General features: G+C 40.8%; 1 protein-coding gene across 1 annotated transcript; it reads left to right on the top strand.

Annotated features, from left to right (window-relative positions):
* The first annotated feature begins 5,391 nt into the window (after positions 1-5,391).
* On the top strand, positions 5,392-41,632 carry LOC308146538 (monocarboxylate transporter 2). The gene is made up of 6 exons (XM_080518414.1): positions 5,392-5,459; positions 10,069-10,292; positions 23,932-24,177; positions 34,203-34,346; positions 35,172-35,969; positions 36,058-41,632. The coding sequence occupies exons 3-6, from the start codon at positions 23,961-23,963 to the stop codon at positions 36,324-36,326; spliced, it is 1,428 nt and encodes a 475-aa protein (XP_080374540.1). The 5' UTR covers positions 5,392-5,459; positions 10,069-10,292; positions 23,932-23,960; the 3' UTR covers positions 36,327-41,632.
* The last annotated feature ends 20,426 nt before the right edge of the window (positions 41,633-62,058 follow it).

Raw genomic sequence — 62,058 nt, 5'->3', positions numbered from 1 at the left:
AAGGCATTAAAAGACCTTCTTTTAGTAAACAACCAATTAAATGGTCAAGGTATCTATCACCAGGTTGATTGACTCAAGAGGAATTTGCATGAATGCAATGAACGAATTACGTGGGTCAAGCAGATACAATTATTAAAAACAAACTTATTTTAATGCAAGAGCTTGAATCACATTTGGTTCAGTGTTCACAGTATATGTTTTATCTCATGCCAAATAGTAATTTATGGGTTTAATGGTTACTTTCCATATCGTGAGATATAATTGTGATGAACTGTTGAGATCCACAATAGTTAAAAGCTCACTTCTTTTTGTGTTCGAGGCGTTTTACTACAAAATGAACAAATGATTATTAGTTTTGGGGGGGAATTGCATCACAAATAAATTAAAAAGAAGAAAATCTGCAAGGAAAAGTCATCACTCCACTGTAACAGAATTTGAAAATTACTATTTTAATGCCAATTTTCATGTATTCTATGTCATGCAAGTATAAGCTTTGCACAACTAAGTGTTAAAAGTACTAAAACAAAAAAAACCCAACAACATGGGAATGTTATTGTGATATCTGAGGCATAAGAAGGCAAAACAAAATTAAATTTGAGCACATGAGGCGGAATGAAAATGTGGGAGCATAAATATGTAAAAAAAAGTCTCAGAAATATAAGAAATGTGCAGAAATGCAGGAACTAATTAATTGAATAATTATTGTTTATCTGATGGAGTAAATCACTGCTTTTAAAAGGGAACAAAAACAGCCTGATTGGAGAAAACAAGTTAATTATTAATGCAGGTTTTGAAACCTGGCGTCAACAGCTGTGATTTGGTGGAAACAAAAGGAAAATAGAGGAAGAGAGGGAAATAGAGGGACTGGAAACGAGCACGCTTTTTATAGCTTGTTTGGGCCTCGGGGCAAAACGGCAAATTAAAAATTCTTAGTTAAATATAGAAGGGTATGATAAGAGTTGTGTAACACAGATGTCACTTTAAGAGAATTGTCACATTAGCATTTTTAGGAGCGCCTCTTCCAATAAACCACAAAGCTGTCAGACCACTGATGGGTTAAAAGGTGCATGTCGGAAAACAATGCACTGTTAATGGGTGACTCATTTTGAATACAATGCAGGAGGCAAACACATGTGATGGGAGATAAGCGAACCAGAGCCTGGAGGGGACTAGTGTTTCCAGCCGGGCAGATTGGACCCAACGCCATCTGAGCGTCATCAGGTTGCTTATTATCCTCGGAGGCCCTGAGAGGATCCGTAATGTCTGAAATTTGGCAACAATCCCGGCAGATTATCACTTCTGATTGGATAACACCCCCTATAATTGCCATGTCAGCATAACTGTGAGCAGTGTATTCTCAGCCCTGTGGAGATAAGGAGGGGGGGAGGGTTCCCTCTCCCAAAACAACAGGGACCCCGATGTCTCAATCCACCTCCCCCGACAATCAACATCCCCCCCCTTCCTCCTCCTCCTCAGAAACCTCCCGCTGCTCTCCCTCTGAATGCGTGACCTCCTCCTCTCACCTCCTCTGTTTTCTCCATCCTGACCTATTGTGTGCTGACCGATGATGCAAAGCATTCAAGCTCTGTTTGAGCTTTTTGTTTCCTGAACAGCAGGAGACCCCCCCCACCCCACACACACACACACACACACACACCCCTCACTAAACCACTTTTTATATTAAATCTTCCAGGAGACAGAAGATGACTCTAATTAAGGTAGTTTTATAGCTGAGTTACTCTGAATGGCAATCCAACTTCACTTTCCGTCCACACATATGTCCGTGTACTCGTCATTGTTTACAGCGTATCGTTCTTTCCGTGCATATGTGTGTAGTTTCATTACAAAAAACCTCCCCCAAAAAATAGCACCTACAAGTGGCCCTGCATGCTAACTGCATAGCTTTTAGCGTTTCTGTTGTTTCCGTGTAAACAGGCATCCTTTTCAAAACGTTGCAGTGTGAACATGAAACTTTTCTGAAAAAAAAAGAAAAAAAAAGACAAAACAAAACACAATACTGATGCATTTTCAAGTGTCGAGATAAAACAAGTGTAATCTTGTTCTACCGGTGACACTAATAGTTTCGGTAGTTTCTATTCTATTCTATTCCTTTTTAGCATTTTCAAAAATACATAAGATAAAGATCATTTGTTAATTTCTTTTTTTAAATCGTATGATGAAAAACAGCCTTTAATAACACCCAAGGGAAGTAACATTCTAATTAAAAGTATTTCAATTTCTATTCATTTGCCTTTAAAACTGGACCTGACCTTTTCCAGCTGTATGAGGAGAACATGAAGGACCCTCAGCTGGTGGTGAGAGTCAGCTGAAAGATAAAGAACCTCCACAAAGGCGTTGTGGCTTAACAGTGAAGTGAACGAGCCGCGAGCCGGAAGGCTGCGATGGCGTATAGATGTGAGAGGCGTCATGAGACAGGTGGGGAGTGTTTGTGGCTACAGCTGTTGGGTGTCTCCTTGCTCACTCCACCCCACCCCGGAGGGAGGTGTCGAGGTGAGAATGCAGCCCCCACTTCCCTCCCTCCAGCTGCATCAACTCTGACCCTGGCCTAACTCGGCCCTCGCCTGCCTTTGTGGAAACAAGCTGACAGGAAAAGGTAAACATCAAGGTGTGGAAAGAGTCTCTTTCTTCGGTGGTCTCATCACTCACAAAGCCCCCACCCACCACCACCATCACCACCACCACCACCAAGCCCAGAGGAGAGACGATGACGATGAGGAAGCACAAGGCTGCTCGCCTCCTGTAGAGGCGCGAGCAGAGCAGTCTGGGTGTATGGCGACCTCTGGAGGTGGAGATAAAATAGCTTGACATGTCAGTAGATTTATACAGTTCTGCATTCAGAACAAAGCTTTGAGTTGCATGAGCCCATCAACAGAAAGGACACTCTTGAAATTGCAATAGTAGTTAATTTTCTTTTTGATTGTAGTTTATGATGAAGGGCAGTGGTGAGCAGTGGTGCAGTGGTGAGCACTGCCGCCCCACAGCAGGGCTTAAACCTGGTTTGAGTCCCGGATTCTGAGCTTTTCTATTTGAGCCATGAAGCTAGAAGAGTGAAGATGGATTGATGGATTGTTTTGAAATTGGTTTCTTTGAGTCATTTTTTTAAGTCTTTCACAATCAAATTATGCAACCTAATATTATTAATAACCTTTGCACTTCATTGCAATCTGTTTTACATAATGATGTACATAGTAATCTGCATTTTATCATTATAACAGTTGTATACTGTCAAATCTGTCACCCTTGTCAATGAGATCTCAACCTCAATGAGTTTTGATTCCTGGTTAAATAAAGCATAAAGATAAATAAATAACTAAAACAAACACGATGAGAATCCCCCTGGGACGATTGAGTAAAAGATGGGAATAACCTAAAATGAATCAAACAAAAAATAACACATGTTCTGATTTGATTTCAGATAGAAAGGAGCACATGTATGGATAAGTCCACATTTAAAGTCGCATCCATTTGAATATTTATAGTTTCTGTTCCAGCACAGGCACAGGGAAATCAATCAATCAATCAATCAGTCAACCAATCCAGCTCGCAAAACCAACAAGCAAATTACAGAATAATATTCTAAGAAAATATAGATGAAAGAAAACCACATTCCTTAAGAATAGCAGGCAGAACACAACGCTGAGATCCGAGTGGAGATATTGGTGATGCTGCCATGAAATCTAGTTACCTTGTTACTATAAAAATAGCCTCAAAAGCCATGCTGTCAGGGTGAGTTTGTAAAAAAAACAACAACCAAAGACTTGCATATTGAAACAGTTCTTCTTCTTTTTTTTTAATAAACATTTCACTTTGCATCAAAAGGTATCATTAAAATGTCTTTGGATTATGAGTGGAAACTCTGCCAGGCTCAGGGAAAACATGCAAACCACACAGAAACTCCCCCAGTCCACAATCAAAGCTTGTTTTCTTTGTTGGACCAACGTGAACCCTCAGCAGCCATCCAAGAACATCTACTCCTTTTATTAATTCACAGTCGTGACACTACAACAAGTTACCACGGCGCCCTCTGCTGGCAGGATGTATAATGTCCACACTTTGTTGAGATGTGAAGCATATTACATGTCCTGTGTTGTGTTTTTAACATTGTAACACATTTTTCTCATTGATGAAATCTCTTAAACCAATAAAGAATTAACAATATTTCTGATCGTCCCTCTTATAGGTATATTTCTTGCATGAAAAAACACATATAGGTTTGTTACTGACACATTATTCAAGATGAAACTACAAATGTCCTTGAATATTTTATGAAATCAGCATTTATTCCCAAAATGTGATGAATTCCAATCATTCACAAGTATGTTACTGTGCAGACTGTTTATATGGATTCATCATGATATTGTCAGTTTTTTTAAAATAAATAATTATTTCCACTCCAGTTACGCACCACCGCTACACTGGGAAACCAAAAAAAAAACATTTCCAGAAGCTTAGTGCAGCTCCCTAAATCATAATTTGCAGTTTCCTTGCCTGTCTTCAAAATGCAAATAAGACTTGCACTGATCAGCCGTAACATTATGAACACTTATCTAATCCAGTGCGTGAAAAGATCGACACTGCTCACACCTGTCGACACTGTAACACCTCCACTAAAGGTTTGTCTGGTGACAATAGTGGCTGATGTATCGCCCTCCAACATCGCCGGCGGGCATCAGTTGTGCTCAAAGTGACTGGACTTTCATCAGAGAACCGCGCTGAGGCCCACTGGTCCCTCGTCCAGTGTAAACGCTCCCTGGTACATCAAGTCCATTCATGGATCAAACACCTGATACAAATCTTTCCATGAGATTCTGTTGCAGATTGAGCTACCAAAGCTTATCTGTTGGATCCCAAAACACAATCCAGCTTCGGTTTAGTTTTCCATTCATTTCTTTTCCTTCACTTCTGTTGGAAACTGATTGCGAACATCCCACAAGGGCTGAGGTTCACACGCTCTCCGACTCAAGAATCACAGTCAGACCCTTGTCAAACTCACTCAAATCCTTATGTTTGTCTGTTTTTCCTGTTTGTCAGACATCAGTACGTGGGATAAATGTTTACCTGCTGCCTGTTAAGGGGCCCACACACTCTCAGATGATTTACAGATGAATGGAGTTATTGTTGTGGGAGTTTCCACTCCATCCTTGATACATTTCTTGATTATTTCACAAGAATCTCAGGAGACCTGGGTGAGAAAGGCAACGCGAAAACTGTTTCCCTTGGCCAACCCTTCGAGCCGCACCTTTGGCCCCACAGCGAGAGCTTGTTTTAGGTTTCTGTTTGGCTTCGGGGAGTGCCAAGCTCTGAGAATATGAGCTCCCATGTTTGTGTTTTTTACCTCTCGACCTAAAAGGTCATTGTTTACCGTTTCAAGCAGCGAGGATCATGTGAAGTTGCACCGGGTGCCGCGCACGGCTTTGTTGGGATGAAAGCTGCAAGAGGTATGTGGATTTCTCTTTTAATTCTTGGTGCAATGTCCCCCCCCCCCCCCCCCCAGGCCCCTCCTCATCCTGGGGACCCTCTGCATCACATGTTTCACATGTTTACCTCCTCCAGCACACTTGATTCAGATGAATGGCCTCTGCAGAGAATAGACTTCAATTAGATTAGATCAATTTAATTAGATAAGGACAAACATAATAAAAATATATCTTTTTTTAAAAGAGAATGGAGATTATAGTGTAATTACATCCAACTGAAACATCAAAACCAACTCATACATCATTAAAAACATATCAAGGTGTAATAATTATTATGATCAAAGTACTGAAATCTCACTGTGAACACTACAAATAGCAATAAAAGTAAACGCGTGTTCATACAGTCATATTTCCTTGGAGCCACGGTGTGGGAAAGCTCTGCAGGAATTAAAGGTGACCACTGTTTTTCCTCATTTTAGGAGACAGTTCACAGCATCTGGCTTCAAGCTATTAAAAAAAAGAATATATACTTTAATGAAATTCATGATTTCAGGGCTGAGTCTTAAAACAGGAGTTTAAACCTGGGAGGCAGCGACACATAAATACAAGAAGACACGTGAATTATCAACAATGTTCAATTCAAACACATTGAATTGGTCTTTCGCATTTGTTGCACGAGTTTTGCAGAAACTTCCAGAGAAATTTGGAGCAAAGCCTTTCTGACATTTGCATATCTCATGATTTTCACTTGGAATTTGCACATTTGCCAGATAAGAATACACAGTTATGCCAGTTCAACTGTGTTGCAGCAGATGTATGAACGTTGTGCAGCTGTCACCCAACATACGCAATATTCATACAGAAGATGAGAATATCTAGAAAACTAAATTTGAACATTTTTTTCCAGACTTTCTATGAAAAAAAAAAGATAAAAATGATTTTAAACTGCAGTGAATGTTTGGGGATATTCCAGAGACTCATTTAAAGACCTTGTTTATACAGTACTTTTAACTAACAAAGAAGTTTACTTATCATCACTTGATATCATGTTAACCGCCACATGACAGTTCAGTCCCTCTGGATTTAAAACAGACTCAGATTAGATTAAATAAAAAAGATCTGATAAACCCAATTCTGAGTTCTTTATTCTTAGTTTTGAAGACATGTGCTAACCAAACTAAACATTTTTGAAGATTTCTGTTTGAAACAGGATGAATCTCATGGAATTATTGATCCATTGTGCCTATTGAACACCGTGAACATCCTGCACGTAAACATAATGTTTAAGGACATGCACCAAATTAGTTTGGATATAAAATGATCATCTTATATCGTGTGAGCACATTTGATATGATTTCTTGCCGTAGTTTTTCTTTTCCACTTGAAAACCCAAAATTTTATTGGTGAAGTCACAAAACGTGTTTGAAAAAGGTAAAACCGGCACAGAGGAGGAGACTGGAAGAACCTGTGCTGAAGTTTCAAACATTAGACAAGACCGATCCTGTCAACGTTGGTTGGATGTTGACACGTGATTATGTGGAAGGACTGAAAATTGGAACTCACCCAAACCATGAAGCAATAAGCTCAGTTTGCTATACAAGTTAGCCTTATGACGAGAAACGGCACACGGCGAGTCAACCGACTGATGAAGCATGTGACGTCTTTCAGAGCAGACGTTTCGCCGCTCTGCAAATAAGAGCTTGAGTCCATCACAAAAGTAATGAAGCATACGACCTGCAATCAATGATTTCACGTGTGATCTCTTTCGTTTCTACAGCTGCCAATAGAAATATAAAATATAAAAACCTTTCTGTTTTAGCCACTTCAGTTCCTGTGCTTCTTTATTGTCTTTACACATTGTAAGTCAGTGTCACCGCATTGCAGGAGCTTCGCTGCGACCCCCCCCCACCCCCTTCAAATTTAATCCAGAGGGTTGAGCTCGGATGACCCAGATTGGGTCAGCCGTCGATGATGCCAGCGGATTTGGACACGCAAAGAACATTAAGCAGAAACAACTGAACCGCACACAACTCTAAAGATGTCAAAGTTAATCTAACACAGAGAGAAAATGTCATCTGTGGCTTTTTTTTAATTTTTTTTTTTTATAAAACTTCAGCTGCTTTTAGTTAATCTCAAAACAAATAAATCTTTAACTCCCTCATTGGTGTTGCTTGGTTTTCTCTTTAAATGTGCCTCCAGATGACTGTGTTGTATTTGGCGGTAAAGAAATAATATTGACATGAATTAAATTGCTTTACATTTACAGACACCTTGTGCTCGTCCACCACTGAAAACAACTTGTAGGGTTCATTCGAGGTCAAAACTTAAAGTATTTAAACTTTCATGAAGCATCCGTAACTTTCTGAAAGGACTCGGCAGAGGTGATCTGAGCAGTGCAATCTGCGCTGATGTGCAGGCACTTAAATGCAAGGTGTTTCAATAATGGCTCATGCGTGTCATCAAACAACTGCCCCCATGTCAGGGTGCCTTGTCGAGGGCAGATTATCAAGCAGCTGCGTGGCTCCAAGCAAATCAAACAACGATGTGAATCACCTGCACCGGAAATTACAGCTTGGCAAATTTAGAAAGATGCTCATTTGCCAGTTTTCACTTCCCCCCTGTCTGTTCCTCAAACTGTTATCGATCCTGTTACATGGGTTTGCACCGCGCAATGTCAAAGGAAGAACTGCAACTGCAAGAAGCAGTGTACTGCTGCTTTTTCCCCCCATTGTATGACCTATGATGAATTTAAAGAATCGATAATTCAAGGTATTGTTATTTCCAGATTACTGTGTTTTCACTTAACATTTCCAATCTAAATGATACTTTTTAGCATTATTAGACTTCTTTACATGCAGAAGCATCCTGGGAATTTGCCATAATGCCACCCCCTGCTATTAAATATATTAGGTTTTGTAGTGTCCCTATCATCTACAGTTTGTATTTTAAAGCCTTTTTGGTTGAAGCTGACGTTTAAATGTAGATTTTTCTTGCTGTGGGTCAAGAGTGCTAACCATTACTCGACTGTAAAGTTTTCCTTTTAGGCTTGAGTGCCTGTTGGTATTGATTTATTTTCCACCACTAAAAGACTGTGGTGTTGCAGAACTGCACCCACATGTGGCCCTTTAATTGCATCGTACAGCTTAACATACTATGAACTGTGTTCACAGACGGCGATCTCCAGTGCACCATGCAGAGTAATGTGTTATTGTTGTTTATGTGTGTTGTGGCTGAAGGCTTAAACTCTTGGGTCATGCCTCGTGTAAAAGTTTTTCATTTCCCTCGTGTTTCTCTGACATGTCATCTCCTCATTGTTGCTTGTGTTTCTGCTCACATCGTGTTGCCTTACTGATAATACTCCTGATTTTATGATTCATGTGAGGTTTAGGTCAGAATCTATTGTTTCACACTCCATCCTTCAGCCTTGCTCAGGGACACAGTGGTAATCTTGTGGGATTCAAGCTTGTTAAATCGACTCGTCTAACATATGAACCACAAATGCCTGAGAACTCAAGGGGCAAATTATACCCAGCCAGTGTTTAGTGAAGCCCTTTTTTTTTGCTCACTCATGGAGGAATGCATCATGTCATGTGCACTCATGTTATCTGGGTTAATCCCAAAATAGAGTTATAGAGTGATGAATGTCACACTGTTTAAATCAGTGGGATATCAACATCTAAACCAAGACTCCTTCTACATGACAGCATTTTCAAGTGAAAATGGAATTTGTTGACTTTTGAGAGAGCCACTGAAAATGGGACTTTTTGAAAGTGTTCCAACCCCGGCTCCATGGTAACAGGGGGAAAACACAACTTTTCTGAAACGCTGCTACCACACATGCACACCACAGCCTGAATAAATAGTTCTTCTGCACATGCTCAGTAGATGGAAAATGACAACCATGTTTGCCTCCAGAGAGTCATGACTCCCAGTCCACATTCTCCTGGGCCTTGGTAGTTTTATTGCTGAGAGGCACCTGGAAAATAACGATTCAATCTTGATAAAAATCTCTGTGTACTCTCCATCGTTAATGTTTGAAATGTATTATATTTATGAGGTTTCATTAGAGAAACAAAACCACAGCTCCACCTAGTCCCCCAACAGGAAAATTACATTGTTTTCAGCATTTATGCAATTTCCATGCAAGGACACATAATGCTGCAGCGCAAACATAAAACTTTTTCAGAAAAATTAAAACGGGATTTCACTTGAAAAGTTGTAAACAGGGCCTCAACTTCTCTTCTTGAGCCTCTGGATCAGCGGTTTCCAAACCTCATCCTGGAAATTCCTTGTCCTGCAAGCTTTAGATATCGACCTGCTTCAACACATCTGAATCAAATGATTACATCATCACCAAGCGTCGAAGAAACACCTAATAAGGAGCTTCTCATTTCAACAGGGAGCAAAGTTAAACCACCACCACCACCTATTATATGTTTTGTTTAAGGTTAACAGGTGCCCCAATCTCCCAGAGGAGGAGGGACGTCCCACACTTTTAAAAACCACTGTGTGCACAATTTCTTGAATTTGTCAGTTGAGATAAGAAATAATAGATAATTTCCCACAATTAACTAAGCAATAAAAGATCTTTCTTTCTTCTTCTCCCTCCTGTTCTGCTTGATGCTACCAGAGAGGCGGATGATTGAGAGCTGAGAAGGAGCCGGAGGCAGGCGGCGCCGCCCTCCGCAGCGCGTCAGGCGAGCGGCTTCATTCGGGACATTTCAAACACACGGCCGACCGCGGCACGCACGCACGCATCTCCCCGCTCCAAGGTCACAGCAGCCGGGCCGCCCGCGCGCAAGGACGCACACACGCACATACACCCGCCGTCCGTCCGTCCGCCTCCATCCAAAGGTAAATAAACCATGTTTACGGTCTTGTTTATTCGCGTGGAGACGAGCCGCGGTTGCCGGTGCTGATCCGGAGGGTTTTTGACGGAGCCGCCGCCGCCGCCGCCGCGCGCAGGGATGAATGAAAAGGGGGCCGCGCGTTCATGATGCGTAACTGGAGCGAAACGATCGTGCCTATCGCTGCCTCGCAGGTCAGTTCCTGGTGCAATGAGTGACTCGGATGAGCTTGGGAATATTTTTCCCTTTTTTGGATGTACTTCGAGCGGCCGGTTTAGCTCGTGCAGGCCCTGGGTATTAAGACTGGCTTCATCCGGTCCCTGTCCTTACATCAGCAGCATCATATGATTAGGCTGCAGGACTCACTCTGCTGTTGCATCACATTCCTTTTCCCCGCTTTCCTTTTTAAAGGTTTCACCACCTGAAAGATGCATTCTTTGGAGTGTATTACTCTCCAGTGATATATTTGGCATTGTGGATGTTCCACTGTAAAAATAACTTCACGTGCTGTACTCTGCTGAAACCATCAGACTCATACTGGCACTGAGATTATTCATCTAACAGAGGCTTGATTAACATACAATTGCAAAATAATCGATAATAATCAATAAATACATCCGCATCTCCTTCTTTTGCAGTTTATTAAAGCAGACTAAACAATCTTTACATGCCTGTCAGTGTGTTTATACTGAACAGTGACCCCTGTGGCCAAAAGTAGTACTGCAGACAAGCCAAAATACTTTCTAATTAAATATTTACGTTATAAGCAGCAATGTACAACTTATAGTAGATTTCATATGCAGAAGAAACCAAGCTGACGTAGGAGTGGATGATATTATTGTACAGTTTGGGGCTACAAAGTGCGGGGGGTCAGTGAGATGTAATACACTGAATGAAGATTATTTTACATGACGCATGCAATACAAGTTCACATTATTGTTTTTGTGCTGAACTTGTTACTTCACAAACATTTGATTTAGACTGAAGGAAGGGAATTAAAGACACGGTAGAAAATCATAAGTCATAATAAGTTTTGAACAAGTTCATGGCGACGTTTTGAAAATGATGTCCATTTTCATGGGAAGAGCAGAAATGCTGAAAACAATTGCACTTTGGGAGCCGTTTTCAAAAAGTTGCATTATCAGTGTCACTGAGCAGCCAAATTGTAACGGAAGTTTTCAATTTTCACTTGAAAACGTGGTAAACAGGGGCCTTAATCTGCCCTGAATTTAAGACTGTGAGTTAGATATGTGATTTTTTTCTTTCTTTTTTTTTTAACAGAAAGGTCTATTGGAAAAAAAAACCTTTCATGAAAATAAGAAAAAAAAACACTTAAGGCATTATGAACCTAATTGAACTACATGTCAATGTTTTTCAACAATCCCTCAAATGTCAAACAACTTTAGCAAAACAAACAAACAATAAAACTATATCAAAGGGGGGAATGTGTCAAATGTCAAATAGCTGACAAATGGATGCATTTTCTTGGTTCCCACATTTAAACTGAACTAACCTTTAAGAATAAATACTTATTAGGATTTCTAAATACTGACCCTCAATTTCTGGTAACAGTTAAATAGATTTTTAAAGTTTTCACTCAAAAAGGAGGTGAACTGGCATTTTCAAAAACACGTGACAGCCTAAAAATAAGGACTTTTACGAGCGTGTTTTATTTCTGTTGCTCACAATTAATCAACAGCTGTTCAGTCTTTCTCTTCTCTCAGAAGTAGTCCAGTTACTACATTATTTCTCCTTCATTCATAATGTGCATACAGTAAAGTGTAAAATCAACACTGTGCAGCTTTATGAGTGCTCGTGCCGGACTTTTCCAGGTGCAGCTGCTTCCTTGAGCTGAGCGAACTGGCGACATACTGTTTACTGTTCAGTCATAAGAGTTATAACAATCTTTCATGCAGGGCGAATAAGGTTCCTTTTTTTTTTTTTTTTTTTAAAGAAGGTGCTGTTTAGAAGAATTAAATAGCTTTTGTATCACAGCAGAATTAATAAATTCCATTTCAGAAAGAAAAACCCCACATCTTCCTAGTTTCATAGAATAAACATGTTATTGAATCAATCTGTTTTTATGTTTCTTCTGCTGAAGTTACAACTTGTGACCTCCAGTGTTTTGGAGTGCAGAGATTCCTTTGATATTGTGATCCTGTATTTAGGGTCACTCTGCAGGTTGAATAAACAGCGCTTGGTTGACAATGTCCACACTGTTTGTTTGTCAGGACAGCAGCCGAACATGGGGGCCGTCACCTTACTCAGGTGACTGACATTGAGAGTTTATACCCACGAATATGCAGCGTTAATGAATCTTCAATATAATAAAGGTGTGTGGTAATCTATCACCCCTCTAACCCCTGAATACGCCTCTTTACGCGTTTCTTCTGTTCGGGCTCATTATCCAGCTGACTGATTAGCTATCGCCAGAAGGAATATAAACGTCAAACAGTGCCGAGCACCTGTGTGTTTCGTGGAACTTTGCACATGTGACCGTTTTAAGAGTTGGGTCAGGTTTCAAGATCAGGACCTCTGTGCTTGTGGACGCCGGGCTTGTTGTGAGGCAACACGGCCCAGCTCGGGGCAGAGCTTTGTGTTCACAATGGCAACATGTGTTACTTACTATTAAACACAGAGACACACCTATAACAGTACAACGACACTATTAACTCTGCTGGCTCGGTAACAACCTTACCTTCAACTCTGAGTCTCCAGCAAAGCTGACAAACCTTTACCTTCATGTAATCATTAAAACTCCCTCATTGTGCTTTTTTTATGTTTTACTGTCAGTCTCTGTACAAATACAGTTTAGTGGCTTCGAGAATGAGAATGAGAAATACTTTATTAATTCCTGGGGGAAATTCTTGTAACATAGCTCCTCGCAGAACAAATAGAATAGAAGTGGAAGTATCAATATTGCAGAATAAATTAAATGATAATATATACAGGGCTAAACTCAGTGGTGACTATGGTGAGATTAACAGGAAAACACAGCAAACCCTGTTTACATGGAGGACTTATAGAGTCTTAAAGCCACGGGAATGCACACAAACACCCCTGTGTGGTCTTACCTCTTTTCTAAGGTCCCATTTATGTGATGTTTCAAGTGAAAATCCATAACTTTCGTGTTTTCATTTCAGAAAAATTGCACACTTACACACCAGCGTTTTGAAAAGCATGGGCATTTACACATAAACAGCAGAAAAATTTGAATGTCAGGCCACGAGTTGCAATATGTTATAAATATTTAATGTATCTTTTTTTTATGTATTTTGTATTTGTTTCTACAGACGATGAAGTTGGATTGTTGTTGCAGGAGACTCAACTATAAAACTACCAAGTCCCAAGAGAATATGAACTGGGAGTCATGACACTCTGGAAGCCGCCATCGTTGTCATTGTCCATCTACTCGCGCTTGTACAGTCGCCGCATTTCAGAAAACTTGCGTTTTCCTCAGTCTGTGCAGAATTGGAGAGTTTTAAAGTTCTATCTTGGAATCCGTTTTCAAAAAGCTGAATTTTCAGTGGTTGTCATGTGACCGGATGCCCAAAATTAAATGGAAGTTTTAGTGATATGTTTGTGAGGTTTCTAGAAATTAAGAAAGTAATGAAAAGTGTTCAACACCTCCAAAATTACCGAAAAATGCTCTGCTTCAACATTTTGTGGAAAGAGAGGCTCGTGCCAAAATGTCGATTTTTATCATGTCGAATTCATCTAATCGATCACGCAGAGATTATGTTGTAGGACAGTAGAGCTCGTAGGTGTATACGCTCTTTCAGAAAGTCATTGAGACATATAATGATGTTTACTGCCACTGTCTTTTAATGACCAACACAAAAAACTATCTTTGAATAGCTTTCAGTAACAAGGGTTAACGCTTCATAGATCAGTTGCTGAAATACATAGAAATGTATTTTCTTTCTTTTTTTTCTATTTCAAATCAGTCTTGATTAATTGTATGGTGAAAAACATAGTAAAACGAGTGACATATCAAAATACTTGCCAAAAGAGATATAGTTCTCCATTCATTTCAGTTTAAGTGGTTCTGTTTCACGTCATGGGTGCATTGGACACATCCTGAAACTTTTTGCACTTTTTATGTGTTCAGTATGATGCGACTAGTTTTCAGACTTTTTTTTTCCATAGAGGAGAGAAGAAATAATAGATATATGTCATATATGTCATTACAAATCCTAGAGAAAGGAATGAGTTAATGTCGGTATGATAGTGTCCTCGTAGCCCATTGATGTCCTGCCGACAATGAAAATCTCCAGCTCAAATCTACTTCTAGAATACATACACTGACTTTAGAACTTGGCCCGGTTGTATGCTGTGTGACCTTCATGACGTAGTCGGAGGTGTGAAGCGGAGAGCGAGCCTCTGGATTGGGTGATGAATATGGGCGCTGGCAGCCTGTATGGAAAAGTCAGGTGGGCTTTAAAGCTTACTGTTGTGTCCACACAGGCCTACTTACATGGATTGATTCATGCCCTCATGCCCTGACAAACAGAAATCGAGGCAGAAGCTGCAGGCAGCGGTGCAGGCTGGGAGATTTAGTCCGTTTGGAGTTGGTTTGCCATCCAGCTTTCAGAGACGAGGTGTATTTGAAATTTACTGGCGCATGTAAAAAGTCTTTCAATCAGAGTTAACCCCCTCGGGCATTAGCTCAAGGCCTTTAAAGATTAGAGGCTGACAATTGGGTTGGAGAGGGTATTATAGTTTAAGTATGTTTTATGGGAAGACCTCCTGCCTGGTGGCCTTTTTGAAAAGCAGCTTTCAGGGGTCGCCATTGTTTTTGTGTTATTTCTCCTGTTTGCGAGGCCACGGGGCAACCGTGTTTACTGGATCTCTGCGTGAGATTAAGCCGCCGTCGTGTTGACAAGAGGATGAAACGTGCCCTTCAGTCTCCCGTTGGAGAGCTGACGTTATTAGCGTGGGTTAATAATGAACTGTGTCTAAAACAAAGTGAGAGGTGTTACTTGGAGGTTACCTTAGTGCTAAGCTTGCGTTGCCATAATGTTGAAGTCCCGTGAGACTCCGGGGGCCCGGGAGGGAGGGGGTGAAGGTCACGCTGGTAGCAGCTGACTGTAGAGGTCAAGTTTTCCTTTGTGGAGCTTTACAGCGCTTGTTTATCAGAATCAGAATGGCATTTACCTGAAGCGGTTGAATATTTCCATCCTTCAAGGTCTCGTAGGTAGAACCTCTGTATGCAGTTTATCTTTTACAGGTTAAACAGGAATGTCTCCGAGCCACTTAATTCGGATTTAGCTAACCTTCTGTTGTCCTTCATTACAATTCAAGTCTCACAGGGATCCACGTTCAAAGAACCCATTATTCAGTAACCACCGTCTGACCTTTCAGTATCAGTGAAAGACAAAAAAATGGAGCCACTTGGCAAATTTAAAGTCAAAGAAACTTTGATTTGTGGGGAACAGAGAACGATGTCCTTCTTCTTGGCGTATTTTTCATAATTTGCATCGAACAGGAATCGCCACTGTAGAAACTTATCTGAAATATTAAAAGTTGTGTCTTGGTGCTGTTATTAATTAAAGATTGCAGGTTAAAAGTTGGTTTGGGAAATGTGGAAATTAATGAACAGAGTTGAATTTCCTGCAGTTCTGAGGAGCAATTATTTTCTTCAGCAAATAATTTTGTTTCAACGAGACACAAGGGCTGCGGCAGGTTGCAACAGGAAGGACATCTGGATTAAAACCCTTTGCAAAGTCAAACATGTACATGTTATGAAACGCAGTTATAACACCGGGAGGGAGAAGTCGAAACACGCCCCTGACTGAATTTTCCAAGATGACTATTTTTCAAAAGTCTATAGTTAGAATCTGATCTCTGTACGTGGGCGGCTGTGGCTCGGTTGTTGGAGTGGACGTCTCTCAACCAAAAAGTTTGCAGGTTCCATTGGATTCCTAGCGGAGCAAACCGAGGGTTGAGTCGTTGTGGTGGGACAGAGAACATGGACGTGGGCCAGCATTTTACCTCAATGAGAATCTGCAGTCTTGTTTCGTCGAAGCTTGCTGATAGTCTTTGGATTTTTATTCCGTTGATAAACGGTCCGGAATTTGTCACACTTCCAGAAAAGGATCTCAGCCTGTGGGATTAGAGCTCAGGTTTGAAACAGGTTCTTCCTGCAGTAATATGAGACTACACACCATTGCACAATCATGCAGCCCTTGTTTGTTAATTACATGATGGAGATGACTGTTTCTCATGCTACAACCATATAAAAATTATTTAGGAATGCATCAGAGCTTAGTATGTTACAACCCAGATGTGATTGATTGCTGACTCAACTTGTCTGAGATGGTCTTCGTTACAACACTCAGAGTACACAGAGAACCAATAAAAAGTTTGAAAAGTCACTAAATGAGACAATCAAGCACAGGTTGCTGTGTTGAGGCCTGCATGACAGATGGATCACATACTCAAACACAAAAGACTACATTTTAACTCATAATTCATATTACCTACAAATAGATTGGTCGTAATTAAGTTCAGGAGATCAGAGGAAGTAATTGGCCTGTAAAGTAACTTAAATATATTTATTAAAAACTTACAATTAATAAGGATTCTTCCTCCAGTAAAGCAAGCTGCTAACTAAGCGCTTTTGCCAGAAACACACCGTCCTCATACGCGCTCTTGTTTTGAAACGCAGCAACTTCCGGTCGCACAATATGAAAACAAGTCTGTGTTTTTGTTTCTGTTGTCCAACGATTTTCTTATTTGTTTTGAGAAACAGAAAATGAAAATAAACCTGTTTTTAAAGCTTTGTTTTTCCCTTTTCGATCATGATAAAGAAAAATGCATTGAATTTCAGTTTGGGTTTTTAAATTGGAAATCAAATAATGGCTCTTTTTTTTGTGGTTTCTTTTAATATCCTTCTCTGAACGAAAAATCCATTTTTATTCACATAAATTCTTGTCAATTCCCATGGAAACTTTCCAACTTTGAAAATTCCCAGAATTTTGCAACCCTAATGTTGAATGAGTGGCATAATATACTAAATAAAATTCATGTACCCATCGCCTATTGAAATATTAAGATTCTTTGAGACACCTGATGACTCAGCATGTTTACACATGATTTAAGGTCATGCAGGTGATGACTCAACGAGCCAAGCTGTGAATCGACTTTGTGTCTTGGTCTGTACTTCTTACTGTTCAGACTCCTTTTCAGCTTTGTGGCTTCAGAAACCACCAAGCTTTTGGCAGTACAAATTTCATAAAGTTCTGTTTTTCACACTTTTACCAGCAAGATTTGAGCTTGGCTCTTGCCTGTCACCAGGGTAACTTAGCCACATCTGTCTGTTCCTCCTGGATTAAACTGACCTGAAATACAACACCGGCGGTCTCAGCCGTTCCCTTGTTGTAAATTAAACCTGAGATTGTCCGTCTGTCCATGCAACAAAGAATACAGTCTCTGAGACTGTCTGCCAAGTTACTAAGTGGTGTCCTTGGAGGACACACACACAGTTGGACTCTTATAGTATAGCACAATGTAACCAAACCTGATGAGCTTTTGCCAGTTGGATGATTTAATTACTGGAAAACTATTTTGATTTGTGGCCTCCTGCCTTTTCTTCCCTGCTTGCGAGCTGAGATCTGCTGTATGTCTAGATTCCTGTAAGTGAGCTCAGGCAGTCACCTCGAGAGCATGCAGGGGACACTGGATCAAATCAAACTGTACGCCTGATCTGGGAACACTTGTGTCTGTGTCTTTTTTTTTTTCTCCTCCCTGCTTCAGATGTTTGGAAATGTCTCCCTTTTGTTCCCGAAGAGTTTCCAGTTCCCAAGGATTTTCTCACGGTGTCTGTTTAGATAACATCTAATCAATCCAAGGGGTAACAAAGACCGTTACCATTGAAATATTTGTTTCTGTGAAAACTCAAGTATTATACAAAACACATACATGATAAAAAGCAGATATGCCACATGTGTGCAGATGTTTTCCAGAATGCCTATTGCCTCATAAGCCTCCTTTCTCAGGGCAGAGGGGAGTCATTTTATCTTGTTATTGCGGTGGGCAGGAATGGTTTCCTGCAGTGGTGCTTATTGCAGGGGCCTCAGATTGAAAACATTCTGCGGTCTAACCAGCTGGTCATGAAAGAGATGTTGAGGTGTTGTTGAATATGTTGAGGTGCTCCTTCTCAACAACCACCTGTGAGGAGAACTGAATGCCTTCTTTACTGGCTTGTTCTGTTTCCAGACCCCTATTTTATTCCCCTGGTCACCCTCTACGTTCAAACTCTCTGTTGTATGGTTCAGAGATAAAGAGAAGCACAAAGTCATCTAAAAACAAGCTGCAAAAATCCACCAACACCTCCTTGAGAAGACTCTTGAAGATATCCTGGACAGACAGAGTAATGAATAAAGATCTTTGGAAACAAGCGGGTCAGGAACAGGTTCAAGTACAAATCAGGCTTGGCCACACCTTAAGGAAACAGCAAGGCAGTGTAACAAGACAAGCTCTCAAATGGAATCTCCAGGGCAAGTGGACCCCACAAGAACATCTCAGACTCAACATCACACCTCCAGGTGAACAGCCGGGGTCACACCTGGAACACGGTGGCTGATGGCTTATGCTCTCGGAGGAGCTAAAGGCGTAAATAAGTAAGAAATTAAGTCACGTTCTATCTGGTTACGGTTCATCTCTGGATTTTCACCTGGTATTGAGACATACTTCATTTGAGTTTCTAAGAACTTTGTTCATCTCAAAATTGCCATCCGTGAAGCAGCAATACTGTATTACACTGTTTTTCAGTTGTGAAACCTAAAAGAAACACAAACAAGAATGCAGACGTATGAAGCTGTGATCTGAGCTAATTTTTGTCCGGAAGACTATATAGACATGGGAACACTGCTGAGACCCATGGGAGACGACTGTAATGTGAATATATACAAAGGAAGTTGGGCACAAAAGCAGAAACACTTTGATTTTTTGAGGGCGAGGCAATGGGGGGAGTTGTTCCTCTAACAAATGTCTTGAGAACTCACTGGTCTAAGAATGCTTGGTGTGCTGCATTCCTTCTTATAGACTTTAGAAGCCCCAAAGAACTTTACGTTGTTAGTCAAATTCACCCATTGACACACAACAATGGTGATGGGTGCCGTGTGTAGGCAGTCAATCCATCCATTGGACATTGGGAGATGATTTATCAAACAACCTGCTCTACCGACTGAGCCACAGCCTATAATGACGTCTGGACGAGGTGGAACTAATTCTTAAAATGTTTAAGTTAAGTTAAAATCAGGTTTTTTTGTTTCTGAAATGTTTCATGTTTACATGGCAATGCTTTGAAAACGATGTCTGTTTACATGGAATGTGAAGTATGTGAGTATGCTGTCAGCTCTTGGGTCACAGACCAGGACAGGTGGCGGAATACGTTTGCCCGAGGTTTTCATATAAAAGCGGCATGTTTGTCATTCATTCCATTGGCATTTTACAGACCAAAAATTCAGCTTTTCAAGGAACAGATGGCAACCCCGATAAATGCTAACGGGTATCATGCTCGCGATTCTCACTCGGTTCCACTAACAAATGTGCTGTTGGCAAAGTTATGCGCTCTACCGAGTGCCCGTTCTTGTTCTATTTTGTAATCAAGTAACTAAGGTTGAAGGAATAAACTTGTTAAACGTTATTCCAACTGCTCATCTTGCTAAAGATTAAATCAATGTGAAGTTGAGGGAAACGCAGTGGTCCATGGTTGGATTAAGTCATGATTGTGAATTGGCAGGTATAAAGTTTGATTAGTAGCTACTTGACAATTGGGTACTATTGATTAGAGCTTTGGAAGGTAATCTATACAAACTGGTGGAAAACAAAAAGGTTTTCTTGGTCATACAAGAGTTTTTCTGACTTTCCTCAATGGCACTGGATTGCGTAGCAGCTCTAAATGTAGCCTACCAGTCACTCCCTTTGTCAGCCGCTCCGGTCGTCGTCGGTGTGACGTGAAGGGCAGGAGCAGAGGCACGAGCAGAGGCGGCAGGCGATGAGGATATGATTCTTTGGAAAGCAAGGAGGAAGTGTTGACATTGCAGCAGCTGAACAGTGACTTTGCTTTTGTTTGACTTCTTGTGCACTTCTGCGGTTGATCATAAACCAGATCCGTCAGGCTTGTCATCGAGTCGTTTTCTCTTTTTTATTTTTTTTTTATTTTCCACCCAAAGGCAGCTTTTTTTTTTTTATGGTCAGCCCATTTGACGCTTCATACTGGAACCCATCAGTTTAAGCTGCTTACGGGTTGTGAGGAGGCTCGGTGCATTGTTGCCGCGTTCGATCAATCAAAACCAGTATCTCCAGGGAGAGCTGCAGCGGACAGCCTGTAATCTGATTAACATGGATTAGACCCACTCTATAGAACTATGGGAAAAAAACGCTATAATCTCTTACTTTGATTAAAGAGGCAACACACAGGATATATAGCCAGAGGATTATATTTCCATTCAGGCAGGCCTGGTTTAGCACAAGGTGATTTGTTCACATGAAGCACAATCAGGTGTAATTTTCAAGCTAATGCGTTTAATTTCCTCATGATGACCAGAATAAAATCAACAAAACAAATAGGTGTTCTAGTAACACTATTTTTCCACGTTTTGGCTCATTTGCAAGCTATTTTTATGCATAAACCCTTCAAATATTCTTCTTGGATTTTTGCTAATTAGGAGTTTAAAAGATTAGCAGAATATTTAAAACTGCTCAGCATGTGGAACATGAGATGCATGTTTGAAAATAACTCGAGACAGTACGTTTGTTTTGGATCACATCATAATCCCAGATGTTGTTTTGTTTGTTTTTAGCAACCAGCTCATGAAAATGATGTAGTCTTTAGTGGTTAATGAAATACTTCACACAGATGTTTGTGCGGTCGATGATGGAAGAAGTGCCATGTTGGGTTTTTTTATGGATTGAATTAAACTTTAAGGTGACATTGAGGTCCGGCTCACATGGCAATGGAAACCATGTCATGTATATATTCAGATAGTCATTGACTTCCTAAAATTTTAACCCTGTTGATGCCAGATTTAGGGCCGACCCACAGGAGAACCTCGTTTCATGTAATGGGATCGTTTTTGGCCGATCATCCACACGGTTCCACAGAATGAATGTGTCTGTGGCACAAAAACTGCAGAACACAGATCACTCTAGTTTATAATAAAGGTAAATATGTAATGTAAGAATGGATTTTTAACAAATTATTCTAAAATATAGAACTTGGGCAAATTTTATGTTATTTGCATAAAAATGCCCAAAGGTATGTTGAAATATTCTATAATTAGTTGAAAGCTGTTATATAAAGATGTGAGTGATTCATTCAAACATGCATATAAATATCAGTATAGTATGATAATATACTATATCTGCTGTGACCCACATCAGCAGCAACTGTTGTCAATTCAGTTATTTTTGTGGTGGAATTATTATTGCAAATGTACATGTTTGTTTTTATGGAGACTTTTACATAATATGATAATCAATACTATTGTAGGTTTCTTTGATATTTGTCTGGAGCCTTCAAACAGTTCGATGGATTGTTCCCTAAAACGTTCCAAAGGACAGTACAGAATTAAATCATCCAGCTAATGGCTTTTTGTTGACAAGCGCAGCCGAGATGTTCTCAGTCGGCATCAGAGTCGCCACAACACTGCAACCTGATCCTGTGAGAGCAACATCATTAATTGATGGTGATTTTCTATGAGTCATTTACACGCCGTGACGGATGAGGCATCCACTTCCTCAATGCCACTTTTAGATAACGCTCGTTCTAAAAGCGGGTCTTCTATCGTCTGGTGCTGTAAACGTTGCAGCTCTGCGAGAGGAACAGATGAGGTTTGCATGCTGCAGATAATGGCGCACAGAAGATAAGTCTGGAGGGGCCGGTTAACTGCCATGTGGGAGATGTGATCTGTGGCATTACTCATTGCTCACACTACACTTAGTGAAAACTTTTCTTTGTGCCAAAAAAGTGAGGGTGAAGATAAAACATTACCCGATGACGGCAAAATATGTGAAATGAATCAATGCATCAAAAGTTATATGTTTAGAATGGATTTATTTCCAATGTATTCAGTACAAAGTCCACAGTGGCAATAGTTCTGTGTATTAACCAAATATTAAAACGTTGTCCTATATAGAAGTATTTTGTCTTTATAAAGTTCAACATTGGAGCTTTATTCTCACGTGATGAACAGTTATACTAAAGTGGCTTTGCAAATCTGAATCTTTCTTGACCATAGGCACAATTTTGGCCAGTGGCCGTAATATGACTGCCCTGCATTCGAGAAATAGGATGTGTCGATGCATAAAAAGGACTTTGCCAAGAGGATTAATAAAGATTGAACAATTAATTTTTTTAGCTTAATCATTGATAACTGATATCATAACTCATTGATTCAAAAGAGCCAAACTTGAGAACTATTTATGATAAGACTTTTGAAAATTATTCATGAAAACTTCAGCATTAAGGCATAATTACAACCTATTTTTGGAGTCGTCGCAACAGGAAACTTGTATTTCATGGTAAACTCAGTCATGATCAGTGTGCGTGCGTATTCACAAGAGTTCTAGTGAAGAACATGTGGACAAAGCCACTTTTTCTCAGCAAAAAGACAACCGCAGATGACCTTTGAACTCGTGGCGTGTATCAGGTGACAGGTGCTTCTTCGGTGTCAGGCTGTAACCGTGTCCCTTCAACTTGCCTCTGTTCTCCTCGCTGTCGCAACCCGGCGTCGCAATTACTTCGCAGCCCGACCCCCGTAAACCCCGTCTGGTTATGTAAATCTCCGGTAATTGCTCACCTGTCATCCCATTAAAACAAACACATGCAAACATGTCAAATCTTCCGCTGGCTGCTTCATTTATGCGAAGCCAAACTGGCTGCCGTCGCCTCGCCTCGCCGTGCGCTGCGAGCTCATTATGCAGCTGTAAATAACTCCTGGCTGATTGGAAAAGGTGAGGCTGATGAGGCTGGGTGGCTGGAAACAAAGCTTGGGATGGGAGGAGCTTCACACAGTTGTTTCTTTTCTCCATTTTTTATTATTTTTTTTACACGTGTAATCAAGGCGTGTTTGCTTCGTACACATCACCTGATTTCAAACCGGCACTGCAGCTCCCTCCGCCCCTTGTTTCCACCGAGCCTGAAGGCTCAAGGTGGACGCAGGGCGGGGAAGGTGTGAGCTCTCAGACGGGGTCAGTCTCTGGAATGGACAGTATCATGTGTGTCAGCGCATGTTTGCGCACGTCCTCTCCAGGATACGGACCTGTGGTATGTCCTTCTCTCTCATGTGTCCCATAACTACCGGTGATTGTCGGTCTGAATGAAAATAAAGGACAATGCTTTTCTCCTCCTTTATAATCCCACAGCTGTGTGTCTATTGTCAATATAAGGCTTTGGGTTGAGTTGTCTTATCAGTGGCTTGTTACATTTTCCTATAAACAGCTTCTCTTTGTCATTAATTTCTGTCGCTAAAGGCTCAAAGGACTGTAAAAGAAAAGAGGGGAAAGAGCTTGTTCGGATGGAACTGATCAATAGTCAATCAAAGGACAAAACGAAGTCATACATTATGTAAGTTTTCTTCTCTGCAAGTTTTAATTTTCTCCCCGTCTTCTCTCTCGTCCTTCTCCTGTCATGACAGCGAGTAGCCAGCAGTGAAGCGGGCCCGCGATGCCGCCCCCAGCCGCAAGTACCCCCGCCGTGCCCCCGCCAGATGGCGGGTGGGGGTGGGCTGTGGTGCTCGCATCTTTCATCTCCATCGGCTTCTCCTACGCCTTCCCCAAGGCCATCACGGTCTTCTTCAAAGACATCCAGATCATCTTCAATGCCTCGTACAGCCAGATCGCGTGGATCTCCTCCATCATGCTGGCCGTCATGTACGCTGCAGGTGAGTCATGGCGGTTCATCTAATTTTAGGAATCAAAACCTAAATTTCATGACTGATGAAAAAAATCACAGATGGGACTTAAAATTTGCCTGTTAACAAACTCTGAGTTTTCTGTGGAAGCACTTGTGTGACACTCGACTACTTTAAGATGCATTTGATACATGGAATTTAGTAACTGATCAGCCAGTATGAAACAAACTCTAATTCATCCTTCTCACTCAACTTAAAAAGAACATTATCACATGTACTGTTTTAGACCTTGAGTTGCATTGTGATTAGCAGTCTCGCATCTCGGCAAGTTCAGGTCAGGTGTGTGGACGTTTTCTCTGGGTATTCAGGCCGATTAGCGACTTTAAATTGATGTGAAGATTTGTCTTTCTGGGTTGACCATGTGAGGGATGAGCGACGCTTCCAGGCTGAGTCCTCCTTTGTTTGCTGGAATTGGCTCTAATCCCCCAAAACCTGTGTATCACCTCGAGTGGTCGTCTCAATTACAATGGACAAAATGAACAAGTTTAAATAATTGTGTGATTTGAGGAACCGTGTGGAGCTTTGAGGTAAACTGAGGAGCTTCATCAAAAGAGTTCAGTAGCTGGTTACGTGGACCGTAAATCATTTGATTAACTATGAATCCAATTAAAATCCCATGATGTAAACATTTCTATCCATCTGATTAGTTTTCAATTAAAATTACAAACTGATGAGAGAATGTAGTGAAACCTGTTGGTAATCCAATCAGAGGCCATGTAATTGGCCATGTAATTGGTACTTCAGCTTTAAACTTATAAGACCATCCAAAATGGCAGTGATAAAGAAATGCTTGATGGAAGGGACATATTACATAAAAAGGAACGTTTCTGATCAGACTCTGAAAAAGGAAAGTTGAGTTAGTTGAAGTGACAATTCAATATTTGGCCGAGTTCCAGGTAAAGCTGGATGTGGGATCATGTGCACGCAGTGAAAAGCATTATGGGATTGATCCACTTATTTCATCGGTGCGTTTAAATCTGCACGTCAATGTGATCTCTTTTTAAAAAAGATCGGATACTCTTTTAACTGTAAGGAATTCAATTAGATTGACAAAACACTGAATGTAAATGCAGCAGTTCATGTAAACTAATCGATGTAATGCATAAAAAATGTAAAATAAGATGTGTTACATCACGAGGGTTCACATTGAAGCCCAAACCTTATTGTCCTGAATCTAAGCAAGTATAGTGTACCAAATATGAACAAAGAAGAGGTTTTTCTTCAAAACTGTTCAGTGCATCTCTTTTTTTTTACCAACAGTCACGGCGTCTTTCACCCCAGTAACTTTATTCAGTGTTGACCTGCTTTCCTGGAAATGTCAGTTGAATTTTGTGTGTTATACATGCTGCTCTCACAGATTTCAGGAAGTCGCTGGCAGTTTAGTTCCCCCCATTTGAAAGGCTTTCAGAATATTATCAAAAGCCAACACGTTGAATCCCCCCACCCCCCCGTGATGGTTTTTCGAACAATTCCCCGACATGTGAGAGCTCCTGCTGGGACTCGCACGTCTCGCATTGTGTAGTTTTGGGTTTGTCCCTGAAGATAAAGACGGATGAGCAGATATAGAAGTAGGTTGTGACATCAGATCATGACCCAGATTTAAGAACCGCACAGCATCGCAGTACGCTGGCAGAGCATCACATGCCGAGCCTCAAGGCAACCACAACAACACGAGATGAATTGTCTGTTAAAGTGAGCATGTCTGTTGGTTTTTAGAACTATCTCGGTGTCTAAATTGAGATGAATCGAGGGATTATGTGACCATTACCACAGATAGTATTTTTTTTCTTTCCAAGCAAGAAAGCATAGGGTCACAATGTGTTTTCATCAGGTTGTCCTCAGTCGCCACCATATTTCTCCCATCACCTGCTGTCTTCCCTGCTCTGCCTTGGGCCCTGCAGGCCATCTGCTTTGGCAGTGCCACGAACCGCCATCTGTCCACGCTATAATCCTCCTGTCACTCTATCTTGTGCTGTTGTCACCATCTGTAACTGGACATCAGCGGGGGCCGTGAAAGCTCATGTCCGAGGCCACGTAGTGCAGCCTGTAAGGACAGAGTCTGTAGCTCTTCTTCATTCTTTACTGAAGAAGAAACGAGAAATATGAAAAAAGGTACAAAATATGTAGAACAGGTCCCAGGAAAGTGTTTTAGGAGGATGCAATAAATGCACGGTGCTGTCAGTGGTAGTAATTCTAAGGTAGAAGGTCAAGTTTTCCACAGATTTCTGGAAGATGCGCTTTCTCTCCAGTGCTGTGGCTTAAACTGTGTGCTAAAGGAAGTAGCCCCGGAACAAGCTTTAGCGTCAATCATGGAGAGAAAGATGGTGTCTTCCCTAAAAGTGTCATATATATATATCAGGGCTGTGGCAAGGACACAGCTGGAGGATTTTCAGGAGGTCGTATTTTTCTACTTGTCAGCTTCTTCACTAGATTGTGGCCACAAGTTTATTTTCCAATCAGCGTCTGAAGCCAATGTGGGCGAACTGACTTCACCTTTCTCAGCAATGACGAATCAAAGCACAGGTCTCGGTTTGTGGTGAGGTTTGAAATGACTCAGGGTTAATTTGTTGCCGCCCGCAGCCATAATAGCATAACTGCTGTCTCGTCTTGTAACCATTAGGCCCCGGTTACACAACAAGTGAAAACACAGACTTTTTGCTTTTACGTTTCAGAAAAGTTTTGCATTGACATGGCAATGTTTTGAAAATGATGTCAGTTTAGACGAACGGCAGACCTGGAAAACATTTTTGTTGGCATGCCAGGCCACAAGAATGTGTTGTTGGCTATTTTTGTATTGAAGCCACACAGAGAAAAAATATTTTCTTAAATGAAAATTACATCTAGAAATTTACTATAACTGTACAGTGAGTATTCTGCTGCTACCTTTTACAGGGATCAGAGCAAGTCATTACAATTTAGAGACTCTAGAGATTGGAACTGGTCTTGCACCTTAATCTCAATCTGAGCCTATTTTACTAATTAAATAGCCATTGAGTTTATATTCAACTATACTGCACTTTTTACATGTAGTTTTTTTTAAACCATATGATGCTGTGACAAGGAAACTTGTAATTTCACTTTTGTTTAGCATCTTAGAGCCACTGAGTCAATCTACGACAGCATTTTGAAATTGCTGATCAAGAAACTTTGTAAATGCATCCCTCTTATCAACGGGTGATTAGCAGAATATAGTGGTTTAACAACTTGTTTGCGCTGATCACAGCTCAACCATCGCCTCATTGTCAAAGTCCACTCTTTGACCAATCGCTGACGGCTCCTGCGCCGAGCCTATAGGCTGCGGCGGCATCAATATGTGCAGTTACTAAGTGAGCAGCTCTTGTTCCTCATCCATTCACATTGATCGCACTCATCAGCGATTCATTAAACACCTGCTCTCGCGTTCTGCCTCTGACGCTGACGGTTCAATCACTGTTTGAATGTTTAACGCTGCTCTAATTCCCCACTGCTGCCCGTGTGTGTGCCTGTGTGTGTGTTTACTCAGTCCTGTCATTACTGGGAAGCAGGCTAATAATGAGTCGACACCCAGAAATGATAATCCAGTCAGTCCAAACGTCTGGAAAACAACCTTTTACCTGTTACCACTGCCATGTCTTCAACCTGCTCACCTTTTTATGAACACAGTGCCGATGAAAGAAGCTTGTTTTTCACTTTCCTAAGCTGCAGAGGTCAGGTCTGTGAGGGTTCGCACAGCATGAGGTCAGCAGTTTATTATTAATGCCGTATGTCCTCCTCATTCAAGCCTTTTAATACAATACAGTGTTTCTCTGCAGACGAAGGAGGAACTACCTGCTTTTTTTAGTTTTAAAATGCAATATTATACTCAGTGACATCATTCTGAATAAAGTCAATTATTGTTTTGCCTCCCAAAATAGAATATACTGAATGCAGCAAGGTGAAATGTCACATCGAAGGAAGAAAATCCTGAATGAGAGGGAACAAGCTAAATAAAAAGAGCTTATTAAAAGGGCTGCCAGAGGAGAAGTATGGTTGAAAAGTGAATCTGGTGACTGGCAGAGGAACTGAATCAGAACACGAACACACGCCATTTAAATGGAATGTAAAGCTATTGGCTTAAAAGTACAAAAACAACCAGAAGACATGTCTCTTTTCGGACTTGTTACTTTACTTTCTTACACTTCAGGTAATCAGAGACTCTCTTTTTCTTGAATGAAGAAGTTGTATATTTACTTTTTGCCTGTTTTTGAATTTGAGAAATCAAAAAACGAAGTTGCTTTACTGTTTTCTGCAAAAAGAAGTCTGCTACTTTGCCGTTGTGTTAGAAATCAGAATTCAGGATTCAGAATTACATTGTGAAGAAGAATGGAAGGCCACAACAATAAGGCCCTGTTTACATGATATTTTTTCAAGTGAAAACTCATATAATGTAATATCAATCTTGTATCCTGAAGGTTTATTTAAACCTTTAGATGGTCGTCTTTTCCAATTTTTGCTCCTCGGTTTCAATAAAAGGACTTGGATTACTAAAGATACGCAAGATAACTCGAACATTCTATCGAGATTTTGATGCCTCATCCCGTAGGATATATGCTAAATGTGTGGAATGATGTGAGACAAACACAGGAGCTCAAATATCCAAATTCAAGGTGTTTCATTTGCAGAATGAACAAACCATTCAGCAGTGACCTGGCGGTGAAAATCAAGTGAGCAGATTCTGAAAGCCTCAGGGAAAAACTGTAATCTGCAAAATAGACACAAGGATGTGTAAAGACTGCACATCATCACCTGGTTATCTGATTGGAAATCGGTGAGTCGTGACCGTCTGGGAGTAAAGTCAATTATGTGACCATAACAAGAACCCAGCACAGGATCCACAGACACACAAATATTTCCACCTGTGCTTTCCACCTGTGCTTGTTAGACAATTTTTCAGAAAATAGTTGTGATACCTGAAAAACATCCCGTCTGTGACAGTGCTGGTGGTTCTGTATTCCGTCTAGACATTCATAATGAGCCTTCCCATTTGTGGCAGTGAAAGAATAGATTCTCTGTAAAATGTAGTTTTTGCCTTCGAGCTTACGCCAATTTAAATCACTTCCTCAAACCAGACATATCCCATGCCAACAGAACATAATAATAATGTCGTTTTCTCTTTTATGGGACACACCAGCAGTTAAGCTTAAAGTATCAGGGCACACCTCAGTGTCAAAGATACACTGACATTTTTACAAGTGACCCACATTTCCAAAGGAACATATAAATACCCATCCATTCATTCTTATTAATCACTTGAGTCTTAAGCAGTCACATTTTCAATATACAGTATATAAGCCCTCGCCGCTGGATCCCTAAGAACTTCCAGCACTGCAGGACTGCGAGCCTTTCCCAGGCAGTCTGAGAAAAAATAATCCCTCCGCAGAGTCCTGGGTGACCCGGGGGCCTCATTCTAGTTACCGTGTCTGATCACCTTCAGCTGAAGCCAAGGGGAGATGGGGGGGGGTAGCCTTGTCAGATGTCCAAAACACTTCAACTGGCTCATGTGGCTTTGCACCTCAAGAAGCAGCGTGATGGACAGTCGGAGAGGGTGAAGACCTCTCCTCGTCTTCGTCAATCCGTGCAACAGAAACCTACTGTTGGTAGAAAAACTGAACAGTGTGGAAAGACTGTCGGGAGTGAATGCAGCTGTCGGACATGAGAACGGACAAGAATGGAAAAATACAATGCACCTGTGCACACTTAGGCTTGGTTTATCGGTTTTCTGTTTTTGTTTCCGAAAAAGTTTTGTGTTTGAGAACAATTTAATTTTGAAATGGCAGAAACACTGAAAACGATGTAGTTTTCCTGTAGGGCCACTCGTGGGTGCTGTTGTTTGTTTTTATAACAAGACCACAAGTGTAGACACAACAATACTCTATAGACATCAACAGTGGCGAGTACAAGAACATTCATATGGACAGACGATGAAATTGGATCGCTAGTATTAGCTGTTTTCAAAAAAGATTGCATTTTCAGTGGCAGCGGGACTTGACTCATGAAATATCAGTAGATCATAATAAAGGCATGTGAAGCTTGCATGTTCTCACTGTGTCTGTGGGGGTTTTCTCTGGACATTCTTGTTTTTCCTCCACAAGTCCAATGACATACACATTAGGTTTATTTGTGTCTCTTAAGGAGTGAAAGTCTCCATATGTGATCGTCTCCTTCTTTTTGCCCTGTGATGGACTGCTGACCTGTCCAGGGTTATGAGGATAATACATAAAGTTATGCAGTCAGTTGCACAACCAGGCATGTAAATTGTCTGTCAAACAACACATTCTCCTTGAAACGAAAGTTCCCCTTTTTACCAGCAGCACTGAGCTTATCAGTAACTCCTTAGAAAAAAAGTATGAAACCAGCCTCATCTATTCCGTCCTCGTACGAGTCTCAGCTCTCTACTCCCTCCCCAACATCACAGCAGACAGCTGTGAAGCAGCCACTCCTCACACGCCTCGGCACCACAAGATGATGTGTTTAAGCTGCATGCCGAGTGTCTGCAGAGGATCAGTGTCACTAATCCAAAGGAAAAGAGTTGACCTTGGGCGTGGAAACACTACGGCCACTTACATTCACTGTCAATCATATGGACAGGTGAAGGACCGGATGGAAAGTAAATGGTGCCTCATTAGAAACAAGCCTTTTTTGTGCAACATTTTTTTAATATACGTTCATGGATCTTTCTGAGGAAGGAACACTGTTAATTTTTTTTTCATTTATTAATTGTTCCCATCATAATAACACTATAAAGTCAAACCTCGCCGTTGTTTTAAGCTACTTTTCTTGACGAAATACAGGCTTTCGTGATAATTTTATTCTTTGCTCGTCCTTGGAGTCACGAGAAAACTTATTTCTCTGATCTTGGAAAGTCCTTTCTACTTGATTTGTCCATGTGAGAGGTGTTTTCATGCATCTGTCCCACTGTATAACCCAAGAAAGCTCATCAATAGACTTTTTCTTAAGAGAATAAAAGCTGATGTTTGTGGGTAATCTGTAGAAGTGGGGACCTTGTAAAGAGCATGCATTTATCTCTGTGGCGATAAACCGAGCAGCTCCACCCCATTCACATTGATTCCTGCAGGTGAAAGAAACCTCTGCTGTCACAAGCCTTAAAACCATGATAGTAACATCATCCAGTGTTTGCTGTTCTCTATTATCCCGCTCTAAACTTTATCTCAAAGCCTCATGTCAACCTGAAAATGTGGATAAACCTTTATCTCATAAATAAACTGGGCTTAGGTTGGGTTATTCTCCATTATTTCCATAAAAATGTCTGCAGCCAGAGACGCCGTCGCCCCAGAAAAGCCTGTTTTCTCGAATCCGAACAGCATTTAAAAGTTGCCTGCTTCCATTTCTGTTGACTTTATCCTATTTTGAAGTGTGATGGATAGGGGGCGTCTCCTTGCTGCGTATATTAAAGGCTCGTGGAGAATGGAGGAGGAAAAAAAAAAGAAGAAAAAAACAGACGTGTGTGTCATTGCCTTTTGGGACCGAGGTAGTTATATTTAGTTTGGGGTTTTGTCCACTGTGTAATGAAGTCCACGCCGCGTCTGGCCAGGAGATGATAAGCCTTTTTCAAGGGAGTAATGTGCCGGCTCTGGGGCTCCCTCATCTCGGCCCCCGATTCGTTCCCGCCGAGCCCCCGAGAATACCGATCTGCTGCGGATGCAAATGAGGGGAACTCTCCTCAAGGTCGCAAAAAAAGATTCATGCAGAGCAAATTAAGTGGGATGACTCCTTGCCCGTTGTGGCTTTTTAAATTGCACTGGGCCCGGAAGAAATATGATCCAGCTTCTGGCTGGTAATGAGAGCGTTATTTAAAAAAAAAAAAAAAAAAAGATTTCTCTCCCACTATTCGATTCACACATCCTGTAGTTTAAATTCAACAAAATCTTTAGAGACGGTCTCAATTATAAGATGCAAAGATTCCCCCCCAAAAAGCACTTTGAGCAATGTAATTATACATGAGATGTTATCGAGAGGGAAACCAATCAAAATGCTGTCTCATCACTCCAATGAAAAAAAGAAAAATAAGACAAGAAATGAGTGACATCAGATCAAAGTTGAGTTGATGTTAATGCAAATTGAAGGAACATACATTGAAAAAATAGAAACAAAACTTTAAGAAATGAAACTAACGTTACAGAAGCAAGTAACATGGTATACTTGTTTAAGATATGTATGGTGAGGAAATACTGGCCATTCATATCATTATAACCACTAATAAATTAAATGAATAACAGTGATTATCTGTTTGTCATGGCCACTGTTAGTAGACGGGATCTGTTACACACTAAGTGAACATTCTGTCCTTTAAGTTGATTAGATAGAAGCAGGAAAAATTGGCAAGCCTATGTTTAAAAAGGGCATATTACTGTATATTAGAGCGAAACTGATCTCAAGCTGTTTTGTGGCGTTCCTGGTCAAAATCTGTCAAAACTGGTTCTACAAAGCATCTACTAGATCTACTGCAGCTCAAACTGGTGCAGAATGTATTACTGGTTCTGATAACTAGAGCATGTTTAGAGATTTTTTTTCTTTTTCTTTTGTTTTTGCAGGAAAATAGATGTCTGCTTTTAATGCTGGCAGTATTGGCAGCACTGAGTTTGTTACTCAATGATGGTTGTTGCCACGGTCAAAACAACTTACAGATTTTGTGGGAAAACTACAGCTGCCAATTGCATTGATCTCACTAAAAAGAATGCAGTAGAAAGGAGGTAAAGTGGCAAATATATAGTTGATTTTATTAAAATCACAGAAAAGACCCAAGTAATATTGTTTACTTGCCAGAGCATTGTGAGATATGATATTTGGCCTACTTGATGCCATAGATCATAAAGACTCCAGTGGAGGTCATTCATGACCCAATAAAATCAATACCAGAGCTACAATAACCCATATAAAACAATCTACATTAATATTTAGTGTTTACACAGAGTGCCGGATCTGTGCTTTCAAAGCTTCCTGGTTGTGTTTTCCAGTGTTTTCGATTTTTGCGCTTCACTTTCAAAGCTCCCATAAGCTTTAGTGTTCAGTGTGATGAGCACACTGCACACAACCAAGTAGAATCCTTATGAAGTCAGCCACTGAATTTGTCTCTAAACACTTGCTGGAGGCCAAAAACGAGCTCAAGGGAAGGTGAATTTAGTTTCACAGTCATCCTTCTATTTGCTACATCAATATTCGCAGATGATTATATTACGGCCGGGTTTACAGCTGCATCGCTCCCAAGTGGACATGAAAGTAATCATTACAGCTCTGCGCTTAACATTTTCAGAAAATGTGCTTTTTGAAAATGGAAGGGATATAATTTCACACCTATTGCTTGTTGACATACAGTTAAATAAAGTGTGTTGCATAATAAAAACGTGGGCGCACTTAATTGCATTTGGCTCAGAAAGTACTTGCTGAATGGCGGTTTACAATGAGAATTAGCTTAATGGTATTCACACTGACCTCTGTTTCTTTTCTTCTTTTTTAAATCGAGCAATTTAGATAAGATGGTTGAAGTGGGAATTCAGTTGCCACCTAATTAACCTGATTCCAGTGTTTCGCGTGCAGAAATAGCACAGCAGGTGTCCACACACCTTATATAATCGCACTCCATTACAAATGACAGAAACCGCTTTGTGAAACATGTTTGTGGGCCCCCAGCTGAGTGCAAAAACAAAAATTACACGCCACGTTGTCATGCATTCTGCGTATACATCTTCAGCCGTGTTATATAGAATATAGAATGACAGTCCTGTATGCAAGTCCTCTCTAATTTATCACTCTAGTCACTCCATTCAAATTGATCTGACACCAGATTCTGGGAGAGCCACGTCGGAAAAAAATTGAAGCGGCTCAGCCGCTGCTATTAATAGCAGCTGGGTCCTCACGGACGTCCGACGCTAACCAGATTAAATCATTAAGCTCTCACTTTCAGCGGTGCTGACGGTAAACATGCAACATGTGTGGTCCATTTCCCCCGTTTCCCACAGGTCCCATCAGCAGCATCCTCGTCAACACGTATGGCTGCAGGCCCATCGTCATGATGGGGGGTTGCCTCTGCGCCGTTGGTATGATCTCCGCTTCCTTTTGCAACAATGTGCTGCAACTTTACATCTGCATCGGGGTTATCGGCGGTAAGTCCATCCAAATCCACTTAGGTCCATTTTGAGTTAACTGGATTAGCCCCGAACTGAAAGAGCTGGGTTAAAAATAGACTGAGTGGAGCATCAAGCTTTACGCTTTTCTGTGAGTAAACTAGTGTGGGTTTAATGACCCCTGTATCAACGTCCGGCCTGTGAATTTATGGATTTATATATTATACATTGATCACAGAAGAGAAGAGCAAACAAACATACTGTCCTTATCTACACCAAATCTGTCTATACGTGGTCTGTGGGCCAAACCTGGTCTAAACCAGCCTGTGGGAAGATCTTGGAAAAAAACTACAAGGAAAAGTTCACTTTAAATCTTTAAAATAAGAAAATGTAGTCATTTGATGCTTTTCACACAGTATTTTTTTTTTACTTTTCAATGTATTTTGTATCAGATTATATAGAATTTTTCCTCATTAAATTTCGACATTCAGACAAGGAAAACATTCAAAGTTGTGGTTATTATGATTACGTATAGACTGTTATTATTTTACTGGCTGCCTCTGCTTTATTGAAAATACTTGGCACCCCTGCTTTAACGGCTTGTTTTTACGAGCTTCTCTGGTTTTTTTTAAATTCTAGGTGATGTTTTTTTCTGGCCGCTTCTGACAGGCACAGGACTTTTTTTGGAAATACAAAATGAAGGATGCATTTAATCAATGAATATGTATATGTGCGACAACACAATAGTAATATCGATGTGAAATAGGGCTGCAATATAGGAATCTTCAAATCCTTCGGTTGTTGGACCTGTCGGGGCTTGTGCAGCATTGTTGTCATGACTCTCATACACTAATGTCGTTACAGGACTTGGATTGGCTTTCAACCTGCAGCCGGCGTTGACCATGATAGGCAAATACTTCTTAACGAAGCGTCCCATTGCTAATGGGCTGGCGATGGCGGGCAGTCCGGTCTTCCTCAGCACCCTGGCGCCTCTCAACCAGTACCTCTTCAATAACTTTGGCTGGAGGGGCAGCTTCCTCATCCTGGGTGGGCTGCTGCTGAATTGCTGCGTGGCCGGTTCTCTCATGAGGCCTCTCGGACCACCGCCTGGCAAAGCCAAGAAGGAAGACGCCGTCGTCGCCACCACAACGAAAGAAAAGCGCACTTTCTGCCAAATAATCAACACGTATCTGGACTTGTCGCTCTTCAAGCACCGCGGTTTTCTCATCTACCTGTCGGGCAATGTCATCATGTTTGTGGGTTTCTTTGCTCCGATCGTCTTCCTCGCTGCCTACGCCAAGGACATGGGCGTGGACGAGTACTCCGCCGCCTTCCTTCTCTCTATTCTCGCTTTCGTCGACATGTTCGCCCGGCCTTCCATGGGGCTGCTGGCCAACTCGCGCTGGGTGCGGCCCAACATCCAATACTTCTTCAGTTTTGCGGTGCTGTACAACGGGGTGTGCCACATCCTTTGTCCGCTGGCTGAAGACTACAAGGGCTTAGTGATCTACGCCATTTTCTTTGGCTTTGCCTTTGGCATGGTCAGCTCAGTACTCTTTGAGACACTGATGGACTTGGTTGGACCTCAGAGGTTCTCCAGCGCTGTTGGACTTACTACCATTGTGGAGTGCTGCCCGGTTCTCATTGGTCCACCGTTAGCAGGTACAGTTTCTTTTAGAAATGTTGATGTCGGTACCCAAATATTTTGAAATTGTTGATTCCTGAACATTGTTTTTATTGTGTCTTGCAGGAAAACTGGTGGACGTCACAAAAAATTACAAATACATGTATTTTTGCTGTGGAGCTATAGTGATCGTGGCTAGTATTTGGCTCTTTATCGGGAACTTCATTAACTACAGACTCTTGGCGCGCGAGCGCAAGCAGGCCGAGATGTATAAACCGGCTGACACTGAAGATCCAGACCAGAAGGAGGCTGATGGCAAAGCCCAGGCCTCTGAGGAACTGGCTAACAAATGTGAGAAAGGTGAGCAACCTATGCAGAGGGAAACCAACTTCTAAATTGTTATGCTTTATCAGCAGCTCACCTGCTGCCACTTCGCATCAGCGTCACCTACGATCAAACTGAGCTCCAAGCCGTTAAGGAGCTTCACGGTGTTCCCCCAGGTTCTAATCGCGGTCCTTTGTACTTCTCTAAAACTAACTGCCAAAGTAACAATTGTGTTGCACGAGACTGTGAGGCATATTATCTGTTTGTCTAAGAAAATTAGCTGTGACTATGAAAGACATATTAACCAGAGAGTATAGTGTAAGATACTTTATGCATGTCGAGAGGCGACAAGTCAGAAATTGTTTGTGGAAAACGCTGTCCTACAAACTGTATTTTTTTCTTAGTTTGGTCACGTTCACCTCACGTCGGGTAACCTGCAAACACTGCAATTGTTTCTGCCTTGCTGAATTAACTGTTAGCAAAACTATGAGCGACAAATATTGGCTGAAAATTTGGAAAATAGTCCGACAATCAGTGTCAGAGAGAAATATTATACCTGCCCTAGTTTGTTCAGGGTTGAATTTATTCATTTTCCAAATTGTCACACGAACAACCGTGGTTTCAATATTACTGCTGTATCTTCCGATATGACGTGGATGCAAATTCAGTGTTGCCACTGTTCAACAGCACCAGCAAACTTTACGTCCGCCTTCAGAAGGAAATAAATCCACTGCATGTCATACTGTGCGGATGGGGATCAGATATATTTAGAAGTGGAAGCAATGAAGGAGCTTATTAATGGTTAGAATGACTTTTCAGCCACTGGCTTAAAGATAGCCGGTGAAACACTGATCTTAAATCACGTGTTTCCACAAAATGTAGATTGTTTTTTTGTTTTGTTTTGAAATATTGTACAACCATATCAGAACTGCTACATATCGGGGTGCTATGGTGGTCTTGGCACTGACAACTAAACATTGAAAGTAATTCTAATACATTTTGATTGTTTTATTAATGAATTCATCCATTCTCCAGGTGTCAACTATAAAAAATATAAGTATTTGGAATCTCATGTCAATTGTGATCACACTGGTGCCCGTGTATTATGCTGCCCACCTGTGCACGGGATCATCGTGAGGTTCAGTCACAATATGTTGCGTTAAATGTCTTGAGTTTTTCCGATACTTACAGTATGCTGCACTCCAAAAGGGTCTCACCACCCCCGTACCCCCCACCCCCGGCATCTTCATTAAACTGCTGCAATTCAGTGGATTTAATTATAGTTGAATGTAATTTCCTCTGCGGGCCTTAATAAGGTATTAATGACCAAAAACCATCTGCATAATAGTGGTTTTCTACACTTAGAGCCCATGAGCAATATACGTTACCACATTTTAATGCAAATATACAGGGAAATGTGTTTCCAGTGGTCAGTGTCAGTCCATTCTGTGATGCATTGCCTTAAATATCATGTAGTAGAACAATTGCAGGGGAGTTGTACGTCAAATACTTGATAGTATATGTGAAGCTGATAAACCTTTGTAATCAATGTGACCCATCTTGTTTATTGCTGTGACTAACTTTCAAACTGCATTTTTTTTTTTTCCCTCTCTGTATTGGACTGTCGAAGCTTTAAGTGATTGTGTTCCGCATCCTGTAAAGTAAACTAATTCACTAACAACACGCACATCAGTGTGTAGACGCATCAGAAGGGACACGTTACTAACTATTGAATGCGAATCAAGTGTACCTGTATAATTGTGCACTGGGGGAAAAAAACAAACAAACTGAATAGCCATAACTTGTAACTGTCTGTTTGTATAAATGTCAGTGCTGTTCGATATTCTAACCATTCCATGTGTTAATTTTTGTGAATGTCACCCCTCTGTGCTATTGATCAGTTTTGTCTGTGCGAAAAAAGCTGACCAAATGGTGTCCTATCTGCGATGCCCATACAAAGCCTTTTCTTTTCAGAACAAAAGCCAGTTCCATCCTTGAATAGAAAAAGCAGGTCAATCTCAATTTAGTACCAGGGCCATGAACGGGATAATAGTATTTAAACACAGACGACTGCAAATTGTGAGAAATGTGATTACATTATGAAGAAGTTGATTTTTAAGAAAGAATTCTGAGCAATTGCTACATTGTGCCATTTCTCTCAACACCTCCGAGTGTAAAATACAGTGAAATGTCCACAACAATTAACCAAAAAATTACAACTTCATGCTTTTGCAAAGGTGTTGAATTGTCGTCTCTCAGGCTGCACGGTTCCTGCAGCCTTCAGCAAACCTGGTAAGGGTCTGATGCTAATGCTACTTAGGGTGTCACACTGATCTCTCGCCCTCTGGAAATACTGCCATTCTTGGCCATTGGACTCTCTGACCAGCCCGACTTGTCCAATTTGACATATATTTGACATCCCAAAGGAAAAGTGTTCAGAATAGCTGTGTAGCAAAGGGAAAGATTCAATAATAGGTAATGTTGGGTACGCAGGTGCATCTCAAGCTTCAAGTTTCACATTGTAATTGTCGAGTCTTCACCTTGAGTGTTCGGAAGCTGCCAGTTACGATAATCATGGCTTCTGGTTAAAAATATTTTTGAAATACAGTATTTTTATGACCTTAAGAATCAAACAATAACCCAGCCATCCATCTATCTTCTGTACCATTTTATCCTGTTCAGCATGCGCTCTGGACAAGTCGCCAGCCCCAAACATATACGAATAAAATATTTGACTTTTCCAGGGTTTCACTTAAGACATGTGGAAAAATATCTTTTCGACAGTAGTATTATGGGATACACCATTAAATAAATCAGAAAAAAAACTGTAAATATGATCATGTGAAACAATTTGCACACAGGAGTTTATATTTGGACTTGGCGTCACTTTATCTTCATTCAAGCGTCATCCTGTGGACTTTGACTCCCGCTCCCAGAATGCACTCCTTTCACCAGCATTCTACGCCGTCATCAGTCTGTCATAACATCGCCTGCACACACACACTTTTGTCCTGCCTGCACCTCGGCAGTGGGGGAAAAGAAGGGAGCAGTGTCCTTGACTTTCCTCACTCCACGTGGTTCTGAATGAAGGAAATAAGACTGCTGTACAATCACTTCCTACCAAGTAACACTGCCCCCTGCTGGTTTCAAACGACTTAGACCAAAAGGTTAAAAAAAAAGAAGAAAAAGCCAGGTTTCCCATTTCACAGATTTCATCCAAAAAACATTAATTTCATTGAATAAATATGTCAACACTTTTTTCTTCTGGTGGATTTTAATCTTATATCATTTCCAAGACATTAGGTATAAAAAGAGGTGGACAAAAACACAATAGTGTTGCATAAAACAAAGGAGAATACCAAACATATAACCCCCCCCCCCCATGCTTTGGATGAATTGTACAATTATTTTTGTACCATGCAGTTTTTGTTTCATCAGCATTCGCAAAGAGGTCAAAAAAAGGCTGCATTTTCTTTACATTTGTTGTAATATGTTTGGAATTTGATGGTATTCTCCTTGTATATAATTTGCACTGTGTGAAGAGAAAATACTTTGTATTCCTGCTTTATAATTTTGACGCTACACAGAAAATATATATTAGGTATAATGTAAAAACACTGATTAAACGATTTGCACCAATAGCCTTATTATTACACTGCTTAGCATCGCATAGATTTAATTTTCTTATGTGTGTATTTCTAGAAAGGAGATTTATCAGAGAAACTGCATTTATTTAAATGGCAATTCAACACTATTTTTCCCCCTTAGATTATTTTTATATGAACACACGACTTTGTTCGTAAGAAATGTGTTTAATTAAATGTGGTGTAGTCAAATCTAGTGTCCCGTGTGTAAACCAATAGAAGAAATGTCACTTTACTGTTCAACACATGCAGTTGTATGATTTTGTTTTTTGAGATATGAGAATTAGCTTACTGAAATAAGAGCTACTTAAAATTTTAGTCACTAATTTGTTGCAATGAGGATGAAGAAATGTTGAAATTGCTAAAATATTGTATTCGACTTGTATTCTGGGTCTGCGTGTATCACAAATGTTTGTGTTATTTAAAATCAATGCAAACCTTCACTCATACAGCCAACAGAATTACTGCAGATGAACTCTTTCATCAAACTCTTTCCTTTATATGGATATGGATACGCCGTGTGTTTGGGTTGACTGTAAACAAGGTGGTTTGCTGCTTCGAGACTGAAGGATTGTTATGTCTCCGGCGGTTAAGCTAACTGTGCCTTATTGTGTTTTACGCACCGTTTTGAACAATGACGCTTCACCCCCCCCGGCCCCCCGACGCTTTGTTTCCACTTTTGTCTTTTGCTCCTTGTATGTTTACACGTCACTGCCGTTGTTTCATTTCCTGTAAATAATCAACTCGCGTCGCCACAACTCTGAGAAGTCGCTCCATTTTTCAATCACGCCGTTGATGTTTAAGTGTCTAAGTGCTGGAACAAATTTAAATATTGAATGCTTGTTCAATTCAACAGTATTTGTACAGAAACTCGATGATGCAAACGTTTGTCTGTGACCACATTTAAAGGTACAATATGTAACATTTTTAACTTGAAATGTTGAAAAAGCAAAGCGTTAAAGTGTTAAAGTGGTATGTATTGTTTGTCGAGTACATCTAACAGAAGTATTTTGCATTTTTCCAGGCATGTAGGTTCTTAAAACTTCAACCTTTAGACATGTCTCGATGGTGCTCTTCCATTAGAAAGGCCATCTGGTGGTGGATGACACCTCATTTTATCAGCTGGTGTTACTGAGGCGAAATGTCCCATAGGTATGTTTTAAAAACCCACATGCCTGAAAAGGGGAAAGCAAAATACCTATGAACAAATTGAAAGAGTATGAAATGGATAAAACGATCACCCTAAAAAACTAAATCCTCTTTTTGGTAAAGTATTTATCCACTTTTATTTCCAAAATCAAAGAAAGAGCAAGTCCTGAAATGGAAACACAAGCTTGACGTGAGTGTCGAAGCTCCTCGCTCGCAGCAAACTGCGATTTCTCCCAAGAGCTCGACGGAGCAGACGGAACAAAAAGTGAAATCTTACATAATGTACCTTTAAGCACAGTTGTGTTGGCGTGCCTGGACCTTTGTTCCGTGTTCCCAGCAAGTGACTTCAGTCCCGACCATGTCCTTCCAGTAGCAGACGATTCGTGCGCTTTCTCATCAGGGCAACTTCACTGTATTACGACACTGCGCCGTCTTTTTCCTGAGGGTGTGTCAGTCTGTCCACTACCTCCGCAAAACGTCACGTCAGAACGAGATTAAAGAACCACACGGGTAAAGAAAACTGACTTTATGTTGTTTTTTTTAACTCTAACATGAAGAGATTACTGTCACACTAGCTGAATAAAGAGTACATCTGAATGGATCCCTGTTTGTGTTTTGTGTTTTATTGCCTAAATTTGAACTGTGAACTGAATACACCAAGACTACTGCTCGAAATACCAACGTATGTTATATAGACCCTAGCAAATGGAAATATACTCTTGGAATTGCTGGTACATACAAATCTCATTAACCCAAGGACCTCATAATGTTCTTTCTTGTGAAATGTCCCTGTATACCACACGAGCAAACACACAACACACACGCAAAACAAAGGATTTTCTTTTTTTACATTTTAAATTTTTGGGGGGGTCAGTCAAAGAAACAGACTTGAATACTTTTCAATTTTCAATATCTACCATGTCGTCTGCAACTCTCATAACTGTTACTTGTATTTAATGAGGATTATTTCAGACATAACATTTGCACATGTACATAGATGCAACTATATATACAATTCATGTATAAATATACCCAGATATCAGTTGCATTGTACATAAACTCATATCTACATGCACACAAACTGTAATAATGTCTACAAAGGAGGAGGAAGAGGCAAAGATATTAAATCTAATATATCCCACACAGTGATGTGTCTTGAGGTTCATGGCTTGTGCCGGATGAATGTGTTGTCACATTCTGACTAGATAGATTAAAACATTTTTTTTCAGAAATGCCTGCTGTCGTAGACATTGGGCTGAAAGATACCAAACTGCTCCACAGAGAGGAACTGTATAATTCAGTGATATGTCTTAATTCCGGCCAAAAACTACATCAAAATAATAATTTGAGTCCAGCAAATTGTTTCTGTTATTGCAATTAAAACAATCTGCCAAATTCACTAAATATTAAATCTAATTGTAGTTTCTATACAGATACTGGCACACATTTAAAATAAATGCATGCCAAGAGAGAAAAGATTGTTTTTAAACATCTGCGTAAACAAAATGACTACAATTCTGACTTCTGAGGTTTTATCTTATAGGTTTGAAAACATCAGGGACCAATACTGTTGAAAATCGGGTTATAAATTGCGAGTTAAATCGTCTTGATCCATGAAGGGTCGAGCTTAGCTAACGGCTGTATGTTTCTGTCCCAAGCTATTTACTGGTGAGTTTTTTTCTGGTGCTTTGCAGCGAAAAAGTATCTGTCCAGAGAGGAGTTCCTGTAGTCTTTCTGTTCAGATGTGGCTGGAGCTTCAATTTTGATCGAACTGAGGTGAGAGTGCTAACCATTGTATGACCTGTTAATATTTTTGACATAATTTACTCACTGCTTTTTCTAAACTTGTTAAAAAAAATTCATAAAAATGTGTTTAAAAGTGTAAAATGTGGTTTTACGTAGGATGTAACCGGACCACGAATTGCACACAAGTGCTTTATTTGTTCAAGATGTCTGTACTATTGCTAATTCTGCCTATTTTAAGGAAATATGTAATATACATTTGAACATTTTATTTAATTTGAGCCCATGCTCTTTGAGGTAAACCCCATTACACTGACTGACAGTGGACATTAATGTAACTTGTAGTTTTCACAGTGTATGAAAACCGGGCATATTCACGCCAGTTTACATGAAAGGCATCATTTTTGGACTGTGGGAGGAAAACCGGGGAAAACACACGTGTATCCTGTCGACGAGTGCGGGAACCCGGTACCAGGTTGGTAATGAAGAGCATAAAGCTCGAATAACAAGAATAACAGGCCAATCAAGAATCAACTGCAATTATGCATTTACAGGCTTTGTAAAAGTGGACAGACTGCCATGATGCACATTTTCTGTCTCGCAGCGTTTCATTTCATTGGCTTCCCCTCCTCGTGTCTGATTCCTGTTTCCTGCTCTGATGCGTTTCACCTGTGTGAGCGTGTGATTGTCTGCACCTGCTGACAGCAGTATATATTGGGTTCTGTTGTGTGTCTCGTCGCCTGTATTCCTCTCAATCCAACGTTTCTTTGTAGGTTTTGTGTTTATTTTCAGGGGTTTATTTTTTATAGTTTTTTTTGTCTGTGGGCTGCTTGCTCCACCTTCCCTTTTCCCTACAACTCGCACCCTATTTGTGCGACAAGGTTTTCACGTGCAAACTTTTGTTGGGTTTTGGGTGTCCGTTTACACGACGGCGGTTCTCAAACGCTACTACTGAGCACCTCGGCCATAGTAAACAGTTGTTCTATACATTTACAAATAGACGGACAACGACAACAACGTTTGCCTCCAGAGTGTCATGACTCCTGGTCCATATTCTCCTGGGACTTGGTAGTTTTATCGTTGAGTTGACTTTTGAGTTTCAACTGTGGTTTTCTTTTTATTTATTATCTCTGAATTTGAATCTTATTTAATGGATGCTTAAAAGAAAAAAAAATGTTTAAGAACATCCCAAATCATTTATACTCAAAAAATAGAAGTCGTCATCACAACAAAAGAATGAGAACTAATTCTTCTTTTCCTCTTCATTTCACCGGTTTTATTAGTTTAATAAATTTGAGTGCTTTTCTTCACAAACTCTGCATGTTGAAATATGGTCTTGAAAGCAAATGTAATTATATGTTTTTTTAAATAGATAAGGTTATGGAGTACTTTCTTAAAAATGTTATTTTGCCCATCATTTCTTTCTTTCTAGGTTCTGGTCTATTGAACCAGGCTTACACATACACAGGTAGAACATGCAAGCCTCACACAGAATGGCCCCCAAAGACTGGACTGTCAACCACAAAACCATCATGCTGAGTGAATTGTAAATTTGTATTGAACACAACCACGACTTATTACCGGAATTGATCATTTTGAAAAATGAATTAATCAGAATTAATACTACAAGAGCAAGTAAGACCCAAACGTGTTTTTGAGCAGAGATAATACAGCGGCGCCTTACTTGCTAAAACACCTCAAACTTCATTTGATTTAATCTCCAACTGTGAAGTCCTGCAAGTTTTTCAGATCTGCTGCTGACACAGACACAAACAAACCACCGAGTGAAAAGCAAACCTGCACTGCGGGGGAAATAATCCTCCAGCAAGTCGGCGCAGTCGAGAATAATATCTGTGTTTGTCTTTTCATTAACTGACAGCGCACAGAATCACCTGGACGGGACCGACGGCTCTCATTAGTCCGGCCCCTCCTACATGGACAAACTGCCTCATAATGGTGCATCAGTCTGTCATTGGATCTGCCAGGAGACCAATTCCAACCCACACCAGATTCACCCCCCCCCCCCCCCCCCCACCCGCCAACTGCTGTCTCGTTACTATGCAGTGCTTTGGCGAGCCCCCACGTGCCGATGATGGCTGGAGACCCTCAGGCGGAGATTCAGGCTAGATTTTAATGGGCCGGTAAGGGTCACCACGTAAATGGAGAACAATTCCCACATCCCTCCATTTTCCCTGTGATGGGGGCATCCCCACTGAAGGATGAGGGACAGGTGGAGGAGAGGATGGACCTGTTTGGGGTGTGTGTGTGTGTGTGTTGGGGGGGGGGGGGATTAATGCACACAAGAACTGACCTTCAAAGCAGATTCAAGCACAATTCCCTGTCAAGCTGCTGGAGTTTCAGGTCAGCTGGCTTTGTAGGCAGGTGGTTGGCAATTAGCCGCCACACAAGCTAACCACACTTCACTAACTGTGTTGGGATAATAGGTTAAATACTGAAGGGACGCAGGCAGCTCAGTGGAGATGTTACCATTCTTTTGATGTCGCGTTGAGCTGGTAATTGCATTACATCCACCTGCTCCCATTACCTTCTAATCTTCCTCACTTGCCCATTTTTGCCTGTGTGGCGTCAGAAATGTGTAAACACAGTCAGATCATTTATTTTAATTTATTTTTTTTATCCTGGGGAGAGGTTTGTGGCTGCTGCATGTGTTGCTAAATGTGTCTAAAATAATCGATAGGACAAAATGCTTGGGGAAAAACAAGTTTGGACATAATATTGATTGAAATTAATGCCAACATGAGCTTGTGCAACTACTTCTAAAAAGTGGAGCCACCAGTGGAAATCTTTCAATGAAAGGTAACCTTTGTGTCGTCTGCAGGGGCGACTGGGGGAGTGGGGCTCAGCAAAGTACGCCAATAATTCTTAAGATTATCTGCAATATTTTCTTGTCTGTGAATAAAACTTCCTCTTATTTAGCACATAATCAGTGTGAGGACTCAAGTCCCTGGTTATTGGTCTCCTCTTGTTGCTTCAGGCTATATTTGTTGACTTTTGCTTGTTGTATCGCTTTCTGCCGACTTTGCTTCGGTCTCGCCACAATATTGAGCTTTTGATTGGACATTCTTCATCTAAGTATTGGTATGTTTCTGAGTTAGTAGGAAAGTGGAGATGTTCCACTTCACAGCAACAAGAAAACATCCGAGAACATCCCATTAGGGGGTTTCTGAACGTTTCCAGAAGCTAACGTGAAAGAGTCCAAGCAAAGTCTTTCAAGAACATGGACAAATTGGCAACGCTTCACGCGTGTGGTGTCTAAAATGGGTTATGATGTTTGTCATGTATGATTTGATTTTCGTGATGAGAACTTGTCAGTTGTTCCTTATTTTTGTGTGAAAATAGGAAATTCCCAATTATCCATACAAACGCACCATAATGTAATTTTCTGTTTGACTCCACCAAATTCTTCTTCACCTGCATTGTGATAAAAAGTGTATTGAGAAACAATGTTGAGTCATTTTACAATATTGCCTTTGTGTTCCATGTTGCCACTGGATAAAATATTTTAAAACAATACATAAACCTAACGTGTTGTGAAATCCACTCGTCCATCTTAGGCTATCTAACTTTTACAAGTGCAAATGGAACATTTCCTCTGCGCTTTTGGAGGTCTGTTTACACGACAACCAGGCTTGAAGCCATTGAAAATGCAACTTTTGGAAAACTGCTCCCAAGGTGCTACTTTTTGAATGCCACCATGACCGTAGTACATTCTTCTGCACATGCTCAGTAGATGGACGTTGACAACAATGGCAGGTCACTTGTTTAAATATAGCTCATCTTGTTGGATTTTATCAAGCTGATATGAATACATCCAGTTATTAGGTTAAAAAAGCAAAGATGTGGCGTTGCAGTTATTTTCTGCTGCCTTGTCTAACCTTCAAAACAACATAGCTTTCACTGGATTTTGAGCTGTTACAGTGAGTTAAAAGGAAAGGGTTGCTAAAATCCTTTCAGTTTGTGTAATATTTCACAACTGACTGCTCAACAAACACCAAAAATGTTTTATCTATGACCTTGCACTTGTGAAATTTGTTGTTTTTTCTTGTACAGTAAAGCACCTTGCTTGTGCAGCAAACGTGGTACCAATGAAAGATTCAGGAGAAAAAGACTCTCTGGCAGCATTACCAGCCTGTTTCTTTGCTTACATCATGTCAAAGGTGGGAGATATCTAAACTCGGCATTGTCTGCCCCAGTCTTGTATCACAATATATGAACTGAAGCTGTAACAGGAGAAAAAAAATACTCTCAAAGCATCAGTTTGAAGCCATGTTAACGCGTTGCACACGCCGACTGTGTGAAACCAATAAACGGTGGCCCGGAGGCGTTCTGACCCGAACCGGACCTCAAACTGATATGGCCAAAAGCTACAAGCTGCTCTGGTGTCTCAACAAGACACACATTAACCTTTCCTCCATTATTTTTCTGTGGAGATCTCCCACTTTGAAGTGCTTCCATTTAACCTTCATTTAACTTTTGTGTCATGCGCTCCCAGGCGCCCCATTTTGACAGCGGAACCCTTTAGAAGTCAGAAAAGGCCTGCGGCTATAGATGGCATATCAGCGCATCTGTCTGCTCCAACGCCAGGTTGTGGGGAAAAGAACTGGCAGTTCGTTCTTCTGTGAGCGCTCTTGCCATTTACCGACTGGATCCCACTGTAGCTGAGTGTCAGAAAGACACTTTAAAAAGGCATAATCCAGATCTTACGCGGGCAAGAGGCCTGGGTTTTTCTGCAGATTATTCAGGCAGCAAAGGGAAATCCAGGAGAGTCTGAGCAAAAGTCGGCATTCCCCTCAATGTGTCTTATTTTACCTTGAAAGTAAACTTCAAAAAGACAACTTTTCCAGACGGATTCATTTAAATCTGCTGCGGACAAAGTCAGTAGAAGTAGAACATTATAATAATAGTCTCTTTTTCGCTGTACTCTACATTTCAGGAGAGAAAACGCTTTACTTTTTTTTTTTTTATGTGAATAAACATTTAACTAGTTTTTTTGGGCAAGACAGTTTCCTGAAAATTAAAGATTCTCCGCACTTTTGTTTTAATATTAATGAAAGTGAATGAATCTCACCGTATTGCACACAAGATACTATAAAAAAAAAACATTAGGAGGTAGTATAGACACAATACAAGTTAAAGTAAACAAACATAGAATGTGAGACATAAATACCAGATAAATAATATCAGATAGTATGCTGTTCATACAATATATAATATATATGGCCACTTTAGGGCAGTGGTTACAATAATGTATGCGGTATGCAATATGATATAAATAAAATATGAGTAATATATGAACAATATAGACTCGGTAGAATTATATGGAATACATTCTAGAGACGACTATTAATTTTCTATGATTACAAAAATTATACAACAACCCATATTATAAATACCGACATATAGTCTTTGCTCATTTAGTCTTTTTTCACTATCCGGACAGTCTCACATCTGCCTGTTGGTGCACATCAGGATTAGTGTGGCAGCTTCATACATCCACAAAAAATAGAACGAGTTAATGAGTTTTGAAATGTCTAAAACGGGGCTCTCCCCACACTCCCTTCTTTAGAAGCTATTTTACGTGCTCTTGATGCGTTTTCCAACCAATAGCCTCATCTATTATCCGTCTATAAATATTGTGCAAACACGTGAATCAAAGCGGGATTTATGCAGGATCAAAAACTTTCCGGTTTGTTTACTCTCTCACATCTGCACACAATTAAACACATGGAGGTGTCGGTTAATGGCCGATATTTATAGCTGCGTTTGTCTCGACTGCTAATTGATGCCGTGTATCGGTGTGAATCACTGCAGGTGACAAAGCCTGCATTTTGCATAATCTGGCTGGAGAAAATTAGCAGGGATTTTGACTCCACATTTTCCATCTAATTGCAGTTTTTACGGCTGTGTAATAGACTTATTAACCAAACGAGTCTTCAAACGGAGAGCTTTGATTTGGGTTACACAAGCGTGACTGGTGTGTGTGTGTGTGTGTGTGTGTGTGTGTGTGTGTGTGTGTGTGCCATCATCCGACTCTGAGGGGAATAATGAGTCCGGAAGGAAAATCGTTTTTGAGCATCTGAGGTTGTGACAGGGTTTCTCGGGCTTTCGCCGAGATAAACTCAGACAGTGAAGATCTGCCTCGCCGCTTTGATCTGGCCTGCCTTCCCACTTAACTTGTGATGACGCCGCACTAAAGAGAGGGCACCGTGAAGCTTTCCCTCTGACTTTCACCTCAGGTGCTCTACATATTGAGCCCATTTTCAAAAAGTGCAGCGTCTCAGCCGCTGAAGAGGCGGCACTCAGGGAAACGTTCCAAAATTTGAGCCGAGTCATGCCGTGCAGAAACGGCCCCATCTCCCTGCCCGATTCTGTACATTCGTATAGAGTCGTCCACCTTTTGCACGGCCGTTTGGCACAAAGCTTCCGTCTGCACATAGAGGGCACTCTTAGCTCAGATTTCTCTGCAGTGCCTGCATGTAATACCACCAGGAAGTTATTTATAGATTCTGGCTTCAAAGGAGAAGAGAGCAACTTTTTTTTTTTTATTGAGGTGATTTTTTTTTTTTTTCTTCTTTCATTGGAGGTGGAAAAGGCCAGCTGGGTGTCTTCTGTCCTCAGCGCTGTGGCTGCACATTTCCTAATCTGACAAGGAGAGTTATTCCATGTTTAATGATAGATTTGATCACGAGTTTTGGAGACGTCTCCACTTCAGCAAATAGCATGTGACAATGAGTTGTGATCGGACATGGAGGGGAAGTTTATTGATTCTGTTCAGTGGCAAGGGAGACGATTTCTAGTTTATGAGCAAATCTTGCGTCGGTAGAAAAGCCTTCAGGTGGAAATGGCGCCAAAACAAAAGCGGGCGTCTCCTTCGAAACTCAACACTGTGGCGTGTGCCGTTGTCTGCTGATCGCCGATTAAATTATCGTCTCGATCAATTCAGCTTGAACATCACTGTGAAGTCTGCACGTTCGGTTTCAGGCAGAACCACGGAGAGAGCCGACAGAGAAGGCCTGTCGGCTCGAACACTGGCAACTTTTACAGGCGCCGCGCCAAAATCCATCTCCGCGAACAGTCTCTCCTTGGCAGCGAGTCTTTGTTTTCTCCACACATTGTGTGGTTGTCCTACTTCTGAAAGGAGATTTTTGAAGTTTAATGACTAACAAGCAGATTGTACAGCGCTGACGTACTTGTCCGAGAGCTAAATTATTTTCGGGCCCTGTTTAAAGTGTAAGATTAGGAATGCGTTTGATTTCCAAAAGGAAGCAATTAATGCTATTTACATTCTGTTGAATTCATTGTTCAAGCACTCCAAATGTTTTATACCATTTAATTTTTGACCTGTCTTTATGTGTGGAGTTTGCATGATCCACCTGTGCATGTGTATATTCTCCAAAAACATCTATTTTGATATAGTTGTTAAATCAATCAATGGATGGACTGAACATTTACCTTCATTTTATGTATTGATACAATGTGGAAACGTGTTTCTACGCATGTGCATTTACTCTCTTGCTTCAATATTTCTTTTACTTTCTGGTTAAGCGAAACTTCATTTCAGTTTCTAATCCCATTTCCCTTCACGACAATATTTAAAGCCAATAAACACCTCACCAACTGTGACACGTATTCCAAAAAAAACAAAAACTTAATCACATCGTCAGCTTTAAATGCATCCAGGAACTCGACTGATCATCACCAGACAGCTGTGTGAGAATTCACTCGGCTCAAACGTTAAAATCAGATCTTCTCACTCCGGCAGTCACACAACCACATTCGTGATGATCCACTGAAAGCATGATCTATGTATTGTAAATAATATAAATTGTAATGCGGGATCAATAGGAGGTCGGTTTGGGAAGCAGAAAGCTTGTTGAAACTCTTACATATTTACAATTTTTAACATCAGAGAGTGTAAAACATTTAAGCTGCAGACCACAAAAGCAACAATAGCATTTTAATGCAAAGCTTTGAGCAGACAGACTCGTGGGCCACATTTTGCCCCAATCTGCCTTCTATTGTTTCCAGAATTGAAGCTCTATTAACCAATTACAATTTGGTACAGTGGACCGTGTTCTTGTGGACTTCACCATGATTAAAGTTACATGTACTCAAGTACTGTAAAATGTTTTCATTATGATATTAACATAAAAAAAACACTCCTAACAGGGCCCAGAGCAAATGATCTAATTACATGTCCACTGCATGGCGTAGAAGGTTTTAGTTATTGTCTTAGAAATACAACAGAAAAATAATAACAATAATAATAGTAAGAGAATCATCTGAAAACAAAGAACACAAGAAAGCATTGCTGACAATATAATAAAACAATCATAATATTGAAGGAGACTGTAAAGTGGGACACACACAGAAACTGCGGAGAGCAAACAGCATAGTAAATAAGTCCAGAAACAACAAACACACCATTAAACGTAAAACCTCACTATCTGCTGACACTTAAAACACACAACAGTTTCTGCAGGTTTGGCAGCAGAGACGTTGTTTTTTTCCCCAGCACACAAACACTAAAGCAGAAAGTAATTTCTGGTTTTCATTAAACTCATTACAGCCTCTTATAGGTGGGTTAAATAAAAATGATGGATGCCACTGAATCTGGGACAATTATATTGGAGCCAATGAAGATAAGTCGAGAGAAACACTTTTTTTTTTTTTTTATTGTTACTTTCTATTATCATCCAGGATGTGATCGTGACAGAGGAAGGTGACATTTTCCAGCATGCCTCATCTTTGTCATTTTTGACAGAAAAACATGTGATTTAATAGGCAGTTATTTTTAATTCAGTTTCACTCAATTTCCACTATATTTTTTAATATTAATTTTTACAGTTAACAAAAGCCCTACCCTTCGTCCAGTCTACAAAATAATCACCTTGACCCAGTTCAGCCTATGTAAACAACTATTCACTCTCATTTAGGATATAAAATTGAACACAGTGAATATTAGAGTCGATACAGTATGACCAGCAGGCTGGGAACTGAAAGAAACCTCCTCAGGTGCAGTTAGGGTTAGGGTTCATTGAATGATTGCATTAAAGTCCTGAATCTTGTTTAAAATGAACGGGAGCAGATCAAATATATATATATATATATATATATATATATATATATATATATATTTGATCTGCACAGACCATAGACGTTAACAGCTACACTTCTATATTTTCTTTTTCATCCCACCCTTGAAATAAATGTCAGCCCATCCTATGAAAGACACACAACTGAGAGATAAATCACCGTCATCTGTGTTGAAAAAGGACCCAAAACTGCCTCTGCCTCAGACCCACAGAGGAGGAGGAGAGAAATTCAACAACCAAACAAACAACAACAACAACAAAAAACTATAGATGACACAGTCTTTCCTGTTCCTTTCACCCGCCGGTGTCATTAATCACGTCCTTCAGCCCGGCCGTGCCAGGATTACATCCTCGGCAGCCAAAGTTGGACAAAACTGTGGCGCCTTTATCTTTTCTCTTTTTCTCCTTTGGTATTTAATTACAATCAAACTGCTGACGTCGAAATGAATATGCTGCAAGTCACAGCAGTTTCTCTGACGCTCGTCTCTGTCTCACCGGCTACAGAAAACACCTCGTCTATTTCGGCTATAATTTATTACCCTTCTGCTTTACGTAACCGCTGAAAGAGTGCCGTGATCCGCCACTCCGAATGGGACCCGGCACATGTGGAGAAACGGCGATTTCAACCGGGAGGAAATCTGCGAATAGTATTGTGACATGTCCTGGGAGGAGTTCACATCAGGTGCCGGCACGTCTTCCCATATTGCTCTTTTCCACCTCTCCGCATGCTAAAAAACCCCATCCCGCTGCACTTAACGTCACTTCACATCATCATATAGTGATTCCTGACCGTACTCTTTGCATGAATCCAAGATGGAATTCTCCTCCTGCACTCTGCATCCTCCTGAAATGCAAACACAGGTGGAGTTGCTTTTATTTTATTTTTTTCCGTTGGGGGGGGGCGGGGCAAGCCACTTTCTGACCTCTCTCACTGCAGGCTGCTATACTTAGGCATGTCCTGCCTATGGGGCAAGGTTACCCAGAATTCATAGAGCAGCAGGTTGCATCTTTCATGCCATGATGTGAGGTAAAAAGGTCACCCGTCTGGGCGCCCAGTCGGACTGCCGATGAACAAACATGGGTTTTCTCCCCCTCCATGAAGTGAAAGTGCACCAGATACTAATAGACCTCTGCAGTTGCAATTCATCATATACCTCAAATCCTGTTTTGTTTTTTTTCTTTCCACTTTGTTGTGTGAGGCAGCTGTAGTTCTTTCAGGCAGTTGCAGGCTTCACAGGAAAAAGCTCGTCTCTCTCTGGGTCCCTCCAAAAAATACACATTTAAAAATAGAAAGCTTAAACTATATGGATAACATGACTAAACTCACGATGGATATGCAACACAAGTTTGTTATGAGTCAATTAAAACTGACATTTTTTTCTGTTTCTGATACACAAAGACGGCTTCTTGATAGCTTCTGGTTACGAATGCTCTTCCGTTTCCATTCCATACTCTTCATGAGTCCTGACACAGAAATCAAGATGAAACTAAAGATATGAACTGGAATATTGTCATATTGCAGTACTACAATCCATAAAAACATGAACGTATAGATTTAGAGGCTCCGAGACAGTTTTGGAGACGGAAAGCCGCTGGACGTTGATGTAACAGTTTTGTATTCACAGTTCAATGGGCATTGCAGCAGTATTGGCAATCATTTGGCGACATTTCTGTGTCCACGTTTAGGCTGAAATGTCACTTTTGTAACCTTATTTTGGCCTCCATCAGTTTTTATGGATTGTAATACTCGCAAAGAGGTAAAAGTTACAGACCACAAAGCAAACACTGAACTGACAGACACTGAGGGAAATTGTCATAAACGTAGGACACCTTTAGCCTGAACATTGTAGATTTCAGTTTTTATTTAGAACTTTCATCTTTAAAGCACGCCTTGAACTACATATGAATTGTGTGTTTGTTTTTTTACCCTTGAGTGTTGTTAAATGTTTGTTGTTTTTTTTTTATCATTTTCCTTCTCACTGGAAATAAATACCAATACTGTATATGCGATTTATTTTGAAACAAATGTTGTGAAACGGAGCAGTTACAGTTTATCAATCTCTAAATGGGATAAAAATGTGAGTGGGTGGCCTTAAAATGCCTTCACAAGCTGGCTGTTTCATCGAAAGAACAACATGTTAAAAGGATCTTGCAAAATATGTCATATTTCATTTTCAGCAAAGGAAAGCATTTTGTAATTGTCAGTAATTTACAATGTGTTTAAAGGAAAAGAAAACATGGAAATTACCATATATGGTTAGTGGTCTTATGATAAAGGGATTAAGTAACTGATAAGCAGTACTACCTCAAAACTACTGCAAATAAGTAACACATTATATACACTGGATGCATTGATCAGATTTTATTGACGACATACGCAACCAATCAAACAGTACAAGTAATAATATAAAAGAGCCCTTGTTGCTCTGGACAAAAAGTGTGTTCATGTGTGTCTACATTACTTAAAAAAAACAACTTTCATGACCTTTAAAAATCCACTGTGAAGTTACAAATAATAGTAAAATTCATCGACGTCTCTCTACCGAACCAGCAAAATGCCCAACAGGAGTGTGATTTGTAGCGATTCCAGCAGAAATACCAGCAAAGCCAAAGCTTAAGGGACGGCGCTTCGGCTCCACCTTTGGGAGGAATGACTTCAAGGACAAATGTTGGCGCGGGACTCATACGGCGCCGGCCATCAATACACTTCCCGTCGCAAGGAGAATTGGATTTGCACTTTCAGCGCGTCTCTTTGCTAATCATCTCCCCCTAATTGGCAGAAGTGGAAGCCGTTTCAGCGTAATGAACACCTCTCTGCTCGTTATGTGAAGAACAATAGAGCATAAAAATGAATCACGTTCAATGTGGCGCCCAAATCACCCCGCAGACGGAGCGTTTCTCCCGCTGTTGCACTGAATCTTGCGGCCTTCATACAGGAGAGAGCCGGTTCCTGATGGCACAGCCGTCATGTCACGCCAGTGCTTCGCGGAGTCAGACGCTATCAGTGTCTTCCTTTCCTGAAGTTTACTCTGAGTGGAGAAACGCCAGCGCTTTCCGTTCACTCACTCTGTCCTCTCACGGCTCTGATGATGCTCTTTGTCACCCGTCGGCCTGCCTGATGTTCGTGTTGTGTTCCCTGCTGATCGATCCGAGCCCGGAACATCTGAGAGAGGCCATCAGTGGAGTTCAGTGCAGGCGGGATGTCTTAAAACTTTATATTCACCTGCAGTCTGTTGCACCAGCAGGACCAGGGTGAGAGTAGAAGTGGCTTTTTTTAAGCCCTCGTCCACTGGAAGTGTGTTTCCTTCAACTGCAGAAAAAGTAACGACGGTTTATTTGAATTCAGTCGACTGTTGAGAAATAGTTACTAAAACTATTCTCGATCAGGATGAATCTTGACATTGGTAGTGTTAATGTTGTGTTAACAGTAGCAGGTTGAAATGTTTTATAAGTTCATATATTTTCTCCTCTTTCTCAGTTGCTTTTGCAATTTAGATCCCACCCGTCGTCAACTAAAGCTTCTTTACTGTATTTGTCAGAATCGTGTTTTATGATGCTTTGTGAATTTGGAGACGCAATAAATTCATTTCCAATGCCTGTTGAGGAGAGTAAAGAGACAAATTATCAGTCTGGGTTTGGTTTCGCGGCAGGTGTGTGTGGTGTCTGCATCGTCCCCTTGTTTCTGGATGTGTTTTCTTTACGCGAGGCAAAAGATAAAAATCAGATTTTCCTGGAAGTTTCTTTGTTTGTTTGCTGCAAAAAGACTAAACTCACTGGTAACAACAGGGTAGGTTTAAAGAGAAGACCCATTTTCATGACTTTTGTTGCATTTTGTGTATCTGTTTACACAACAACGTTGCTCAGAGCTGCTGAAAACTTTTTGAAAATGTTCCATCTCTTTGTTGACGGAGAAAAAAAATGCAACTCCTTGAAAATGCTGCTACTGCGAATACTCATGCGCACCACGGCTGAAGTAAATAGTTCTTCTGCACATGCTCAGTAGATGGACAATAAAAACAATGGCGGCCTCCAGATTGTCATGACTCCCAGTCCATATTTTCCTGGGATTTGATAGTTTTACAGTTGAGAACAGAATTCCAACTCCGCCGCCTGTCCGATTTCATTACAAAATCAACAGACAGCGCCCACTAGTGGCCCTCCGTGAAAACTACATCAGCGTTTCTGCCTTCTCCGTATGAATGAACGCCAAATAAAAAATGTTGCCATCTCAACGTGAAAGTAGTATTTTATATTCACCTAATTCCCATCAAAAGTTGCAACTAGCCGAGAGGAGCACTTCCTCTTTAGAAGCTAACTATTGTAATAGTTCTGTGAGCTATTTGAGCGGAGTGCTACATGATCAATGGCTCTTTGAAGTGACTCACTCGGCCGGTGCTTTTTAGCTCGGCCTGAATTGCTGACATAGACTTCCTGAGAGTCACAGTGGTATTTGATCCTTTTTAGTCTTGAAACGTCTATCCCTGTTTGTGGCTCTGCTTGCATGCAACTCAAACCATCCCTCAAACTGGAATGTGGGTAAAATCTTAGGTATATAACGGGCATTTTGATACCGTGACCGTTGTTTTTACCCGACTGTTTGACAGCGTGGTAAATACAGTATGACCGGAGACCATAGCAGGGAGACTTGTTAGCGCCGTCGCCCGGGGACGTGGGACAAAGTCAAAGACCAGCCGGCACAGAAGGTGCAAGCAGTGAAAGAAGACATTTAATATATGCCGTTTGAAAGGCGTCTTTCTCTTCCCCTCCGTCGAGTCTCCTTTTGTTGTGGCAGAGCTCAACATGTCCACGGGCCAGAATAACATTACACTACAAACAGGTTCCCTGAAGCGAGCCAAAGCCGAGGTCTCGCTATTACTCAGAAAATCTTTCTATGCTCTGAAAGGCTTCGGCTCCGAGTGCAATGTGGAAACACACTTTCGTGACTCTTGAGCTGCCAATTTCCATCTCACTGAAAGATGCTCACTTTGTCCAATATCATTCCCTCCTCTCAGCTCTATTTACCCCCCCTTACTCCGCTATAGCAACTATCTTCCTATTATGTCTCATGAATATTTAAGGGCAAACTGCTTTGTTTCCAACACACAACTGTAGCGGTGCAGCTGGGCCATAAATCATCTTTCAGAGCTGATTCATGCTAATGTTATGCTGTTGTCAAGCGGGCGATATTTGTTTCAACACATGTCTTAAAGTCTTTATGTCTGATCCAGTGTATAGATTACTTTATAGCACAAACCAGTCACTTTTAATGTATTCTTTCTTCTTTGCAGTGACTTTTTATTTGCTCTGCATTTTGAGTGCCTTTCTCCTACTTGCATACTTTAAATGAATACTGTACTTTAAGGCATCAATTAAGTTTATTGTTGAAGGTGTGCTCGGAGTATTTTCAGTACATAAAGAAATAAACTACATTGTCAATTTAATTTCCAGGAAAATGCATTTGCTCCTTGATTTTGGAAAGAAATCGAATAGAATATTTGATCTCATTAATCCATCCATCCATCGTCTGTGACGTAGATGAAACTGGAGGACGCAAAGAAAACCCTGCAGACACAGAAAGAACAATGCAAGCTCTATGTTCGATGTATTATTATAAGACAAACCCACTCTTAGAAATCTTAGACAAATGCCTTGGAGATCTCACACAACCTGTCTGTATTTGTATTGAATACTGAATTGCGAAGCTTGTTCTCAGACGCCCTCCCTGATTTCCCCTCTACAATTGACCATATCTGCCAGGAATAGCCAGTCCCACTTTGTCTGTGGCAGGAGGAATTAGATATACAACACAGCTCCTCAAAACATGGACGTCAAGAGAAAATACAAAAATAGCATAGTTATGAAATTGATAAGTTTTGTTCTTACTGGCCAAATTTGAAGTGGTCCACCAGGAATCCTTCTTTACTTTTAGCCACGCTTCATATTGGCCGGAGTAAAACTGCGTACTTCATTACTTAGAAGGTTGCTGCATTGCTTACAAAATGCTGTCAAGTTGTAAACAAGATGGCAATTTAATCTCATTAGCTGCTGCCTCATTCAGAGATTAAAAAAGGAATTAGGGCACCTGTTGCCACCACGAGTGTGCCGACTGTGGAAACATGGAAGATGCCCATCAATAAACTTCAGAATTTGTTTCAATGTGTTTGCACCTCTTTGTCACCAACAATTGTCTGATATAATGTTCTCGAAGTCGCTGCAGGGTGACCCGTGTTCATAGAGAAAGTATTAAACCCCTTAATACACCAGATGCAGTGCCAGGATCATTATTGCGGAAAATGTCAGACACATACGCAAAACGTACCGACGCACAGGGGCAGCAATGCACATTTGCACACGCTGGTAAACACAGACATCTTTTAATAACATTACCTCTGGCAAAACTTAATTCCCTATTTTGCTTTGTCTCCTCCACTCGATATCTTTCATGCCGCCTTGCTGCCGTTTCCCTCCACCAATCGCTAAAGGAGACATCAATCAGCGCGGCGTAATGGGCGCCGATACAATGGAGGGAGTCTCTTCTTCATTAAGGGATCCAATTTAAAGCCGGAAAATTGATTTCAGCCAAAACGAGGTGACATATTTATGTAATCACAATTAGTTGGGTTAGTGTGTGATAAAATTTTACCGCCACAGAAGGCGTCATCCGGGCACCAGCGGTTTGATTTCTGTTTGGTTGTGCATTTTTAAAGCTTCTTCCAACACATGTTGGTATTTGTGACATGTGTAAAAGGAGCTGGGTTTAAAGAGGTATGTGGAGCAGCGTGGCAGGGAGCAGTGATGTCCTTGACGAGCTTCAGGCGACAGATTTCCACACAACTGGAGCAGGGCGCCGAGGGCAGCGCTATCACAGGGAGCCCGGACCCCTGAACTCCAAGGACAGCTGGCAATAACACACTACATGCATACATTAGTCAGATGGGTACTTCCAACACAACCAGGGAGTATGTGTTAAAAGAAAATAAACACATGTATTTCTGTTATTTTATTGGCTGTTTTTGAATTATCTTATACGTATTTTTGAAAAGGGCCTCTTTTTAAAACCCAATTTAAACTTGGTAGTTTTACAGTTGAGTCACTCGTAATACCAATAAAACAACGTCATCTGTCCTTACGAATGTCAGTGTACTCGCAATTGTTAGTGTTTATAGCGCATTGTTCTCTGTGTGTATGTGGTTTCATTAGAAAAACAATGAACAGCAGTCTCCAGTAGCCCTACATGCTTTATACATCATTGTCATGTACGCGCAAAACTTTTCTGAAAAGCTATTTCACATTGTAAATGGGGTGTAAGTCAGATTTATAGCACCTGCGGTTGTTCCAGACCAAATATGATCGGATCACCCGATGCATTAAATTAAAAATTAGTGAGGATGATTCATCCATCCATCAATCATGTTGCTGTTTGTAAAGGCCTGCGCTCAGTGAGGATTGTTTGAATCCAAAACTGTTTCAACCAATATCCTGACATGACCTGAATAATAAATTACTATTTCTTTTTTTTTTTTCAAATGTAGCTTCAAGTTGAAGCCTAATCAACTAATGTCCACTGACTGGTGGTTGTGATAAGATGAACAGAAACAAGGGGTTCGTGAGGTCCAATTTAAGTTTTACTTGCAGCTGCAGCGAGGAGTTGTACATTGTACAGCAATAACTGAACAACAAGTCCCAATGGGGTTGTATTTAGGAGGCAAGGTTATGTGTGTGAGTCCATGTTCCAAGGCCAGTGTCAGCATGTTTTTCCTGAGAGGATTCTGAAACATGGAGAAAACAGTTCACCTCAGTATTTTTCCATCAATGGCGTAGTGGTTCGCTTGCCTCACAGTGAGAAAACCCAACCTTACTTTTTATATAGATCTTGCATTTCTTCTGTTTCTCCCTGCAGTTTGAAAACTCTGATGTTGATCAATTGACAACTTGAGTTAAGACTTGAGAGTGAGTTGTGTCTCAATGGACTGGCGGCCTGTTCTGGGTGTACCAGGTTAGCTGAGGATAAAGTGGATTGAGTTCCACTGACCATGACGTCGGGATGCGGACAACTTGTTATATCAATTTTATGCTTGATAAGCAGTGAAACGAGATTGTCCAAATATAACCCTAAAATCAACAATGAAAGGGTAAGTTTCAAGGTCTTTCTAATGAGATATAATTGAACCTTGTTGGGACAGTAAAATATGATTTTACTCATAAAGTCCACTACACGTTGGAATGTGAGCGTGCTGCTTGTCCTTGTTTTAAGATTTAATGTGCGTCAAACTCATTTTAGTTCCGTCCTCCTGCGAAGTACCACATTTAACAGAACCTAATTTAGAATAATGGAAAATAAAAGGTAACCTGAATAGAGACAAACTATGGCTGCGGCTTTTCAAATGCATATTTTCATTAACTCGCCCTAATGGTACGGTTTCAATGCAAACGCTATTCCATTGGCAGTTAAATAACATTGGTGTATTACCAATATCTTGGCTATGAACATTCCTGCCACGTCTGGAAATGTCAGCGTTGCATAATATTGTCTGCTCTTACATTATCAATGAAGCTCACTCTGGGCAAAATGGTAGCATTATGACCTGAAGGAAAAATCTCCTTATACAACAGATGTTTTGGGGACAGATTGAACCCTTGTTATTAGTTGTTAAAATCCAAGATTAGCAGTACTGTAGTTAGTTCATACTCAACAGAGCCACAACAAACTTTGAAAGCAGTCCGACCTTTCTTTATAACTGGCTGTACTCTGGTTGTTTTGATGGACAGCTTTCACCTGCACAGTCAAGCGTCTTCGAATGAACTAACACACCAGCGTCAATCTGAACCAAATCAAGAGTTAAATGTGAAAATACCACAAACAGTTTCGTCATCGAGGGCAAAAGGACTCGCGGCGGGTGAGGCTGAATGATCCCTCGGTTAATAGTCAGCTGATGTTTGACTGAAATCTCGCAATGATCCTGTCAATCTCATCCTGAGTGATGGACAAGGTCACAGACTTCCCCCGGTAACCAAATCCGGTTGGAAAGACGAACACTCAGCTCATCCATTAATGGCGCCGCATTTTGAAATCCGATCGAGTCACAGCTTAACATGTCAGGAGTAATTTCCGTCCGGGGCCTACTGTGATGGCTATGATGTGCAGGTAGCAGGAATCTAAGACGCTAATGAGAAGAAATGAGAATTGCTTTGATTTCCAGAGCAGCCCGGTTGTTCGGTTTTTGGGCGAGTTCTCCGTCTCTTTTGAAGTAAGAGGTTTCGGTCCTTTCCATGTTTTGTTTTGTTTTTTTGTTTTTTAAATTTCTCTCACATGTCGTATCTAGCATTGTTGTAAACTTTCTCATCTGTCTCTGGACCTTTGTTTGTTGACTTGTTCATGTTGTTCCTTTTCAAGGATGAATGTCTTCTGAGTACTACGGTCTCCGCCTGAAAGTCCTGTGATGGACTGGTGAGCTGTTCAGGATTATTAGATTTTATTATCTCCAGTCCAACACAATAAAGTGATTCAGAGGATGGATCGACGGCTGGATGGATGAAAAGATGGAAACTAGTAAAACTCTTCAGGGCTTATCATTTAGGGCCCCACTTACATGACATTTATAGGAGTGAAAACGCTAAATTAGAATTGGATTTTGAGGGTCTGTTTACATAACAACGGTATTAGGAGCTTCTGAAAATATAACTCTTTGAAAACATTCTGACTATTGTCTCCATGGCAACTGGGAAAAATGCAGCTCGCTGCTACTGCACATATGCAGCATGGTTGTAGTAAATAGTTCTTCAGCACATGTGTGAGTAGATGGACAATGTTTCCTCCAGAGTGTCATGACGCCCAGTCCATATTCTCCTGGGACTTGGTAGTTTTACAGTTGAGAGTGACTGTAGTAACAATCCAACTTGGTCATATCTAATATCCGCGTACTCCCATTGTTAATGTTATAGTGTATTGTTGTCAGCGCACATGTGTGTGTCGCTTCACTATAAAAACAACTAATAGCACCAACTCATGGCCTGGCTGGCATGCTAACTACATCGTTTTCAGCGTTTCTACTGTTTCCAAATAAACAGACATTGTTTTGCAAACGTTGTCATTAAAGCAGCCTAATATAAGATATTGCAGGTGGCCATATGGAAATCTGTGTTTTCATGTT

Source organism: Blennius ocellaris (genome assembly GCF_963422515.1).
Source record: "Blennius ocellaris genome assembly, chromosome: 22".
Lineage (NCBI taxonomy): Eukaryota > Metazoa > Chordata > Actinopteri > Blenniiformes > Blenniidae > Blennius > Blennius ocellaris.
The sequence above is the reverse complement of the archived record's forward strand: the minus strand, read 5'-3'. Positions and strand labels throughout refer to the sequence as shown.

What these genes read in the sequence shown, in the direction of transcription:
- LOC308146538 (XM_080518414.1), top strand. Translation starts at nt 23,961, where the DNA reads ATGCCGCCCCCAGCCGCAAGTACCCCCGCCGTGCCCCCGCCAGATGGC. An exon ending in CTGCATCGGGGTTATCGGCG is followed by an intron (nt 34,347 to 35,171) that starts GTAAGTCCATCC and finishes ATGTCGTTACAG; the next exon opens with GACTTGGATTGGCTTTCAAC. An exon ending in CATTGGTCCACCGTTAGCAG is followed by an intron (nt 35,970 to 36,057) that starts GTACAGTTTCTT and finishes TGTGTCTTGCAG; the next exon opens with GAAAACTGGTGGACGTCACA.